A 72089-nucleotide genomic window follows, 5' to 3' on the forward strand; every position below is an offset into this window, starting at 1 on the left:
AGTTGGAGAGAACTCTGGAAAGCAGCAGACTCACATCATGAATAAACATGGGATTAGGAATGAGGAAGCTTTCCCTTACCTCCTGGCTGTGTGACTTCAGGAAGGCCCATGCTTTCTGGGCCTCTGTGTACTGCCTGTCATGGCCTCCTTAAAGGCTCTCAGTCTACATTTTCAGGGTATAAAAGGGCTGATGTGATGGCTGTTGGTAAGGTGCTTGCCATGACAACATGAGTACCTGAACAGATATCCCCAGAACCATGTAAAATGTCAGTGTCAGCAACATCACACATCTGTGATCTCAACACTTGGAAAGACAGAGAAGAGAAAAATCATCCTCTGACATTTGCTGGTCAGTCAGCATAGTCTGTTCCATGAAGTCTAGATTCAGTGAGAGATCTAGTCTCAAGAGAATAAGACAGAGGGCAATAGAGAAAGATACTTGGTCCCTGGTTTGCACAAGCACACACACACACACACACACACACACACACACACACACACACTTTCTCTTGTGATAGTTACTACAATGCATTTGGATTTAGTATAAGCAGACCTGAAAAATGTATTTGTGTCTTTAAAATAGTTATTACGTTTTATTTATTTTATTTTGTCTGTGTGCATGTGTGTAAACAGTGAGGGTGGGAACATGTCTCAAGCACCACAGCACCAGTGTGATAATCAGAGAACAACTTGTGGAATCCCTTTCTCTCCTTCTACTGTGTGGGTCTCAGGGATCAAATTCAGGTCCTTCAAATTTAGTGCCAGGCACCTAGCTGAGCCAACATGCTGGCATGAATTTGGGGCTTCCCCCACCATCAGGGATACATGACTCTAGCAAGTGGAAGAAGAAAGACAGAGGGATCCAAGCAATCAAGTGAGTTAGTCTGCTTGGCTGAGCCAATAAATTACATTGACATAGAAGCAGTCTGTTTTTATTAAGCTGTAGAAACTTGTTTGTAAGCTTTGGATTTGGTATACAGACTGCATCAGAAATGAAGGAAGGGGAAAAAAAGGTTTAAAATTGCCCCCACCACCCCCCAAAAATTGACAGGAATCAGTGTGGCACAGAAGGTATCAGAGGTAACTACTAAATATTTTGCTTGTTATTCTTCCAAGAAAACCTCAAAATGAGTCGGAAAATGGAGTGGTTTGAACCAGCTGCAGTGTTTCAATGGGAGGACAAAATGGTATTATTTAATCTTTGTGTTTGTCATCCTTTACCGAGTGCTTGGACTCTGATATCATGTTAAGCCCAATCAGCTCCCGTATTTAGGAGAGGATTCTTATCATAGTTACTATGTTTTATCTAGTAGGAACTATATGAAACACATTTTAATATGCAAGTTTTTTTCTTCGAATCCTCATCCCTATGCTGTGGGGCAGATGGCATCTTTCCATGGTTTTGGTGGTACAGAGATCCTCGCCCAGGACCTCCTCTGTTCAGCCACACTGCCCTGCCACCGTGCTGTGAGGAAACCAGAGCACTGACTGGACAGAAGGAGGGCATTCTGGTCCGACTTTAAAAATTAGTGCCTTTGGAATGGTATTTAATTGTGACTAAGTAATTCTTTTTAGAGGGGGCAAATTAAAGTTGCTGAGGTTTAAAAACCTGACTTTTATTGACTTAATTGCCAAACCATAATGGACTATTAAGAGAAACATGGAAAAAATTGTCACTGAGTTGGAAGTCTGAAGTTTATTACATTAGTTATCATTCAAGTCATTATGATTATTAGTCAGTTGTATCTATGGATACAACTCCATCTTATTACTCAATATAGACACTCATTTATGTGGTTATTTGTGGAATCTTAGGCAGCAGTATTACATTGTTCTGATACAGGCCATGGTTTTTTTTTTTTTTTTTGTCGGCCATTTATTGGTTAACTGAGTCTAAAGTTGTAAATACAACTGTTCCTTGGTTATACCCATGAGGAATATATACCATGAGAAGTTCTAGGAGCTCCTGCCTTTCCAAAATCTGTGGAGGCTCAAGTACTCATAAAAATGTCAATGTTTACTTAGAGACACAAAATCCTTCAGTGTGCTATAAAGATTCATTTTATTTATTATGTCTTAATGCATTTTTATTATTATATTGTGTAAGTGTGTGTGTGTGTGTGTGTGTGTGTGTGTGTGTGTGTGTGTGGCAGAAATCAGATCACTCTGTGAGTGGCCTGATAATGGGTGTTGGAAACTGGATCAGATTTCATGTAAAAACAACAAACATTCTTTACTTCTAGGTCTTCTTTCCAACCTCCTCCCTTGTGCTTTAAATAAAGCTTTAGATCATCCATGTATAATATAATATGCTATGTAAATGATTACGAGACCATATTTTAGAAAACAACAATAAATAAAATCTTATATTATTGGTGTGGCTATAGTTTTTATTATGATAGTGTGTGTGTTTGCATTTGTGGTCCAGGTTGGCTAAGGCCACAGAGCACATGGATAGGGAGAGCCAATTGTGTTCATGATGAACTTCTTTGGGCACTGAGCTGCAGTGTCCTAGACACAGAGCCGTGGTTCTAAACTCTTTGACATCTGACACCGCCTGACGGAAGTTGTCCACACAGAAGAAACCAGGCATTTTCAGGCTTACTCGGGGTCTTCAATGGACAATTACGGTTATAAGTCACTGGAGCTTAGCATGAACAGACACAAGAGAATGATGATCAGAGTTCTCTCTCATTGTAGGTGGGCTGAAATGTGAAACAGTGGTTCTCAAAAGGAGACTCTACCCTAGGCCCACGTGGGAGCAATGAGAGCTTTAAAACTGAGACTCAATCTCAACGGCTCACTTTCAGCTTTCATTAAGCAGCCCTGGATTGGAGCTTCAAAGTTTTCTTTCAGAGGCCCTGCCTCACTCTGACAGGAACTCAGGTTTTGAAGCACTGAGTCCCACCACACCAACACAGAGACATCGGCATGGTGGTGCCTGCTGTGATCTTTCAGAGGTGGAGATATGGATCTCTGAGGGTTATTGCTGGCCAGCCTAGCTTACTTGGCAAATTGCAGGTGAGCTAAAGACCCTGTATCAATATAAATAAATAAAATTAAAATTAGAGTAAATAAATAAAATAAAGAACAGTGGACAGCACCTGATAATAGTATCCGAGGTCATCCTTTGGCCTACCTATGCATTGGCAAACATATACTGAAACAGGAATTCTAACACTCAAATTAACAAATCAAAGGCTGTGTGACATATCAGAACACTGAAAATACTAAAGATACTTTATAGTAGGAAGGAGCCCTGCTTGAATTAATTATTTAACTGTGAGCAAATAGCCATATTTTTAATTTCTTCCTAATGTTTTGGCCAGCAGTTGGTTGTTTTCTGCTGTTCCTGTGGATAGCCTGCCTGCTCTTTCCCTCTTCAAATATCATTCCTGCTGAGTTTGCAGAGCCTCCTCCATCATCATGGAAAAAAGTTTCTAGTAATCCAGAATTTCCAAAATGAAACCAAAAATGCTTATGGTATACTTTATGCATCTTGATCACAAAGCAAGTACATAACTCAGGTCAAGATTGTCTTTGCAAGTGGCAATCAGTTTTGGTGGCTGCTTTCTGCTTTTTGGGCAGTCTGGTTCATAGGATGTAGAAATGCTTTGGCTTTATTCCTTCCTTACATTGTTGATAATCATCATGGGTTCTTGTAGACCTGCAAAGATAGTTCATGGACCTGAGTAGCAATAAGGAATGGGTCTACTTTTAAATTTTGCCAACATTCCTGTGGCATTAGCTGACACAGATTCAAGGCTCATGAAAGACTTTATTTTGTTGTACCTTACCACAGGAGAGTACACACACACAGGGGCAGGGTAAGCAAGTGTGGCTTGTTTCAAGCTTTGTTCTTTCTGTAGCTTTGTGGGGAGCAATCTGTGTGCCCCCTCATGCTCAGATGTGTATCTCCCACTTGTAACTTTCTGAATTTGAAACGAAGCAACTATTTTACATAAATACACTTCCAAAGTCTAGAATGACACCAGCTTAATGTGGTCCTGAAAGACCCAGATAAATCCAGACCCCTCTAGCAGAAATAATAGAGTCAAAAATCTAAGCAGGGAGAGAAGAATCAAAAATCTAGATTACCGGGTTCAGTGACTCTTTCAGGAACTAGCTGAAGATAAAGTTAGATTATAATCTTGAGAATTATCTTGAGAAACAGGGAGTTATCCTCTTGTGATTATCAATGGTATTTTCAGAATTTTCCAATGATGCCCTCCCTATCCCCTTTGGATTATTGGGTTATGGTTTCTTCCCTTAAATACCCCTTCTCCCAGCTACTCGGGGTCGAACTTTCTACCCCTGCGTATGAAATGAGTTTCTGCCCCAGTGCACTGGTTTCTGTCCTGTCAAAAAACCTTGTGTAATTGCAGCAAGGACGGTCTCTTGTGAGTTCCTGGGCGGTCGTGTTATCCCGAGACTTGAGTGAGAGTCTTGCCGCTCCGAAGGTCTTTTAGTCCTCATCCTGAAATACCTTCGGGATTCCCAAACAGACAGAATTTCCATTTGTTCAACCTAAAATTTTTTTTCCAGGATCAGATGGTGTTAAAGAATTGACAGAAAGCGACTGTACCGTAGCAGGACACCTTTGGAAATGACCTTGAGAGTGTGAAGGGTAGCTGGAAGCCGGGAAACTGTTTAATGACATCTTTAGTGTGCTTCTTCAACAAACACCCTTTAAAGGTGTGTATTATTTGTGTTTTAATAAATACATCTTGCCTGAAGACCAGAGGCAAAGCTAAAGCCACTAGAGGTCAGGTAATGGTGACACACACTTTTAATCCCAGGATTTGGGAGACAGAGGCAGATGGATCTCTGATAGTTCGAGGCTCCCTGGGCTACAGTAGATCAGTGCAAAAACAGATCCAGGTGGTGGTGGCCTACACTTTTAATCCCAGTACTAGGGAGTCACTCCTTTAATTCCTGTACTAGAGGGAATATAAAATGGGAGGGCAGAAAGGCTTAATCTGCTTAGTTTGTGGTTGCCTAGCCTTGGTAGAGGTAAGATTTCTCTTGTGCCTTGGTTGCCTTGCTTTTCTAGTTTTTGGGTTGAACCACAATTCCTGTCTCTGGGTTTTTATTGTTTGTGCTACAACTCTTGACTTCTAAAACTCTTTTTGGGGGGAGTAGAGTGTCTCGTCTCATATAACCCAGGCTATCCTCAAATTTGTTACATATTCAAGAATGACCTTGAATTTCTGACCTGTTGGGGGCCAGCTTGTTTGTCCTGGCCACCCAGCTAGGTTAGCCTCAAAATAATCACATAGAAATTATATTCATTAAAATACTGCTTAGCCATTAGGTCTAACTTCTCATTGGATAACTCTTACATTACATAAAATTTCACCCATCTCCATTAATCTGTGTATCACCAAGTGCCATTGACTTACTGGAGATTCTATATGGCGTCCGTCTCAGGCAGAGGATCCATGGCTTCTCTGACTCTGCCCTTCTTCCTCCCAGCCTTCAGTTCTCCCCTACCCCAACGCTTACCTACCTAAGTTCTGCCTTATCAAAAGGCCAAGGCAGTTTCTTTATTCATTAACCAATGAAAGCAACACATAAACAGAAGGAACTCCTACACCACTGACCCTCCTGCTTTTACCTCCTGTGTGTTGAGATTGCAGCTGTGTACCAATATGCCCAGTTTATTTAATATTGGAGATTGAACCCAGGACTTTATGTATGCTAGGCAATTACTCAACTCCTAAAATTCTCAATTTTTATAAACAGATCTGCTGTACCATTGTTGAATGTTCCCAGGGAAATGGCTCTGATTAGTGTGAAAATATTTTTGCAGACAACCTAAGGACTAGAGCTGGTTTAGTTTTTCCCAGGAGTCTCTCTTCGACCAAAGATAGTGTCAGGTCTAAAGAGGAACACCTGTTTTACTAGAACCTACTGAAGACTTCTAATTCCTCTGACATAAGTCACAGGACAGCTGTTAGATAAGATATGGTAACAAGTTTAGACACTTGAGAACCATGGCATTGAATTAGTGAGCTGGAGGTCCTCCGGCCCTGTTAACCCTCCCTTGGGCCACCTGTCACGGCAGAATTCACAGTCATTAAGGGAAAGAGCATTGCCCTATTGTTTGAGAACAGGCCACCATGTGCTTGGCATTAGGAATATTTCTTCCTGCTTGAGCCGCACTTATTTCTGATTAGTTTTGCACTTATCCCTATCCTATCAAGTAATGTTACTATTTCCAAGTCTAAAATCATCCTTTCCCCTTTCTTTACAAAGCCTGGCTGATCTATTTCTGTTGTCTGTTATGACTTCTTCTTTCCCTCTCATCTACTGCCATCACTTTAATCCAGGTTTCCATAACCACACCAGCATCCTCTTGAGGTAGCTGAGATATTTTTGGACCACTTCTCAAGCACGCTCTTTTCTATAGTCAGGTTCTTCCACGGCTCCTCAGCCATGCTCCGATGCCTCATCATGCTGTTTCCTAATACAGCTCTGGCTGGATCTGTCCCTCAATGCATCAGAACACTACCAGCTTTTATTTTCTCCACTGCAGCTCTGTGGACTCCTTTTCTTTACTAGCAGAGTTCCTGAAGTTTCTTCTGCCTGCTGCCTCCTGCTTCCCTTCCTTGAGTCACCATCATTTGTTCTTCAACAATTATACACCACTGTTGGATGGTCTTTTCTGCCTAAGAGAGATGGGACACCCCTTACTTTTACCCGTTAACACATAGTCTTTCTTGTCCTATTTACTCATGGGCTCACTCATTCCACAAATGAAGTGTACTTATTTGGTTTCCTCTGACCTCCCTGGGGATGAGAACTGCATCTTCTTCATCATTTTCCCCAGGATCTTCCACACTTTATCTAATGGTATGTGCTCAATGTTCTAATGGTTCCAGGATTAGAGATCATTGGATGCCCACTGTAGAACGTGGAGAGCTTCCAGCTCAGTCCCAAATCTGATGTACCACTGTGCATCACAGGGATTGATCTATGTGCTTGACTTCTTGTGAGTTTAAAATGCTGAGGAAATAAACCTGAAAGTGGGGAGCTATTTTCCTTCTGAAGTATCTGCGAAGGCTGGTTCCCTCACTGACTCCATTCTTCTGGTCTCTCACCTGCTGTCTATCTCCCAGGATTGTCTCCAGCTCTTCAGAGCCCACCTCATCACACCTTCTCCCACAGAATCTTATATAGCATTTTGTTAGAACTGTTCTGACCTTTTTTTTTTATAATTATTTAACTTAGCAAATTTTTCATACTTAATTCAACTGAGAAGGACTGAGTCAGGCTGACTGTTTTCCATAAAGGCATTTATATCTCCTCTTATACCTAGCTCTGTCAAACCATATATCTGTAAGAAGTTTTAAAAATTTCCTAGACCTAAAGTGAGGAAAATAGTTGTGTCTATTTACACAAGAGAAAAAATGCAATGGAATCTCATGTTGCCTGACATGTAAGTCTTGGGGTGTCATACAATAATATGAGCAGTTGCTTTACTCACAGCTGGGGAGCAAATGTTAGCGATGCCTGACACTCTGAGGTCTTTGTCACAGTGAAGGGTAATTGTAAGGATCGGTTGGCTTGTTTTCTGGAACCATTCTTTCCCTCTGAACAAGAGAGGCAAAACCAGGGTAAGTGCTGCAACCATGTTCACTCAGGGATGTTTTAGGCTTGAGTTAACCACTAGAAGTTATAAACTACCCTAAAACATACAATTAAAGAGTGATTAGTGTTCCAGGACCATCGTACCCAGATTAGAAGATCATTGAAATAAACCCAAGGTATTTCCCATGAATCTGTTAAAGGCTCTTAATTCTTTGCCAGGAGAAAAAGAAACCCATCTCAGTGCAATAGCTATGAGATATTTGCTTCTAAGTCATTGCAGTTTGTTTTAATATCTCATTGCAGAACATTCTAGTTAGCGTGACAACAGACAATTGTGTGAGTTCAGAAACAATGTAATTCTTCTAAGTCTCTGCAGACTTTGCTTTTTGGGCAAGAAGCCTAGTGAATTTGGACATAACTGTCCTCTGAACTTAGGTTGCCAGTTAGCATTTTCATGTCTAAGCTTTTATTTGGCTTATTTGCTTCAGAAAGTTCTCTGTTTTCTGATTAAATATTCCACTGTGCTGTACCCACAGATCCATACTCATTTCAGTGGCTGAGTTGCCAAGACTGAGATTTAAAGAAACAGTTACTATTAAAAACACTTGCATATTTTCACACTGAATCTAGGTCTGCCCTATATACAATCTCAATGCAGTTTGAACTTTGTCCTTGGTCCTTTTCAGTCTCTTTTCACCTTAGAGGGTTTCTCCAACACAATTTCTGCAAAGTTGGTCTGGTACTCCTTTCTAACTTTGATAGCTGTACCCTAATTTTTTCTAAGATGTTGGCAGCCCACAGAGCTAAATAAATAAAGCCAAAATTTGGAAATGTTTGAGACTCCGAGTAATAAAATACTAATGGGAGATGACTTGAATGGATCCAGAATTACTGCAATAGCAATTTTTACTACTTATAATAATAATAAAAAATAGAGTGATGAACTTTACTCCTAATTCCTTAACTTGTATTGTCTTCTGGAGATGTAGAGGTAGTACAGGCTTCTGTTGATATGTGTCTTTTTTTTGTAATAGTGTTTCAAGCCCTTTATTTTTATTTATATATTCACAGATGTTCAGTGTTTATTTACTTATTTTATTTTAAAAAAAACTATCTTTTTTTTTCATTACACATACCAATCTAAGTTCCCACTTTCTCCCCTCCTCCCATTCCCTTATACCCCTACCCCACCCACCATCCACTCCTCAGAGAAGGTAAGGCACATTGCGTGGGGAAGGTCCAAGGCCCTCCCTACTATATCTAGGCTGAGCAAGATATTCATCCAAAGAGAATGGGCTCCCAAAAAGCCCGTACATGCAGTAGGGATAAATCCTGGGGCCACTGCCGGCCCCTCAGTCTGCCCTCAGCCATGCAACTGTCAACCACATTCAGAGTGACTAGTTTGGTTCTATGCTTGTTTCTTCCCTGTCCAACTGGAGTTGGTGAGCTCCCATTATCTCAAGTAGATTGCTTCAGTGGGTGCACCTCTCATGGTCTTGTCCTCTTTGCTCATATTTTCATTCCTCTCACTTTTCAACTGGGAGGTCAGTCCAGTGCTCTCATGCGGGTCTCTGCCTCTGTTTCCATTAGTTGCTGGATGATGGTTCTATAGTGATATTTAAGATATTCATCAGTCTAACTACAGGGCAAGGCCAGTTTAAGCACTCTCTCTACTCTTGCTTAGGGTCTTAGCTGGGGTCATCCTTATGGTCTACTGGGAATTTCTCTAGAGCCAGATTTCTTGGTAACCCCATAATGGCTCCATCAATCAAGATATCTCTTTACTTGCTCTCATCTCTGTCCTTTCTCCATCTCAGCTGTCCCATTACCTCAAGTTCTCCTCTTTTCCCCCTTCTCCCCTTCTTTTCCCCTTCCATTCTCCCTTCTTCCCTGACCCCATGTTCCCAATTTTATCAGGTGATCTTGACTATTTTCCTTTTCCATGTGGATCTATATATATTTTTCTTAGGGTTCACCTTGTTACTTAGCTTCTTTAGGATCATGAACTACAGGCTCAGCATCCTTTGTTTATAGCTAGTATCCACTTATGAGTGAGTACATACCATATTCATCTTTTTGGGTCTGGGTTACCCCGTACAGTTCACTCATGATGGTGTTTTCTATTTCTATCCATTTGCTTGCAAAATTTAAGATGTCATTGTTTTTTTTTTTTTTAACCACTGAGTAGTACTCTAATATGTAAATGTGCCACATTTTCTTTATCCATTCTTCAGTTGAGGGGCATCTAGGTTGTTTCCGGGTTCTGGCTATTACAACAATGCTGTTATAACACATAGTTGAACATATGTCCCTGTAGTATAATTAAGCATCCTTTGGGTATATGCCCAAGAGTGGCATTGCTGGATCCTGAGGTACATTAATTCCCAATTTTCTGAGAAACTGCCATACTGATTTCCAAAATGGTTTTATAAGTTTGCATTCCCACCAGCAACGGATGAGTGTTCCCCTTACTCCACATCCTCTCCAGCATAAACTATCATTGGTGTTTTTGATCTTAGCCATTCTGACAGGTATAAGATGGTATCCCAGAGTTGTTTTGATTTGCATGTTCCTGATGGCTAAGGAGGTTGAACGTTTCCTTAATTGCCTTTTGGCTATTTGAGATTCTTCTGTTGAGAGTTCTTTGTTTAGTTCTGAGAATGTCTCAGAGTCAGCACTCAGAACTGCTATTTAAGACAGGGACATGCAGGAGAGAAGAGACTGGGTGGGATAATGCTTTGTACTGTGCTCACACAGGCTCACTGCTGGGCTCAGGTTTGGGGACTCAAGAGCTGACAGGAGCATAAGGCTGCTGAGCGTCATGGTAGCCCAGATATCTCAGTATAGAAACAGTTATCACTTCTATTTCTTTTCCTGGGAATGTTACATCTTTTACATCTCTCTTCTTTTCTTTATTGCCTCACTTTTAATAGCTGTAAGATTTGGTGTACAAGACAGATGTATCTCACCTCTACATGATTATTTATTGAACATGGGGACAGTACAATCAAAATGGGACTCTACAGAGCAGGGAGAAGGCCTGCAAAGGGCATCACACAACAGGATGCTGTGCCAACAACTATCGAAGAAGCTAGTTCAAGCCAGGACCCAGCGGAAGGAAGGGCGGCCTGAGAGCTCTGCTGTGACATGCAACTGCCTTAGCGAGACCCCCATTCTTAGATCATGCCACCGCCCATATCTCCATCCAAATCAAGATCCAGCCAATAGCAGAGCTCTGTTTATCTGGGACAGACCTCTCTCTACAGTCACAGAGATCTCCATTCTTTGCTATCCGTGGTGACTGGAGCATGTTCTAGGATGCACAAACATAAGAAACATACCTGCCTGGTATGTATATTCCAACCTTTGGTGTAAACTGGTGTGACTGTCCTTGAGAAACCTTGCAAAGACAAGGAACATAGAGGACATGACATTTAGTATGTCACAACACACTAAGGAGATGAAGAAGACACTTGAATTATCTTGTACCACTTAGCAATATGGCTGCAATCACTGTGTTTTCCTGTTTTTATCTGGTGAGAGAGCCAGACAGCATTCTGTCCTGTGTTTCTAGTGTACTTGTGCAGTGAGTGTAACCTCCAGATGAATGTAAGCCCTTTCAGAGGCAGCTGGCCTTCAGGTCTCACTGTGTTGTATGGGAAATACATCTAATCTGTATAGAGACTCTCAGAAGAGGGATGAAGTTCATGACAGCAACGTCTGAGCCCTCCTGGGAGCTCCTAGATTGATCTTGTGATTATTTTGGGTTTCCTCACATGATTTGACACTCCTTGCAGAGAAGAGGTGTATATCCATTTCTTCATTCTTTCTGAAATCCATGTTTTCAACCCTCTGGAAGTGCAGCACACACACTGTAAGATACTGATTTAACTCACACTGCATGTAGATGCCCCAAGAAATACAACTTCTCTACTCTTCTCTGGCTGATCTACGCTTCCCCTGGCCTTTGCTCTGTTGTAAATGAGAAATACATTAGGCAGAATTTGGTGCTAACAAATTTCTGTACTTATCAGCCTAAATCATTTATCATCTTATTGTTTTTGTAGGTCAGAAATCTGGCTTCCCTCAGTTCTTTGGCTCACTTGGGGTTTTTACAAGGCCACATTCAGGGTGCTTTTGGGATGGGCGTGTTGTGACAATGATCAGAGATTGCTCCAGACTGAGGCATGTCCTGACATGTGGGTGTCCTGCTGAAAAAGAAAAGGTGATGAGGATGCTGGCATGAATTATTTATCTTGCCTGGACTGTATATGAATCCTAAACTGACTCCCTTAAAGGCATCCACACCATGATGCAGGATTCAGTTATTTTTGACTTGTTGGGCTTCAGGTAGTGTCATCTATCCTTGGGCCATCTCAGTATGTTTTCTATATTTTGTTTATGTTTATGTTAGTAGATACAGCATACTCAAGTGCAGTAGATTGTAGGAGGGCAAGAACCTCAGGACAGAAGACCACTGAGAGCCAGCTTTAGAGTTTCTAGCCACTGAGAAATGAAACAAAGTATATTCTAGTTTAGCAAATGTGAACTGCAGAGTCTGGATGACCATCATAACTTCATTTGTACGTGGGACTATATCCTTTTACGCAGCTTAACTCATAGGAGCAGAGACAAAAATAGTGGTAGGGGAGGAAGGGCAGGAGAGGCGGGGGAAGTGACAGCTAAAGGGCAGTGTTTTTGTTCTGTGGTGTCAGTCGGTCACAGAGATCTCTTAGAAGGCAGCATCATGCCTACAGCTGACGACAGTGCTGCATAACCTGGTGAAGAAGGCAGAGTTATTTTTATCACATACAGCAGCAGAGCGAGGGGTAGGAAATGCTGGGAGACAACAGATATACTTAGGGCTTTGAGGGTGATGATGGATTCAAGAGCATATACTCATATTCAAATTCCTTGAACTGTCAACATCAAGTATGAACAGATTTTATAGTGCTCCAATTTAAACAACAACAATGAATTTTATATATCCTTTTCCTTTTCTGAGATGGTTCTTCCTTATATGGCAGACGAAAGCTCCACTGGCCTTATGACAGTGTGATAGGTACCTGTGTTGACTGGGGTCCTCTTTTCTCTGCCATTGGAACTGCTGTCCGCTCAGAAACTGAAGCTGGAATAGCAAACCTGTGTTCTGTACCCTCTTGCTCCGGGGCCTTGGCTATCTTCTCTGCTGAATGGATCTGTTGTGGGACTTTTCCTGGGGTGATGTCAACAATCATCAATACTCTAGTTAGGCCACAGATGACAGACCAAAGAAGCCATTTAATCTAAATTCAGTTTGGTGAACCATGAGTTCGTCTGAAGTTACCTACAGGCACATGGATGATTCAAAGATAGCTCTATCACCCACAAACCCTTCCCCGCATGGATTATAAAACTCAAAAATGCTGCCTCCTTGAAAACTCCTTGCCCATCTTTCAGGCAGCTCCATTGCAGGACCTACTCCTCAACAATTGCTTACTATTTTAATGACCTTGAGGAGGGGCCTTGAGATGCTTCTAAGGCTCTGAGTTTCCAGAACTCACCTTTCTTAATATGGAGGGTAACCTACTTTAGTACTGAAAAATGAAATGATTCCAGAGCCTTGCCAGCTTTTCAAGCTTCCTGAGTCTCAGGAGACTTTCTTCACTACCCAGGAGGGAAAGCTGCTATTAGGATGTAACAGCCACACAACCAGGATCTCCTCTGCTGTTGGGGAAAAACAATTTTTTTCTAAATGTTCTTTTATTCTGGCAAGTTCCATAGAGAAGCATGGGAAGTTCTCTACCTGGACTATCAGATAAAGCTTGTCTCCTTCCTAAGAGCATGAGGCAACCTCTAGGTGTTTCTGATTCTTGAGGGTCACAGGCTCTCTGGGGGCAGAATTTGTTTTTGTTTTTTTTTTTTTTTTTTATCTGTACAGATACGTGGTGACTTCACATTCAGTGCCCCATGGCAGTTTGCTGAGTCTCTGGAATGAGGTGAATGCTGCTCTCTATCTCTATTCTCTGTGCTGGTCTTTCCTTAACCCACAAAGCTCTTCTCTATACTTCGGGCCTCTGGCATTTTGTTTCCTGTTCACATTGCTTCCAATAATGCAGCACACTGACTATCTCCTCTTCTGACTTCTTGCCCAAGATACATGTCTGTGTGACCGCTAGACTGTGTGGTCTCTAGGCCTGCTCATAGGGCATTGATCAGTTAGTGAAACCTGGATTGATCTCCTCTTTCTACCAAGGCTTGATTTTCAAAACTGTCTTTTCTTTTTTTAATGCAGAACTTGCAAAAATCAAATTTATGACTCAAAGTTGATCAATGACCTTTTATTCCTTGTGTAATAAGTCTTTTGGCCAAGCTGGGATGTTGAAGTTATGAATGGACATGATTTAGGGATGAAGTGAAGACATATTTATTTCAAGTGTCAGCAATGGCATCCTTATTAATCTTCGTTTTTAGAGTAGCAATTCTATGCCTTAGTTTAAAGTTTGCAGAATTAATTCTTCTGGGATGAAGATGGGCTAGAAATAGAAAAATTTGAACTTATTTTATTTTATATTAAACCAGTTGTTTACTGGGTTTATGGAGCATCAATTACAGGAATGTGGGTGACCCATAAACAACTACATCCCTGCAAAGTTCCAGTCTAAGATGGCTGATGACCTCAGCAAGGTTTCATTATGGAGTCCTTTGGAATGGGAAGACTTTCAAAAACAATTTTCTGGTTTAATTATTAAAAATTACTGTTTTCCTGCTGGATGAACAGTATTTTTCAGGACTTAAGTAGGCTAGCCTCCATGTTAAGAAAGGCGAAAAAACGTCTGTAATATGGAGTCAAAGAGGGATGTTTAAGGGGACCCAGAGCTGGGAAAACGTCTGTGTTATGGAGTCAGAGAGTGAGTTTAAGGGGACGCAGAGTTGGTAGGCACTGAAGTGAAGAGAGAGTGTACCGAGTGGTAACCAAGGGCTTAGCTAACTTTTTGGGTCCTTTCCAGCAGTGGCACAGAGGGGTGGGCTGGGGAAGACGTTTGTCATGGCAACACAGGAAGCATCAGGTTAGGGCAACAAGGAAGCCTCTTTTATAAAGCTACAGTACAAGTAGTTGTTTTTACACTAAAAACCCTGGGGCTATACAACAAACACTTCTGTGTGCCATGGCACAGAAAACAGGCTATTTACGGCAGCAAGCTGGCAGGGGTAACAGCTTACAGAACTTATTTGAAGGAAGCAGTCTCCTAATAAATGGAACTGATGCATAATTAGAATTAAAAGTGAACGTGATATTTCCAGAGAGAAAAACAACGTCAAATAATTGGCCTTAAAAGACTTGACACAGTTGTGTGGCTCCTTCAGTGAGAGCAACTGAGTGGAGGGGAAGGGCAGATTCAGGTCTGAGAGACCAAGGAAGGAACTGCACACTGAAGACTCCTTCCAGCTGGCAGGACCTCCATATTGGTCTGCAAACTGTGCATGGCTTTTTTTTTTAAAATCTAGGGTTGTGATTCATTTGCTGAGTGTTTATTTATTTATTATTTATTTATTCTTATATTCCTATGAAGCATGCTGTGAAAGGCTCCTCCTAACACTTTGACAAATATTTGTTTCCATTGGGGAGATGTAAATAGTGAGGCTGGGAAGCAAAGACTGAGAGACCCGACAGAAAGCATAACTGAGTGATGACTACAAAAGCCAGGGAAAGGGGAAAGGGACCTAAGTGCAGGAAAAAGGGGGAGGGCAATGGTTTAGCAGTAACAGGACTTTGTTGTTGTTGTTGTAAGTTTGATGACTGAATTCAATCCTCAGAGCCCGTGTAAAAATCAGATGCACGGATTCCTAGCATCTGTAATCCCAGCACCTCTACAGAGAGATGGGAGACACATAGGAAGGATGACAGTCTGTAGTTTACCAGGCCAGGTAGCTTGAAATACGCAGTGTGGCAGAAACAGCAAGAGAGAACCTTGTTGACACAGAGAGACCTCCCCAAGGTGGAAGGCGAACACTGGCATCTAGGAAGTCATCGTCTGGTACATGCACTATGGAGCTCAGACACATACATAATGATGGTGATGGTGGTCATGAGGATGATTAGGCAATGAGGAAATGCAGGCTAATGGACTTGAGGAAGGCAGGAAGGCTCTTAGTAGTTTTGGGGGTATACACAATGCTACCGATTTGAGAAGAAAGGACTCACATTAGATATATGTTGAATCTATATCAGGGGTGAAGAAAATAAAGAAAATTTGAGTGGGGAGAAGAGATGTCTAAGACAAACTTAGAAAACACCAAAGTATGCCTGTTAGCACTTAGCTTCAAGATCAGGGTACAAGTCTTTTGCCAGCAAAAGCAGAACAGACCTTTTCTGTGTGACTCAAGCAGAAGGGGAGGAGTATTCCTGTGCTAACATTGTGCCTCTCTGCTGTCCTGAGGGATGGATAGTTTCAGTAGGAGACAGTCCATAAATAATTAATAGAAATAAGAGGAAATACTTTTCTGATCTATAGTCATATGCACTTTCTGTTCAGTTCTATGCACATATCATTGCCCCCATTTCACTGATTAGGAAAATGAAGTTAAGAAAATGCTACTCCATTGACACAAGAGGTGCTGCAGACAGGATCTAGATCTGGGTCTTCTCTTCTAGAATTTGTTCCCATTCCCGTCATGCTGTTTGAGATCCCTGTGCTCTCACTTCCAATGCCGTCTTGGAAGCCCATAAGGTAAAGGAAATTTTGGAAGGGAAGGCAAATATTAAGCCATGTACCAAACTTTAACTGACACTATAAATCTGTTACCATCTAGGTATATCAACTAGACGGGTGAGCTTAGCCCTGTCCAGAAAATAGTGGCTCAAAGCAGAAACTGAGTACAGAAATTCTGCGTCTAAGCAAAATTCAGCTGTGTCTTTGTTTATTAAGTGAGGCTTGTACATTCAACTGTGATAGAAATTTTCCTAATGCGAGCTCTCTGCAGACGCAAAAATCCCAATCAAGCCAAATCACAACAAGCCAAATTAAAAATATCCAGGTTTAATGGGATTCTTGTACTCTCGGGTGGCCCTGAGGGGAAACTGGGAAATCCAGGCTTGGCAGGCACAGGGATGGGGCCTCCAAAGGTGGAGGCCAGAGACTGGGACTTGGGACTTACAAACCATTCAGGCCTTAAGTTTGGTAAGGGTGGATCCTTGGCTCACCAATGTCAGGTGGTCCTTGGCCAACTTACTTTACTTGTTTGGTATTTATTTTTTATCTATAAAATCAGTGGTTCTCAACTTTCTAATACTATGGCCCATTAATACAGTTCCTCATGTTGTGGTGATTCCCTAACCATAAATCTATTCTTGTTGCTACTTCATAACTGTAATTCTGCTACCATTATGAACCATAATGTAAATATCTGATATTCAGGATACCTGATATGAGACCTCTGTTAAAGTGTTGTTCAATATTCCTACCCCTGTCAAAAGTGTTGAAATCACAAGTTGAGAGCCACTGTATAAGATGAAAAGAATATAAACATCTTCTCTTGGTGTTATTTTGAGAATTCAACACTAATACACTCTGGGTATGTTTCTCAAAGATGACCACTACACCAATAACAGATTTCAGAGTAACCCACTTTCATTTTTCTTTCCTTTTCTTCCTTCCTTTCTTCATTCATTCCTTATCTCTTCTTAGCTTCCTGATGGAGGAAGGTCATTGGCTAATAAAGGCACTGCCCTGGCCCATTTTATTGGTTAGAGGATAGGTGGGAGGGGTAAACAGAACAGAACGCTGGGAGGAACAGGAAGTGAGGTCAGAGACTCCACAGCTCTCGGGAGCAGACGCCTCTGCAGAGAGACGCCATGCCCCGCTCCCAGGCAGACACACGCGATGAAGCTCCGACCCAGGATGGACTAGGCTAGAATCTCCCCAGTAAGCGCACCTTGGGGTGCTACACACAGATGATTAGAAATGGGCTAAATTAATATGTGAGAATTAGCCTAGAAGAGAATGGGCCAAGCAGTGATTAAAAGGATACAGTGTCCTTGTAATTATTTCGGGGAATAGGCTAGCCAAGCAGGCGCCTGGGGTGCTGGGAACGCAGCCTCGCCGCCTTTATTACTACAGCTTCCTTTCCTTTCTTCTCCCCTTTCCTTCCTTTCTCCCTCCATTCCTCTGTCCCTCCCTCCTTCCTTTCCTCCTTCCCTCCCTCCTTCTTCTTTCCTCCTCCTCCTCCACCTTGTCCTCTTACTCTTCTTTGAGGAGGATTGTACCAAGTAGCCTTGGCTTATTTAGAACTTACTATGTAGACCACGCTGGCCTGGAACTCACAGAGATCTTCCTACCTCTGCCTCCTAAGGCTGGGATTACAGGCATGCATGACCATTCTTAGTTCTACATGTAGACATGAATGAACACATGGGTGCTATCCTTTTTTCTTATCGTACTGGTAATATGAGGTCTGTATGTCCTCAGTTTAGGTCTGAGCAGAGACTTGTGTCTTCTCTGACAAATAGATATGGTAGAAATGGTGTTATATCTGACTTCTAAGGCTAGGTCACAAAAAGATGCAATTGGGTGTGATGCCTCATGCTTGTAATCCCAGCACTCAGGAGCCGGAGGCATGAGAATCTCTGGGAGTCCAAGATTGCTTAGTCTACACAATGGATTCCATGACAGCCAGGGCTATATAGTGACAGATAGATAGAGAGATGGTAGATAGATAGATAGATAGATAGATAGATAGATAGACAGAACTTACATTTCATCCCTTATTCAGCTACTATCCTGTATTTAAGCTAACTACCATGGAGAGGCCAATGTGGAGTGTACCTGATGGATACTAGCTAATACTAGGTATGAATGAAGAAACTTTCAGATGAGGCAAGGCTCAGCATTTGAATTTTCCATGACAGTCCCCAGACACTGTGGCTCAGAGACAAACTATGTCCTCATGTCCAGTCCAAACTACAGACTCAGTGAATGTGGCAGGACTGGGTGTGTTTTGGTTTGTGTCCATTTTAAATGAAATTATATAAAAAAGAACAAGCTGGCCAGGGGTTTTTAGAATTTATCTATTTTTGTTCATTAATTTAATGTACATATCTAGGGCAAGTCCTTAACCAAGAGTCACTACCACATCTACTAACTTAGTAACTCGATTGTCAGGAACATACAAGCAAACTTGAGAAGGACAATAATGCTTATGTTGGCAGACCAAACACAATCCCTGATCCCTTTCAGCTTCTGACAATGGAAATACTTTGTTTACTAGTCTCTTACAAATATTTAAGTCAAGTGCTCACTGATATATTTGCTAACTTTCTTTTGTATAGAAGTGAGGAAACTCTAGTAGATATCCTAGAGGTGGCCAATGCTAATTCCTGTGTTACAGGAGTCTATGGGAACAAAAGCCATGGGTTTTCCATATTCTGACTATCAGCTGAAGTGTTCCAACACATTTGTAAGGCTTACCACAGGCATATTTTAGCCACTGGGTATAATCATCAGATGTGTGCTTCCTTTCACTTCCAGCTGTTGAAATATGTGATATCACGTTTGCATCCCGAAGAGAAAGTGTACAAGTCGAAAGAAGAGGACACAAAGAAACTGCTGACATATTTTGCCATCTGTGTGAGTGTTTGAAGAAACAAATCTTAGCACAGAATCCTAAGAGGATTCGGTAAATGAGTGCATGCCCAGATACTGTATCACTGCCTGGCAACTGGCTCTATTCTTCAGAGGAAATGGATGAACACCATGGGAGGTTTGGGCAGGCATACAAGGACATTATATAAGCACTGAGGGTTGTGAAGGTCTAAGACTTTATCCTATTTGCAATATGACGTGTGGTCCTTCTATAGTGTCAGGGTGAGAGACTAGAGACTCCAGACCAGAGATAAAATGTAAAATACTGTCCCAGTAACAACAGTACCCAGAAAACTGGTGTTTGTATGTTGTGCCCCAAGACCCAGTTCCTACTTCATGATAAGAAAAGGAACCTGATGACACCTACTCATCAAGAAGTTTTTCTTCAGAAGAATCCTGAACTGAGGGAACCTGAATCATGTAGAATATGCAATAAGCACCTTTGACCTTGGCTTCAGATACATGGGTAGAGAAAGGAAGGTGTTCCTTTCTTTTTTATTATGCTGGATCAGAAGCTTGCCTGCCCTTTGCTCAGAAAGAGACACAATATCTATATTTCAAGGCTGTTTGCTATATAAATATCCTCACAAAGACAGTTTGGAGCAGAGGGTAGCCAGTAGCTCTGCTTGCACAATGTGCCGAACTATTGAGGGATGAATGGAAAATTGTCTGCTAGCAATAAGGCCCAGAATCACAGGAGTCAAAGAAATTGCAAACAAGGATTTTAGTTTGGCCAGTGATCACGAGTCAGTGACATTGGTACCCGTCGGGAAAGCAATGAATGTGTACCATATCTTAGACATTTCCCCATTACTGTGATTCAGAGTGAAACCATTCCTGGCATAGGAAAGACAGCTTTTAAAATGTTCAGTATTCCTGCAGTTCAAATCTGTGTGCCTTTACTCACCACCTAGTTAGGAACCTGGTGGCTACTGTTGAGTTTGCTAGTGTCATTCATGATAACCCTGAGGTAAGCCCAATATTTCTTCATTATAGTTGGTAAAAAAGAAAAATTGACTTGAGGCATAGGTAGATTGGTAGTGGCAAATGCAGAAGATAATAGGAAAATCTGATTTTCTGAGACCTGTGTAGAAGAAAAAGGAGGATTCATTTTGTAGTGTTGGCTGTGTGCCCAGTTTCTCCTCTAACGTTTCTCTGGGTTGCACTCTTCTGCTCCACGAAGTAGCTTCTGCTGCAAAAGAGAAACTAGAGGAAATAGTTCCTGGGGAGATGGAAGGATGGCTTCACATAAACTCTCGCTAGAAAACAAACCCAAAATGTCATTGTGATAAGTTGATATCTAACTATGAAGCATGTATGGTACTGAATTCCAATTATACCATCTTTGTGGTTCAGGAATTATACTACTAAAACATTTACATATAAATTGACCTCTGCCTAGTGAGTTACCAGTGGCCTCTGGAGAAGCAAATTCAGCTCCAAAGAGCCACATTCACAAGTCAGGTTTCAAAGGATTCTGTGAGATTTTCACTGAGCACAACTGAAAATTAGAGAATATGCAAGTAGGGATTTCTCTATGAGGAAGAACAACAGAGTGTTGTAATGGAGACAACAAAACTTTTCCAACCTAACAGTAACGAGTAAAGTAAAGGACACAGTAAATCTTTCTAGGTGAAAAATGCACAGGGGAATTTGAAAATACAACCAAGTATTTTGTTTAAGCTACTGGCCAATCTAGCCTTCTTTAAGATATAATTAACAATTTGGAGAAAATACAGACAGCAGTTCCTGCATTCATTGAAAATTCGGTCAAAGTAGAGAGACTGGGAGAAAAAGTGCAAATCAAACCAAATTCACTTAAAAGTAAAACCCTGACCTTCCTTCTGGGAGCCCTTTGCCTGCTCTTAGGTTCTACCTCACTTACAGACTGTAGCTGATGCCATGGTGCAGACAGCCTGTCTCAAAGATAGCATACTTTTTGCTTATGGGTTACACAAAGGGTGAAACACGGAAATGCATAGGGCATTCCAGAAGAGTGACAGTTATAGCCTCGGTAGTCCACAGACTCATCTGCTATGTGCCTGCAGAGGTCAGAGCTGAAGCAGTGTACCAAAGCCACTGAACACCAAGCTAATGACATGGGAACCCCTGCTGAGGAGAGCTGAACCCTTGCTGGTGAGTTCTGGGGAGTGCTGCCACCACTGCCTGTGAGTGTCCCTCAGGAGACATGCACAGTACACAGTGCAACAGCTAAATGCAAGCCACTGGGTGGAGGGGACCATGTTTATCCAGAAAAACGCTTCTGACTGCCCAAGGTGATCCAGAATTGGGAGTTTTCAAAGAATTTCAATTGAGAATTCCCATTGTGTTTTATATGAAAATAAAACATTTGGAAAGAATGCAAGAATAGGAATTCTATGCAAAAAAGAGGAAAATAAAAAGAAGTAGTAGAAATATAAAGGAAAAATTCAATTATTAGTAACAGAAATTTTCTCTGGAAGGGCTCAATAGCAGAATGCCTATTTGTCCTGACAAATGTTCATTAGCTGGGCGGTGGTGGTGCACACCTTTAATCCCAGCACTCGGGAGGCAGAGGCAGGCGGATCTCTCTCACAGACCAGCCTGGTCTACAAGAGCTAGTTCCAGGACAGGCTCCAAAGCTACAGAGAAATCCTGTCTCAGTACTGCACGTACTGGCTTTGTGGGAGCCTAGGCAGTTTGGATGCTCACATTAGGAGACCTGGATAGAGGTGGGCAGTCCTTGGGCTTCCCATAGGTCAGGGAACCCTGATTGCTCTTTGAGCAGATGAGGGAGGGGGACTTGCTCGGGGGAGGGGGAGGGAAATGGGAAGCGGGTGCGGGGAGGAGACAGAAATCCTAAATAAATAAATAAATAAAAAGGAGAAAATGTGACAACAGTTCAATTAATAACTATACAATTTAAACAATAGGAAAATATAAATAAGCAAATAAACCAACCTTCTGGGTGCTGGGGACAAGTGAAACATGTATACCACTCTTGCTGCTTGAGGTCTAGAAGGAGAGGGAAAAAGGAGAATGTCTTTGTGATGTTAATAATAGTACTCCCTAAACTTAGTGAAAGAAAAAATTGTACAGCTTCAAGAAACTCATCAGGTCTGAAGAGATGGCTTAGTGGTTAAAAGCTTCCAGCTGCATTTCCCAAAGTCCCAGGTTGGGTTCCCAGCACTCACGTGGTAACCATCTGTAGCTCTAGTTCTGGAGGATCCAATACCCTCCTTAGGTACTACATGCATGTGGTGTACTCATGCACACACACATATACATAAAATAAATATACATTTTACCCCCTCAAAGTTCATTAAAATACAGCAATGAGGGGCTTGGGAGATGGCTCAGCAGTTAAGAGCACTGGTTGCTCTTCTAGAGGACCCGGGGTTCAATTCTCATCACCTACATGGCAGCTTCCAACTGTCTGTAACTCCAGTTCCAGGGAATATATACACAAAAATAATAAAAAATATTTAAAAATATAACAGTAAAATAAAAACAGAGTTGGGATATGCCATAGTCAGATGGGATGAAACCAAGACCTTTGAAGTGTCCAGGAAAATAAAAATGACAACATTGCATATAGAGGCACAATTTGAGTCAAACAAGATTTCTCTACTGAGACTACTGCAGTCAGACAGTAGAAATACATGTTTAAAGTACAACTAAAATATGTCAATATTTAGGAAGGAAGCTAAATAACAAGATATACCATTGCCGACCTGCTCAAGGGGGTTATTTGGGTTAAAAGAAAATGATCCTTTTTCCAGGACTGAAGGAAGAACAAAAATGGCAAACATTTAGGTAAGTACAAAAGGTTTTTTCCTTATAATGTCCTTAAAAATCTATGATATGGTAGGGAAATGAGAACTTTGATAGGTTCAGTATGTGTAGAAGTAAATATGGCAAGTGTAGCTTAGAGGAAAAAGGCACCTGTGTGGGTGAAAGAACTCTCTATTTTTCTTGTACTGGTAATATATTAGATCTTTGTATACCATAAAAATAGAAGCATTTTATTGTTTCCAGAGCAATCATGAAAAATTGCATATAAGTATAAGCCCAACTCTGACAAATAAGCTTAGAGTACTTCAAAATAATTTACAACAACAAGCTACTATAGTGTTGCAAAATACAACTATTGAAATGGAAGCTGGGTTAGCTTCATTAGCTAAGCTAAAGGAAAAGAATCTGGGGAAATGAACACTGTAAACAAGTATCCAGACACAGACAAAGCAAGCAGCTGTGTGGATACGGAAAATGAAGTGTCTTTTAAAAGACTTCAGTGTTATCTGAAGTAATTGCTATCATTCATCAGTTCCATTCAGTTTCATATAGGTTAATTTACTATTTGCACTTTTAAGAAGTTGTAAAGTAGCCAGGTATGGTGGCACATGCCTTTAATCCCAGCATTGGGGAGGCAGAGACAGGTGTATCTCTGTGAGTTCAAGGCCAGCCTCGTCTACAGAGGGAGTTCCTGGACAGCCAGGGCTATACAAGAAAACCCTGTCTTGAGAGGCGCAGCGGCGGCGGCGCCAGACGCACAGAGGCGCAGCGGCGGCGGCGCCAGACGCACAGAGGCGCAGCGGCGGCGGCGCCAGACGCACAGAGGCGCAGCGGCGGCGGCGCCAGACGCACAGAGGCGCAGCGGCGGCGGCGCCAGACGCACAGAGGCGCAGCGGCGGCGGCGCCAGACGCACAGAGGCGCAGCGGCGGCGGCGCCAGACGCACAGAGGCGCAGCGGCGGCGGCGCCAGACGCACAGAGGCGCAGCGGCGGCGGCGCCAGACGCACAGAGGCGCAGCGGCGGCGGCGCCAGACGCACAGAGGCGCAGCGGCGGCGGCGCCAGACGCACAGAGGCGCAGCGGCGGCGGCAGCACGGCGGCGGCGCCAGACGCGGCTGAGCGGTGGCCAGACCCAAGCAGCTGGGACAGGCTGCAATAAGGAGAGCAGATCGCCCTACTACGATTGAATCAAAGAGGTAGGCCTTTGGTTGGCCAGGTCACTGGCACAAGGGGAGCCTGGTCCTGTCCTGAAGATCCTTCGGAGGGGTGAGAGGGTTCTTGGCCTGCAGCAGGAACCACAAAAGAGAGTGAGGGCATTTTGTAAGCGGAGCCCTTGGCCAGCAGGGAAACCTGATCCGGTTTCTAAAGGATCCATTGGATAGGATCAATAGGAGGAGATGGGCAGGCGCCAAGGCAAGAACTCACCCAATAATCCGAAAAACAACATGAAAACATCAGAACCCAATGATCTTACAACAGAAGTATTTGAACAACCTAACACAGAAGAAGTGGAAAAAATCGACTTTATGAAGATAATAGAGTCCCTTAAACAACATGTAAAAAATGCCCTTATAGAAATGGATGAGAAGTACAACAAAAAGTTTGAAGAAATGAGTAAATACGTACATGATACCCTGGGAAACCAAGAAAAAACCATCAAACAGGTAATGGAAACAGTTCAAGAATTGAAAACTGAAATGAAGGCAAAGAAGAAAATACAAACTGAAGACCAGCTGGATATGGAAAATCTAGGCCAACGAGCTGAGTCTACAGAAACAAGCATAATCAATAGAATCCAAGAGCTAGAAGAAAGACTCTCAGATGCTGAGGACACCATAGAGAAAATAAACGAACAGATCAAAGAAAACAGCAAAGCCAACAAATTCTCAACACAAAACATTCAGGAACTATGGGACACAATAAAAAAACCAAACCTAAGAATAATAGGAATAGAAGAAGGAGAAGAGTCACAGCTCAAAGGCTCAGAAAATATTTTCAACAAAATTATGGAAGAAAACTTTCCCAACTTAAAGAAAGATATTCATTTAAATATTCAAGAAGCATACAGAACACCAAACAGACTGGATCAAAGAAAAACATCTCCTCGCCATATAATAATCAAAACACAAAATATACAGGTTAAAGAAAGAATATTAAGAGCTGCAAAAGAAAAAGGGCAAGTAACTTATAAAGGTAAACCGATCAGACTTACACCTGACTTCTCGATGGAAACTATGAAAGCCAGAAGGTCCTGGATAGAGGTTCTGCAGAAGCTAAGAGACCATGGATGCAAACCCAAACTACTATACCCAGCCAAGCTATCGTTCACTATCAACGGAGAAAACAAGACATTCCAGGATAAGAACAAATTTAAACAATACGTAGCCACAAATCCAGCCCTACAGAAAGTAATAGAAGGAAAATCGCAACCCAAGGAATCCACCACTGCCAACACTGCCTACAATAACCCAGGCATCTAATGGCCCTTCACGAGCACATCTCAAAGAAAGGAGACACACAATCTCTACTACCAAAAACAATAAGAATAACCGGAGTAAACAACCACTGGTCATTAATATCACTTAATATTAATGGGCTCAATTCACCTATAAAAAGGCACAGGCTAAAAGATTGGATACGAAAACAGGATCCAACATTCTGCTGTTTGCAAGAAACACATCTCAACCACAAAGACAGGCACCTACTCAGAGTAAAGGGTTGGGAAAAGGTGTTTCAAGCAAATGGTCCTAAGAAAAAAGCAGGTGTGGCCATACTAATTTCTAACAAAACTGACTTCAAACTAAAATCAATCAGAAGAGACCGAGACGGTCACTTTATACTCATAACAGGAACAATTCATCAGGAGGACGTCTCAATCCTGAATATATACGCCCCCAATATAAAAGCACCTACTTATGTAAAAGAAATATTACTAGAACTCAAGGCAGACATCAAACCACACACACTAGTAGTAGGAGACTTCAACACACCTCTCTCTCCAAGGGACAGGTCAATCAGACAGAAACCTAATAGAGAATTAAGAGAATTATTGGAGGTAATGAAGCAAATGGACTTAACAGACATCTATAGAACATTCCACCCAAATAGGAAAGAATATACCTTCTTCTCTGCAGCTCATGGAACCTTCTCAAAAATTGACCACATACTCGGAAACAAAGGAATCCTCCACAGATACAAAAAAATCTCAGTGTCCACCTGTGTCTTATCAGATCATCACGGATTAAAGTTAGAAGGCAACAACCACGCTGCCCCCAAAAAACCGACAAACTCATGGAAACTGAACAGTCAACTACTGAACCACGCCTGGGTCAAGGAAGAAATCAAGAAAGAAATTAAAGTCTTCCTTGAATTTAATGAAAATAAAGGGACAACATACTCAAACCTATGGGACACAATGAAAGCAGTGCTAAGAGGAAAGTTCATAGCACTAAGTGCCCACTTAAAGAAAACGGAGAAGGCATACATTGGGGACTTAAAAACACACCTGAAAGCTCTAGAAAAAAAAGAAGCAGACGCGCCCAGGAGAAGTAGAAGACTGGAAATAATAAAACTGAGGGCTGAAATCAACAAAATAGAAACACAGAAAACAGTCCAAAGAATCAATGAAACAAAAAGTTGGTTCTTGGAGAAAATCAACAAGATCGACAAACCCCTATCCAAACTAATTAAACGACAGAGAGAGAACACGCAAATAAATAAGATCAGAAATGAAAAGGGGGACATAACCACAGACACAGAGGAAATTCAGAGAATCATTAGATCTTACTACAAAAGCCTGTATGCCACAAAACTGGAAAATACAAAAGAAATGGACATTTTTTTAAATAAGTATCATATACCAAAGCTAAACCAAGACCAGGTGAATGATCTAAATAGACCGGTTTCTCGCGAAGAATTAGAAATGGTTATCAAAAATCTCCCTTCGAAAAAAAGCCCAGGACCAGATGGTTTCAATGCAGAATTCTACCAGAACTTCCAAGAAGAATTAATACCTATACTCCTTAAGGTATTTCACAATATAGAATCAGAAGAGTCATTGCCAAATTCCTTTTATGAAGCTACAGTTACCCTGATACCAAAACCACAAAAAGACCCAACCAAGAAAGAGAATTACAGACCGATCTCACTCATGAACATCGACGCAAAAATCTTCAATAAAATAATGGCAAACCGAATCCAAGAACACATAAGAAAAATTATCCATTATGATCAAGTAGGCTTCATCCCAGAGATGCAGGGCTGGTTCAACATACGCAAATCTATCAATGTAATCCACCATATAAATAAACTGAAAGAAAAAAACCATATGATCATTTCACTAGATGCGGAAAAAGCATTCGACAAAATTCAACACCCCTTTATGATAAAGGTCTTGGAGAGAATAGGGATACAAGGGTCCTACCTAAATATAATAAAAGCTATTTACAGCAAGCCAACAGCTAACATTAAATTGAACGGAGAAAAACTCAAAGCCATCCCACTAAAATCAGGAACACGACAAGGATGTCCACTCTCGCCATACCTCTTCAATATAGTGCTTGAAATTCTAGCAATAGCAATAAGACAACATAAGGAGATCAAGGGGATTCGTATTGGAAAGGAAGAAGTTAAGCTTTCGTTATTTGCAGATGATATGATAGTGTACATAAGCGACCCCAAAAATTCTACCAAAGAACTCCTACAGCTGATAAACAGCTTTAGTAACGTGGCAGGATACAAGATCAACTCCAAAAAATCAGTTGCCTTCCTATACACCAAGGATAAGGAAGCAGAGAGGGAAATCAGAGAAGCATCACCTTTCACGATAGCCACAAATAGCATAAAATACCTTGGGGTAACCCTGACCAAGGAAGTGAAAGATCTACTTGACAAGAACTATAAGTCTTTGAAGAAAGAAATTGAAGAAGACACCAGAAAATGGAAAGACCTCCCTTGCTCTTGGATTGGGAGGACCAACATAGTAAAAATGGCAATTCTACCAAAAGCAATCTATAGATTCAATGCAATCCCCATCAAAATCCCATCAAAATTCTTCACAGATCTGGAGAAGACAATAATCAACTTTATATGGAAAAACAAAAAACCCAGGATAGCCAAAACAATCTTATACAATAAAGGATTGTCTGGAGGCATTACCATCCCTGACTTCAAACTCTATTACAGAGCTACAGTATTGAAAACAGCTTGGTATTGGCATAAAAACAGAGAAGTCGACCAATGGAATCGAATAGAAGACCCTGACATTAACCCACAAACCTATGAACACCTGATCTTCGATAAAGGAGCTAAAAGTATACAATGGAAAAAAGAGAGCATCTTCAACAAATGGTGCTGGCAAAACTGGATGTCAATCTGTAGAAGAATGAAAATAGATCCATATCTATCACCATGCACAAAACTCAAATCCAAATGGATTAAAGACCTCAATATCAGTCCGAACACACTGAACCTGATAGAAGAGAAAGTGGGAAGTACTCTACAGCACATGGGCACAGGAGACCACTTCCTATGTATAACCCCAGCAGCACAGACACTAAGGGCATCATTGAATAAATGGGACTTCCTGAGGCTGAGAAGCTTCTGTAAAGCAAAGGACACTGTCACTAAGACAAAAAGACAACCCACTGACTGGGAGAAGATCTTCACCAACCCTGCAACTGACAAAGGTTTGATCTCCAAAATATATAAAGAACTCAAGAAACTAGACCGTAAAAGGCTAATCAACCCAATTATAAAATGGGGCACTGATCTGAACAGAGAATTCTCAACAGATGAACTTCAAATGGCCAAAAGACACTTAAGGTCATGCTCAACTTCCTTAGCGATCAGGGAAATGCAAATCAAGACAACTTTAAGATACCACCTTACACCTGTCAGAATGGCTAAAATCAAAAACACCAATGATAGCCTTTGCTGGAGAGGTTGTGGAGAAAGGGGTACACTCACCCATTGCTGGTGGGAATGCAAACTTGTGCAACCACTCTGGAAAGCAGTGTTTCGGTTTCTCAGGAAATTCGGGATCAACCTACCCCTGGATCCAGCAATACCACTCTTGGGAATATACCCAAGAGAGGCCCTATCATACAACAAAAGTATATGCTCAACTATGTTCATGGCAGCATTGTTTGTAATAGCCAGAACCTGGAAACAACCTAGATGCCCTTCAACGGAAGAATGGATGAAGAAAGTATGGAATATATACATATTAGAGTATTACTCAGCAGTAAAAAACAAGGACTTCTTGAATTTTGCATACAAATGGATGGAAATAGAAAACACTATCCTGAGTGAGGTAAGCCAGACCCAAAAAGAGGAACATGGGATGTACTCACTCATATTTGGTTTCTAGCCATAAATAAAGGTCATTGAGCCTATAATTCATGTTCCTAGAGAAGCTAAATAAGGTGAATCCAAAGACAAACACATAGGCATCCTCAGGAATATTAACCTTCATCAGGCGATGAAAGGAGACAGAGACAGAGACCCACACGGGAGCACCGGACAGAAATCTCAAGGTCCAAATCAGGAGCAGAAGGAGACGGAGCACGAGCAAGGAACTCAGGACCACGAGGGGTGCACCCACACACTAAGACAATGGGGATGTTCTATTGGGATCTCACCAAGGCCAGCTGGCCTAGGTCTGAAAAAGCATGGGATAAATCCAGACTAGCTGAACATAGCGGACAATGAGGAATACTGAGAACTCAAGAACAATTGCAGTGGGTTTTTGATCCTACTGCACGTACTGGCTTTGTGGGAGCCTAGGCAGTTTGAATGCTCACCTTAGGAGACCTGGATAGAGGTGGGCAGTCCTTGGGCTTCCCACAGGTCAGGGAACCCTGATTGCTCTTCGAGCAGATGAGGGGGGGGGGGACTTGATCGGGGGAGGGGGAGGGAAATGGGAAGCGGTTGTGGGGACGAGGCAGAAATTCTTAATAAATAAATAAATTAAAAAAAAAAAAAAAAAAGAAAACCCTGTCTTAAAAAACAAAAACAAAAACAAAAACATAACAAACAAACAAAAGAGGTTGCAAAAGTTATACTCTCTCCAAGATATAGGTGGGGGCTGCCATTTTTCCTACGTTGGTATGATAATTAGTTTCACTTGTTGACTTGATAGACTCTAGACTCACCTGAGAAGTCTCCATGAGGAATTGTCTGGATCTGGTTAGTCTTTGAGCATATTTGTGGAAGATTGATTGTCTTGATTGCATTAATCGATGTGGGAGGACCCAGTCCACTGTTGGGGGGCAGGATTCCTTAGGCTGAGGTTCCTGGATATGAGTAGAGAGCGAGCTGAGCATGCTTTTGAGTGTGGATGTGACCAGCTGCTTCAAGTGCCTGCTTTGACTTTGACAACGACAGACTGTAACCTGGAACTGTAGGCTGAATAAGCCCTCTTTCCCTTAAAAATGGTTTTTGTGAGGGCATTTTGTAGCAGCAACAGAAATGGAAGTAGGACAATTTTGTATATTCATAAGAATTTGAAATGTATAGGCAACGTTCCTTTGAGAATCTTTTAACCACATTTTGGGGTGTGTCTTCTTTTTGAACTTCTTTCGCTTATTCCTCCTCTTTAAATCTTAATTTGAAAATTAAATTCAACTCTACTTCACTAAGGAAAAAATGATAAATGACATTGGTATTTTGGGAAATATGAAGAACATTTGGTCAGCACACTCTTCCAAAGTGCCCCCATTCATGTGGACATAAACAGCCATTGTTCTCAATTCCGAGAATGCAGTTCTGTAATTTATGCAGCCACCTGCTGAGGACTACAGAATTCCTTGGCAACACTTTAGATTTCTCATCAATTGAAAGGACAGGATCACCAGGATGCAATAGAGCCCAACTAAATCCTGTGGTTGGTTGCAGGAGCGAGAACCCCCTTGTCCCTTACCTTCTCAAGACAGTAACCGACTGAGAGAGTGCAGAAGATCCTCTGGTAAGACAATTTCCTGTGGATTTGGGGAGGACAGCTGCTCTCTGAATACCACCAAAAATAGAACCTGGCAACATGGGGCCTTGATGACTGGCTCTTTAGAGAGGGATGGAGATTGTGCAATATTAGCAGATTACATGATAGTGTAATACTCACTGACTTGAAACAAATACATTCCAAGGCTCAGAATATAATGGCTCAAAATATACTGTGTTTGCTAAGCACCTGTAAAGTGGTATGTGTGCCTGTAATGCAAGTACTGGGACAGTGGAACAGGAGGCTCTCTGGGACTTCACCCTGGCCAGAATAACAAAACTGGTGAGTTCCAGGTTCAGTAAAATGAAGAGAACAAATGAGTAAAAGCCTTTGACTTCCATACACATGTGCACACATGCCACACACATCCAAACACAAATATGCACTCCTGTTTCACACTCACAAGACGTCACCAGAGTTACAGGAGTACAGGGCACTGCAGCCAGGGAGAAGTGGGGCCTGGACCACGGCAACTTGACTCTGGCATCCCAGGCGGCATGTTAATTCCCTGTGGAAGGAGGGAGGACAGCTAAACAGTCTGGATAGGATTGAGGAGGAGGCACAGAAGGTGACTCAGGAAGGACACAGAGAGCAAACACATGGAAAGTCACTTTACCTGTTGGAGATAGGGTGACCACAAATTTCTGTCTTAATCGGAGTGCTTTAAAAAAAGGGTTATCATTTCACCCTTCCCTTTGCTCCCTCCAAACTCTCTTGCAAATCCCTGGCTTTTTCTTTATTATTGTAGGTGTGTGTGTGTGTGTGTGTGTGTGTGTGTGTGTGTGTGTGTATGTGGTTTGTGTGTGAATGTGTATGTGCATGTTTATTAATGTATTTAAAAATATATTATTTTGGACTGTATATTACTAAATACACAATAATGACCTACTCCTGACTGGAATACTTTTGAGAGTAAAAGGAAGGTCTAGAAGTAATTGACATTTGTTTTGAATATTTAGTAGCCATCCAGTCAATTCTTTAAAAATTTTTGAAAAGATTTTTTTCTTAAAATACACATACATTTTAATCATTTAATAAAATGTTTAAGTCCTCCTAATTATGTGAACCATATGAGTAAAGGTATTAAACATTGTTCTTGATATTTTGTGCTTGTGCCTATCTCTAATGCTATGCAACTAGTATCTTCCTAAGAAAGTCATATTTCACGCCTATCTTGATTTCTATTTATTATAACTGAACAATAGCTGAAGGAGTATTTTACAGTAAATATGGAATACTATCTAATAATGCCAATGACTTCTGCTTTTCCTCATTGAGAAAATACATTCCCCACAGGCTTAGAAATAAATTCAGAACAGATTCTGCTAACTGCGGGGCATCTCAGTGTAATATTTTCATACGGGTATGTGCAAACATCTCAGGTTATTTTCCCCCATTTACTCAGTTTGCATTTCTTCAATAAATATTTTGACAAGACCAAACTAATCAAATAAGCCATTTCTTTGTGAGGATTGTGAATTTTTCCTGAATATAGCTGTCATGGACTTCCTTTATTTGATTACAGAATTGGCGATCTTTCTGATTAAGCGTAGTAACTTTATAAAATGGTTCTCTTTATTAGTTATTCATCCTACAAGACACTTCCAGAATCATAGGATGGAAACTTGTGTTTCATTAAGGTCCTGTTTCTAATGCAATGCATCCTCTTCTTCTTGAGCTTATAGAGGGATGGATTTCCAGAAAATGTGTTTTTTGTTGTGAAACTTACTTTTAGTAAGCAATATTTATTTCTGAGTAAAGAGTATTATTACTCCTTTTTAAAAACGTTGTAGTGACTTACATTTGTTGTTTTTTCAGGTTGTCACACAAAGCAACAAGTCTCCTCGTGGTGTCTTCACAGGTTCGTCATTATCCTTTCTTCTCACCTCTTTTCTTCCCTCCATTGCCCCCCCCCACGCCATCCCCACACTGACTGTTCCTCTTCCCTATCTGTTTATTTTGATAAACAAGATAAAAATTTGAACAAACTTATTCTAAATTTAAGATTAGTTTATTTTTAAAAATGTGACTTTGTGGTAAGACACTAAGGTTACACTAGAAAATTCTTAAAAGGATCAAACATTTCTTGTAACAAACTGACTATAAGAAACAAGGTGATAAAAGAAAAAGAAACAAGGTGAAAAAATATGTATTATCATACTGAATAATTTCTTGCTTTCAACTGAAGCACCACAGATTTTAAAAAGCTAAGTTTTTTTTTTTAATTAAAGAGTTAAGTCATTTTATGGATAGTTACACGTTTATATGGAAAACCACAGTATTTTGCAGTGGAATATCATCGCCTGGCTTTTGTTGTTGTTGTTCATTTGTTTTTACAGTTGTTATTGTTTACTTTTTGAGATAATTTTTTTTTCTGTGTAGCTCAGGATGCCCCTAAAATCCTGATTCTCCTGCTCTGTCTCCTAAATACTAGGACTTAAGGTGTATGCCACAATGCCAAGTTTATGTGGTTCTGGGATGAAACCTCGGACTGCGTACATGTCTGCCAAGCTATCGTCCCTGGAAAGCTCCCTCCTAGTTTCTTTCCTACGAGAAAGAAATGACATTCTGCCTTAAACTACTATTGCTGGGGTTTGTCTTTTAGTTAGCTACTCTTTATTTGAATAGATTCATGCATCAACACGTTTACTTATGAAGCAACCAGCCAAAATTTTACTATACAATCTCTGGAAACCTTTCCTAGAAACCCAGGGCAGGAGACGAAATTGAGGGTCACCTGTGGTCACTGTAGAATTTTCTTAAAATTAAAATTCCATAGTCATGGAAGGAGACAGAGACAGAGACCCACATTGGAGCACCGGACTGAAATCTCAAGGTCCAAATCAGGAGCAGAAGGAGAGAGAGCACGAGGAAGGAACTCAGGACCGCGAGGGGTGCACCCACACACTGAGAGAATGGGGATGTTCTATCGGGAACCCACTAAGGCCAGCTGGCCTGGGTCTGAAAAAGCCTGGGATAAAACCGGACCTGCTGAACATAGCGGACAATGAGGACTACTGAGAACTCAAGAACAATGGCAATGGGTTTTTGATCCTACTGCACGTACTGACTTTGTGGGAGCCTAGGCAGTTTGGATGCTCACCTTACTAGACCTGGATGGAGGTGGGTGGTCCTTGGACTTCCCACAGGTCAGGGAACCCTGATTGCTCTTCGGGCTGATGAGGGAGGGGGACTTGATCGGGGGAGGGGGAGGGAAATGGTGGGAAATCGGTGGCGGGGAGGAGGCAGAAATCCTTAATAAATAAATAAATTAATTAATTAAAAAAAATTCCATAGTCAGAGCCAGGGCCAAAGTGTTTTTAGGGGCCTTTGCTCTGGGTTCAGCAGCCATCCTAAATGTGGAGTTCACAGTCACAGTGCTAACAAGTGAAAGGGTGAAGGAAAATCTGAGGGATGAGTCTTACTCATGATTGGCATTCAGGAAAGAGGTGTGGCTTATTGACTAATCTCTTCAAAATACTGCTGAATACTAATTGCTTGGTTGGTACGATCAAGGTTAATTTCAGTGTTCTGAGTTCCCAATCTTATTGCGCATATTCTGGATATTCTGACATGATATGTCATATGTAATATCTGACACATGCATGGCAGGGAATGTCCTGAGCTTACTAGGTACCCAAGAGCAGTATTTAAAGTTTCTGAGGATGATAATCTTTGAGTATCATGGAAATTTTTATTTTCAGGTGATCTCCTACACACACAATAAATGCACCTTAAAAGGGAAAAGGCGTTGCTGGCAAGATGACTCAGCTGGTAAAGTGTATTCTGTGAAATCCAACTCTTACAAGTTGTGCCCTGACCTCCACACACATGCTGGGTCAGTCACTCTGTCTTTCTCTTACACACACATACACACACACACACACACACACACACACACACAGTAAACAAGCAAATCAATAAATGTTGTAAAGTAGAAGTCAAATTAAATTTTTGCCTTGAGATTAAGGGTGAATGAAGGGTATCTAGGTTATTTCTAGGTTCTGGCAATTGCAAATAATGCTGCTATGAACATAACTGAGCTCAGGTTCTTGTAGTATGATTGAGTATCCTTTGGGTATATACCCAAAAGTTCTATTGCTAGGTTTTGAGGTAGATTGTTTATTATTTCCTAGTTACCATACTTATTTCCAATGCGGCTGTACAAGTTTGCACTTATACCAGCAATGGAGGAGTTTCCCCCTTACCCCACATTCTCTCCATCATAAGCTGTCATCAGTGTTTTTGACATTGGCTATTCTGACAGGTGTAAGATGGAATCTCAGAGTTGTTTTGGTTTGCATTTCTCTGATGGCTAAGGATTTTGAGCATTTCCATGAGTATCTTTCAGACAACCTAAATGCCTCTCAACCAAAGAAGAGATAAAGAAATGTGATATATTTACACAATGGAGTACTACTCAGCAGTAAAAAAATAATGACATCTTGAAATTTGCAGTCAAAGGATAGATCTAGAGAAAACCATATTGAGAGAGGTAACTCAAACTCAGAAAGACAAATATAATGTACTCACACATAAGTGGCGTTTAGACATAAAACAAAGAAAAACCAGCCTCTAGTCCAAAACCTCAGAGAACCTAGACAACAAAGAGGACCCTAAGAGAGACATACATCGATCTACATAGGAAGGAGAAAAAGACAAGATCTCCTGAGTCAATTGGGAGCATGGGGTCATGGAAGGGGGTGGAAGAGGAGAAGGGAGGAAGTGAAGGGAGCAGAGGAAAATGTACAGCACAATAAAAATAATAGAAAAGAGAATGGGTGAAGAGATGAGAATCAACTTCCTAAATGGGGGGATAGCTCAGTGTGTAAGTGTGATAATGAGGACCAGAGGTCGACTCCAGGTCCCTGGGTGGAAAGTCAGACACTACTACAGGGGGAAAACTGGTCAGCCAACCCCTCGGAAACTGTGTGTTTTCCAAAAGGTTGAGTTGTTATTTGTAATAATGTCCAACATCAGTGACTATAGTATCCATAAATCTGGAAATAGGCTGGGGGATATAAAATATACTATTTTTAAAGGAAGTTTTAGCTACTTATTTTTGCAGACTCCAGTAACCTAAAATTATGTTCTGGTTTATCTTTGTTGATAATTAATAAAGTCACAATTTGATTGAGTTATGGAGTTAATTGTTTCTGACAATAATTGCATTCAAGGCATTTATTTTCATTAGCAGGAAATCTTATTTTCGTCAGCAGGAAATCTTATTTTGAAGAGTTTGCAAGTTCAAACTCAAGAGTTTGTTTGAAGGCACAGTTTTTGTGAACTCAAAGATAATTACATGTTTTTAACATTCTGGATGGCAAAGTCTGGGAAAAAAAAGAAGACACAATATGAATGATCTTAGTGTTTCATGGACAGGGTTTCTTCAAGGTTTCAACATGCACTTTCCAAACAGACAACTGTGATGTCAGCATTCAGTGGACCAGAAAACACTCATTTTGCGCTGATTCTGGTCGCTAGCTTGTAAGTTGAGTTTCTAGTTCTGCCAGTGTCTGACCATACCAGGAAACCTGTAAAGAAAAGGAGAGATGAAAGTAAATAAAAAATTTCTAATCTTATAAAAACCATTATTATGTGGCACACGCCTTTAATCCCAGCAGTTGGGAGGCAGAGGTAGGTGGATCTCTGTGAGTTCGAGGCCAAACTGTTCTACGAGAGCTAGTTCCAGGACAGGCTTCAAAAGCTACAGAGAAACCCTGTCTTGAAAAACAACAACAAGAAAAGAAAGAAAGAAAAGGGCGATAAAAGTAAATAAAAATTTCTAATCTTATAAAAAGAATTATTATGTATGTTTATTGCAATTTAAAAATACTTGATTATTTTTTGAGAATGACATGCATGTATACAATGTATCTTTTGAGAATGACATGCATACAATGTGTTTTTTGTGAATGACATACATGTACATACATGTATACAATGTGTTTTTGAGAATGACATACATGTATACAATGTATTTTGATTATAGTCACTCAGCCCTCCCCTACTCCTTCCAGACTGACCCTTGTACTGGCAACTAAAGTCCTGAGTAAATGTATGTTGTTGACATGGGCATGGGCATGGGCATGCCAAGAGCTCCTGCCCCAGCCTTAGGTGGGGGGTGGCAAAGTCTTCCCTAGTCGAGGCTCAGAGATGTGGCATAGTTCTCCTCAGGACTCTGTGTTGATGTTGACAGTGTTCAAACATTTTCCCCTTGGATACTTATGGACTGAAGCCTGCTTTCCCATAGAGACTGCTCTTTCTGAGATTAGTTAAACCATTTCATTGTTCCAAAGTGTAGAGTAACCCACCTCCTCGTTTGTCTGTATGTAACCCAGCTTCTTGGTCAGCTATATGCAACAACCCTGCCTCCTTGTTCAAATGTATATAATAAGCAAGCTGAGTTTCCAGGGCACTGAAGCTTTTCCATCTGAGGGCTCAGTCTACCTAACTCCAGCCTTTCTTCCATGTGTCAGTCATTTTTTTCTTTTTACTACTCCATTTATATTTTTGAGATTATATTATATTATTTTCCCCTTCACTTTCCTTCTTCCAAACCCTTCCACCTACCCCTTTGCTCTTTCAAATTCACGGCCTCTTTTTTCGTTAATTGTCCTTGCATGCATATATGTACACACACACACACACACACACACACACACACACACACAGAGAGAGAGAGAGAGAGAGAGAGAGAGAGAGAGAGAGAGAAAGAGAGAGAGAGAGCTCTGCCTCCACTGCGCTTCAATTAAAAGTCCACAACATAACATCCAACTGATTTAGGTGAGTTCTGAGGGATCTAACTCAAGTCCTCATACTTCCAAGGCAAGCACTTTGCCACTGACCGATCACTACAGCTCTGCTCAGTAATTCTAAAAGTGTTAATATCTCCTTTGGAGCAGTTGCTAGTTAATTATTATCAAGCTCTCCTTTTACAGAGAAGGAAAACCACTCATCATGTACTTTTCTGGATCAAAAGGCTGTTAGTGAACGTTGATGGTATCGATGGACGGTACAATCCTGGGACTTCCAATGTCATCATGCATTTTCTTTTTTAAATGTTCTGTGAGCTTCATTGTCTGTTATTCTCTGCAACACAAGAGAATGCAGAGTCGCTCGCACAGCCTCACTCCTGGTTCCTTGATGTTGCTAACAACCCTGAGAACATATTTCTCTGGTCTCAGGATCCACGTCCACCTACCCAGCTCTTTGCCAACATACAGCAATAATAGTAGTGCATGCCAATGGGTGGAAACGGGTTGTTTTCGGATCCTAGAGGAAAAGCTCAGATGATCCCAAGAACTTAGAATGCTCATATAAGATGTTTGAGGAAATTAATGCCCAGAAGAGAAGTGCTCTGATCTTATTGCAGTGTTGAGGGTTGGTTACTTTTAAACTCTCTCTCTCTCTCTCTCTCTCTCTCTTTTTTTTTTCTGGTCCTTGGCATTTGATGAGCACATGCTTCTCTCCAAAAGAAGCTACATGCACAGCGGCTGTGGCTTTCATCTGGTCGTGCTCAGCGAGGGCTGTGTACAGTTGGGTGTGGCAACAGAATGACTCAAGTGGCCAGGGTAAGATTACTCTCAGAACTCACTGTAAAATTTACATGGTGGCTCCTGGTACTCTCCGGAGGGAGAATGGCACTTCTGAGGAGTTCTGGCAAGGGAGAGGAGCCCCGAGTTTGCAGCTGATGGGAAGTGACATATTCAGTTCTTTGATTTTCCACTGAAAAGATAAATAGATGCGTGTTCAAATGCACAGTTGCACTATAAACTTTAAGGCTTCTAATCGAGGGCATTTCCCTTGCAAACTTCTGTGATCCCATTCATTACCAAATAAAGAAAACCAGTGCATAATTGCAGGCTGTTGAAAATGGATGGTGGTTATCAGAATGTTGAGTCTTCTCTGAGGCAGAGCTGAAAAGGGCAGAGAATTAGTGGTAGCCCAAGCTGTTATGAGCTCTGCTGAGACTAAACAGGCTGCCTTGGCAGGCTGAATATTGCCATTGAATCCCAGGAGCTAAAGCAGCAAAGAAGGGGCTGAGGCTAAGATTCGCGGAGTTGTGATGATTGAAAGAAGCAGGCCCTTAGGAGTGGGCTTTGAGATTCGATTGCCTCATCCTGTTTTCTTCTGCTTCAAGCCTACACTTGAAGATGCTAGTTCTTAGCTGCCTGCTGCTGATGCCGTGCCTAGTTACAAGCCTCCCTATCATGACGGACCCTTCTCCTTCTGGAGCTGTTAGCCCAAATAAAGTCCTTCCCATAAGTTGCTTTTGGCCGTAATGTGTTATCAGAGTAAGAGAAAAGTAACTATTGCACACTTTAGAATAGTTTTAAATTTTATTTATAATGTAATGGGTTCATCATTGAATTGTTAGAGAATTTGAAGTAAAAAGAAGAGAAGAAAATCTCTTATTACTTCATTTCTGGGTGATCCCTGAAAACAGGGTGATATGTGCTCTACCAAACGTTCCCCAGGAATGTTACTAGAGACTTTTAAAAGAGAGAAAGATGACAGATGCTATCTTATGTGCTACTTTAAAGATGTCATGATGTTCTGAAGATTTTCCTATGTCGTACACCTTCTCCATGATGTTGCTTTTCATGATTATGAAATGTGTCATGATTTATGTCACTGCTCTTTTATTTTGAACATTTACATTGTTTCTAATATTTGTGTCTGCATAAACTGCCAACAGTCCGCATCCTACGTGCATCCCAGATGACATCCTTGAAATAGATTCCTGCTATACAACTGTGGCAAAAGGCTTTATGCCTTTTGGGTCTTCAAACAGCATTACAGAGTTGTAATAATTTATATTCTCATCAGAGCTCATGACAATTCCTATTTCTTTGAATGCTTGCTGTGAATAGGTAGTACATGCTGCCAAAATTTATCAATTTATAAGTCTAAAAAGCCACATAAAAATCAAGATAAAATGTTATGCCATCAAAGTTACTCAGGAAGGCTGAATCTAGGTATTATTAAAGAAAGATTTCCCACCCTAGGCCATGTACTGAAGTTTGGAAGTTTAGGGGGCTTTGGGGACAGGAGACACCCTAGGAAGTCTAGAGCATGAGTGAGGTTATGATGACGGTGGTGGCGGTAGGGAAAGAAGTGTGTTCAGTCCGTGCAGAGAACAGTACTGAGAAAAAATAGGCCTTGCTGGCTGCCAGGAGGCAGTTCTCAGGCAGTCCCAGCTCAGGAGTCTAGGACTGTTATTTCTTAGAGAGTGAGAAGGGGGATGGGGCTATTTATCACAAAACCATAGTTTCAGACAGTATTTAGATTTTTATACCAGGAGTGTTACTCTGGATGGCCAGTCATGACTCTGAAGTCCACTCATAAGTGGAAATAAAGCCAGTGCTTTGACATGCAGAGCAGTATCTGGCTTTGACTGACTTGGATGAACACTGGCTACACAATCAGCAGCAAATGCTTCTCTGTACCCCAGATGTCTGTCAAGTATGGCCTCTAATGTGAATTCCATGAATGTGAGGGATACTTCCTCAAGCATTCTCATTTCTCTGTAGGGCTTGTCACTAATGAGAACTTTGGATGAATTGGAGGGGACTAGGAGCCTACAGAACGTCAGAGACAGAAATCCCCACAAATGCAAAGCCATAAATTGTTTAATTGGGACTGATACTTTTCTGTTTAACTTTCCCAGAACTGGAAGTACGGATGTGTACCATTGGAAAGTCAAAAAATAAATATCCATTCTTCAAATATCTGGTCTGCATCATTTATTTTTAATACTAAATGTGACATTGTGCAATGTTTTATAGATTAAATTAAATTGCATGCACGAGATAGAGAGATGTTCAATTGAGTTCTTTCATGAAAAATGAGTTTCATATGGCAGTCTTCCTGGCAGCCGGCTCACATCCTGACAGATATTGGCTGACTTCATTTAAACAGCTGGGTTCTTGCAGCCTTTATGCTGTGTCTGAACAAGGGTGCCCCTGTTCAGGAGGGTAAAGAGAAGCCAAGGACAATGGCACGGGGTTTTGACCCTACTTCATGTTTTGGCTTTGTGGGAGCCTAGCCAGTTTGGTTGTTCACCTTCCTAGACATGGACGGAGAGGGGCAGACCTTGGACTTTCCATAGGGCAGGGAACCCAGACTGCTCTATGGACTGGAGAGGGAGGGGGAGAGGAGTTTGGGGGAGGGGGAGAAGGGTGGGAGGAGGGGGAGGGAAATGGGAGGCTGGGAGGAGGCGGATACTTTTTTTTCCTTTTCTCAATAAAAAAAAATTATATGAAGCTTGAAAAAAAAAGAAGGAAGGGAAGGATTTTCTTGTGAGTAAGGAGTTTCACAAATGATTTCTTACCTCCACAATTGACAGAGAGTTAAGTCGCGGCTTGCTGTGTAGCAGTAATAGAGGTGCCCAAGAGGCGCTTTTTATTCAATTCAACATTTTTCCCCCAAAATGAGAGATGCTATGTATGTTGCTCTCTGTATTGAAAGGCATTAGTGTGATTGGGTTTGGTGTGTTCCAAATGCCAGGTGGGAGGGAAGTCCTGGAAAATGTCGAGGTCTTAAGCCAGACCCACCTGCTATACAGGGAACTCAAATTCAGTTCTCAGCACCTTCATTGGTCACAACCACCTGTGCCTCCACCTCCAGGGCTGACACTTCTGATCTCTGCAGGATTCTGCTTTCATGTGAACATGCTCCATGCAGAAATGCATACATGCCCATAATTAAAAAAAAATCTTAGAAAGTACTAAACTAGTGGTTGTTCATCCTTGAGATCCCAGCATTCAGAAAGCTGAGGCAAAAGGATCCCAAGTTCACAGTGACATAGCAAGACCTTGTCAAAAACATGCAAGCAAATAAAAATCCAGATACCAAGGGGACTTTTTCAGCTGGACAGCAGCAATCTGAAGAGGAGCAGCACCCTCTTTATTACATAATCACATCTGTCTCTTGCCTCTGTAGAAAAGAACTCCTGTGTTGTATGAGACGTATAATATTGTGCAGGATGAGACTCTCTCCAGTGACTTTCATCCAGAGATTCTTCCTAATTAGTTACTCCAGGTTATATGAATTACTTATATTTGGAATGTGGTCATTCCTAGCAAATAGAGATGTTGAGAGAAATATGACAGCTGAGCTAATAGAGGCAGGTGGCTGGCTGCATGGAAACAGAAGACCGTAGCTTGGGAGGTCACTGACATCATAGCTGACCAGCAAGATCACAGATCACTATTGGGAAACCAAGGCTTGAGAACCATTTTTTTTTTTTTCTGAGAGAGGGTTTCTCTGTAGCTTTGGTGCCTGTCCTAGAACTAGCTCTTGTAGACCAGGCTGTTGAGAATCATTTTTGAAGGACTGAGGGACACATGAAGCAACAGCAACCCAGAGGAGAGGTTACCAGCCACCACAGAAATTGATCTTAGAGAAATTCAGAAGCAAAGTCAGTAATTGTGGGACCCATCTATCAAAAGATTACCTGAGGCAAAGGGATCTCCATCTTTAAGAAATTTGTGCAGAAGGCATTCCACAGCACTCTCTTCTAAAGTCAGCAGCTTTCTAAGATCCAAGTATGTGCTCAAGGCTGCATTCTGTGCTCAAGAGTACCTCCTGTTCTCAACACTCGCACTATGCTTGTCAACTGCAGAGCTTTCAGCTAGCCACTCAAATAAAAATCTGAGGCTGAGCTCTGACCACTGAAAGCAAGGCACAGAACCCCCGTGTTAGGAATAGCAGACCCAACTGGACCCTGCTTGCTTGCTCAGTTAATTACAGCTGTTCAACCTTCCTCAGAAGTAAAATGTTTTGTTTGCTGAAAAATCTTGGATTGCGTGATCTTCTAATAATGGTATATACCCTTAAATCCCAACATTCACGAGGCTGAGACAGGAGGAATACCACAAGTTCAAGGCAAGCCTGAGCTGCCGAATAAAACTTTATTTTAAAATAAATCAATCGATTAATAGAAAAAAAAAACAAGCAAGAAGTAAATAACACAGACTCCATTGGCACGGCAGAAAATGCTGGGAGCAGATCATGCGTAGATGAATAATAAAATATTATGAATACACTGAGAAGGAGAAGGAAACAGAGGGTGGGAGTGCTAGTGTACAGCTTTAGTCTCGGCTCTCAGGAGGAAGAGGAGGGAGGGTGTAGAGACTGTCATCCTTATTTGTGTAATTAGTTCAAGGCCAGACTGGAATATGTGAGATCCTGTTTCAAACTCAGAAAATATGGATTTAATTACTTTCATGACAGTGGCAGAGAGAGGGACTTTAATGAAAACATGCTCCAGAGAGTGAGGTGTGGTCAGTTTGTGGAAAATGCCACGTGTGTAAGATGGTGTGTACCTTAAATGCACTATGGCTATCATGTTTTTCTATGCAGATTCATGTTGGAAGCAGGAGTGAGCCTGTGGCTGGGAGAGGACAGAAGAAGGTGAGAGAGCTGAACCTGGACAGTGCCCACACCCTGCTTTGCCTGAGTGTTTGTTACTGCGCTTACAACCAAAAAGTGGTGGGGAGAAACCATGAAGAAGCTAGGAGAGACACTGGAAACTGTGTTTCCAGTCAAGCAGAGGAAGAGAGAAACTCAGCAACCTCCTAATGTAAACTGTTCACTGGGCCTGGACAACACTCACTGCTACTGGGAGAACTAAATTAAGACTTTTTAGGGAGAAAGTTCAGCTAATAAAAGCAAAAACGCTTGCCACATAAACCAGAAGACATAAATTTTATCTATCTGTCTGTCTGTCTGTCTATCCACCCACCACGCATCCATCATATATCTATCATCTGTCTGTCTGTCTGTCTGTCTGTCTCTCTTTCTCTCTCTCTCTCTCTCTCTCTCTCTCTCTCTTTCTCTCTCTCCTATCTATCTATTTTTGACTCAGGGTTTCTTTTAGCTCAGACTGGTCTTAAACTTTCTATATATCAAGTGGCCTTAAATTTTCGGTCCTTCTGACTCCGTCTTCCCAGCATCTTCTTTTGCTTGGAGTTCAGGTAAAAACCAGAGGCTGCAACCTCAGCACTAGCCTGAAGAATTTAGCACAGTAGCAAACAAGAGAGACCCTGCCTCAAACAAGTGGAAGGGAAAGTCCTGACATCTGAGGTTGTCCTCTAACCTGAACATGAATATCGTGAGAAGAGTGTTCCCCTCCCCCAATAACATACATGAAAAAACCTGCTTGGAGGAAGGGGCTGAAGCTGTCACTTCAGTTGGTGGAGCTTGTGCACAGCATGTAGAGCACTGGAAAGGTGGAGTCGGGAGGGCAGGAAAGTCAAGGCTGCTTGGATACACAGGAAATTTGAGGGCAGCTTGGGTGACAACACAATCTGTGTCAAAAAAAAAAAAAAAAAAACAAACCAGAGAGAAATCTTTAATAGAAACTATTATTTGAGCCAGGTGATGGTAACACACACCTTTAATCCTAGTACTTGGGAGGCAGAGGCAGGCAGATCTTTGTGAGTTCAAGTCCAGGTTGGTCTACAGAGAGAGTTCCAGGACTGGCTCCATAGCTACTGGAAAAGTCTGTCTCAAAAAACAAACAAACAAAACCAAAACCAACCAAACAAACAAAATACCCAACCCCCCAAAAAAACAAAAACAAAAAATAAACTACTAGATTTGAGCATGATATAAGGTATCTTCCTCCTTTTTTATTTTATTTTATTCCTATTTATTTTTATTATAGCCTTGTGCGGAGGGCCAAAGCCGTAGGTCCCCTGACCAAGCGTCGGTGGGTCTGACCAGTGTATCTCTCCTCGAGATACACTGGTCCAAGCAGAGTCCAGCCTTCACTAAGAGGATACATCACAGTAGATCAACAGCCAACGCTGTGGCCGCTCCATTTTCCTCTGACTTTTAGAATCTTTTATCCAGAGGGTCTCTGGGTTGCAGTGTCTCTGTGAAACCTGGAGAGTGGAAACTCTAGTGGGAAGGAAGGAGCTATTTCCCAAAAACCATTATTGAATGTCTTCCTCATGTAATTCTGTAAGAGGTTGTGTGTGTGTGAGGTGTGTATTGGAGGGAACATTCTTTTGCTTCTGGCTGGCCTGGCAGCCCAAAATGGTCTACCACCCCCTTCCACCATATGGATACAGAAAAAACATAAAAGGAAGTGCTCCTTGCCCTTGAGGAATTGATTGTGATGTGGGAATAGTAGGGGTGGGGGGGGGGTGGGGGGGGTGGGATGTGGGGAGACTGGAAAGGGAGGCAAATTGTTCCTGGCAGCTGGATTAGCTGTAGCAGAGCTGCAGAGGTACCCCAGACACCATTTGAAAAGGCCCAGATGGTCCTTGTGCTGGTGCCAGGTCTGATGTCAGCCTGGGGGAGGTGTGCAGGAGGACCAATCTCATTTCCTTCCTTTCACAGTTGCTCTGACCCCTTTGGAGAAAAGTCTCAAACAAAAGGCTGCTGGAGAGCAGTCTCTGGCTCAAGTGCGTGAACCACATCATAAATCTCTAGGGATATTGGGAGCCACCACTTCTCTTGCCAGAGTTACAGGCATAAAAATAAACACCCCTGGTGCCTGTGGAAAACCCATCCCATTTGTAGACACACAATTTCCGGCTTGTAGAAGAAGAAAAAAATCACCAAATAAAATTCTTTTTTCTTTCCTTCCCATTTGTCTCCCCTTTCCTTCCCTCCCTCCCTCCCTTCCTCCCTCCCTCCCTCTCTCATTCCCTCCATCCCTCCTTTCTTCCTTTTCATTCCACTCCTTCCTTTTGCCTTTTTTTGTATGATGTAGCTCCTGACCACTTGGTTGCACTCCCAGCCCGTGATGCCATCACTGTGACTTAGAGATCTGGAGAGGACAAATGAACAGCTCTTAGAACATAACAAAGCTCAGTTCTGTAGACTAATGGTATGGGAGAATTGTCTGTATTCTGTCAATCATGTTTTAAATAAATGCTGATTGGCCAGGCAGGAAGTATAGGAGGGAAAACCAGACAGGAAGTAGAAATGATGCAATGAGAACAGGAGAATTCTGAGGAGGAAGTTGATTCCTCCCACTCCTGTCCAGATCACTGAAGCAGCAGGATGTGATCTGAGCCACATGGCTAACATAGATCAGAATAATGGGTTAATATAAGCTACAAAAGCTAATAAGTAGCCTGACCTAATGGGCCAATCAGCTTTATAACTTATAGAGATCTCTGTGTGATTTTCTTTGGGGCTTGCCAGCTGTGGGGTACCGGGTGGGACAGAAACCCCAACAAACAGGCCCCTCTTGTTACAGACTAAATCATAGTTTGGATTTTCTATTCCTTTGACAAAACACCATGGCCAAAAAGTAAGTTGGGAAGTAAGGGTTAGTTGATGAAAACATCCACATTGCTGTTCATCACCAAAGGAAGTCAGGACAGAAACTCAAACATGACAGGAACCTGGAGTCAGGAGCTGATGCAGAGGCCATATAGGAGTTCTACCTATTGACTTGTTACTCATAGCTTGCTTAGCCTGATTTTTTATAGAATCCAGGACCACAAGCCCAGGGCTTAAACCACCCACCATGGGCTAGGCCCTCCCCATTGACCACTAAATGAGAAAATGCCTTACAGCTGGATCTCAGAGAGGCATTTCCTCAACTGAAGTTTCTTCCTTTTTGATAACTCTAGCTTGTGTCAAGTTTACATATAAAACCACTCAGTACAGGTATATTTCCAAGAAGAAATTAATTTCTAAGTGATGTTTTGATTTTTATCTTTACAGTATGACTATGTAGTGTCATCACAAACAGTTGGAAAAATAAAAAAAAATGTGATTCTGTATTTTTTCTTTATAAGGTATAAAAGCCTGGAAAACATGAATGAAAAGAACTAAATTTTAGCTGAAAATATGACACTACAGGACAGAACACATTTCAACATTTTTCACACTTGGTTAATATTTGGATCATATAATCATCAATGGTGAGAGCATCACTTCATATAGACACACAATACAAAGCAGTTGAAGTGTGTTTAGGTCATTTTAGAAGTTCTTTCTCCATCCAAGACAAAATTCATTTAATAGTTTTTTTTTTTTTACAATGAAACTCTAATCAATAGTGCAAATAGGGATTTTTTAAGACTAAATAATGCAACTTAAAGTTATAACAACTATATACTTACGTATTGAGGTAATAACCAGGAAAATAGTAAAAGCCTTTTCTCTTTGTAATGAAATATTGTATTTCTGTAAGCGCAGAAAGCTTTTTGTATGTATAGTACAAACACTAAAATTCACAGCACCCAAAAATCTTGACTCAAGCAGGCATTTCAAGGAGTCTGTGCTGGCTCTGAGCGGAGTGGCAGCACAGGCAGGTCAATGACAGGCATATTCAGAAACCAGGCTGTGTGAGGGCTTGTGGAGCACTTCAGATTAAACATTTGATCTGGATTTTGAGTTAAGTTTTGTTCATTGAATGATCTGAAATCTTGTGCTGTTGTTATTTTGTTTTCAACGGTGGGGGGCAACCCTCAGTTTCAGGAGGTGGGAGTTAGAAGGCCTGACAGAACTGAGGTGGGCTTCTAGGTAGGAGAGAAGCAACTGAAATAAATGGTAAGGGTGGGCAGGAGCTGCTATCTGAAAAGCCTGCAGTGCCCTGCTGTGAACAAAGCAGCTAAATAAAGCAGGGCTCTCACAGCAGGGCCTAAAAGCAAATGCACAGATGGGGGCAGGCTTCAGAACAGAAGTAGTTACGTTAGATAGCGAGGTAAGAGTCAGACTTTCCGACTCAGACCCTGGGTCCTACCTGCATCGACAGCAAAGCTGACCGGATGTCCAGTCTAGAGTCTGCCAAGCCAGACTTCTCTAAGTTCCTCCAGACACTAATCCGGTATAAGGCCTAAGAGAGTAGGAACATTGGGTTTCTGCCTGGTTTGTCGCTGTGTTAGTTGGGAACAATATCGAGAATTTAGACAGGGAGGGTTGAGAGCATCCTGATTATTCAGCTCAGACAGAATCCTAAGTGTACAGAGGCAAACAGGTCTGAGCATAGCTTGGTGAGACTTTAAAGTTCCTGAAGAAAATCTACTAGTGTCAATGATGTGGTGAGTGCAGCATATGGAGAGGCAGAGTGAACGTGTCAGTAGTGCTCATCATGCAGAGTAGAGGGAAACACTATCACAGATGCATGGGATACATGGGGCTAAGACACTGGAGGAGATGAAGGCAGGCTGAACAGAACTCTGAAATATTTGAGCTACAGGTCTTCTTCCTCTTGCCACCTTTGGTTTCCTGCCCCCAGGCAGTTTCCTGAGTGAAATATGAATTACATAAATGGAACTCACTTGTATGTATAGTCTTTGCAAAAGCTAGTTTCAAGTTTATCAGGCATTAGTAAATTAACTTCCTGATGTATAGATTGATTTCTATATGCTTTGTTAATACCAGATGATTGTTAAAATATGAATATGGGCTACTATGGTGGCTAATACCTGTAATCCCAGTCTTTGGAAGGCAGAAGCAGGAAGACCACAGCTGTGAGGCCAGTTTGGGCTACACAGCAAAATGTAAAACATATATTTCTTTATTATTATTTTAATTAATAAAATTATTTTCAAAATTACAGTAATAAATATAATTCTCTTTGACAGTATCATAAGTATGTGTTCTACATATTGGTCACCACCTCTCTATGATCACTCCGACATTGCTGTGTTAACTGGTATTGTGCAGGTCTTCAACAGGCAGCCATATTGTTGAAATTTTATGGGTGCAGTTTCTTTGTTATTTATAGAAGGCTTTATCTCATAGCAGGTGCCCTGAGCCTCTGATTCTTACATAGAAAGGCTCTTTCCTTCCTTTGATTACAGTGGAGTGTATGAGTGGTTTGTTGGTGCTCCATGCTTTTGCTGAATTAGGAAGGTGTCCCTAAGTGGAGAAAGGCAAGTCTGCTCCTGGATGTTGCTTCATATTTCTTCCAGGTCAGAGCATGCAAACGTAAATGTCTCCCCAGGTCCCTCTCAGGCATCAGCATTTACCAACAGACTGTGTTGGGTGCTACACTGGGTGTTGTAGAGAGACCTACTGGCTTAGGAAGATCACATCAAATCCTTTTTGTCACAAATTTACTGAATACGTTCCTGCAACTTTCTTGCCCCTGACAAATTTCCATCAATACTGACTCGTCTGATGGGAACAGCCAGTGCACAATGTGTGTGCTAACCACAGGGCCTGTCTGCCAAAAGTGGGAAGGGTATCCTCACCTCACCTTCTAACTAAAGATGGGAAGAAAGAAGCTTCTTGCCTCATCCCCTTTCCCATGAACTGGCCTATTTTCTTATGTTCTGGAAATTATGGTAGAGAAGAGGGTGGAGGATGGAGGGTCTGGAAAAGGAAAGAAGTGTGTGTGTGTGCGTGTGGCTTATTTTTTCATCTAATGTGTGTGTGTATCTGTGCATGCATGTGTTCTTATGGAGGACAGAAGTAGAAGTCATATATCTTAATCTTCCTGGTTTGTTGCTTTAGTCGGTGTTTTGTTGCTGTGAAGAAACACCATGACCACAATAGCAACTCTTATAAAAGAAAGCCTTTAATAGGGGCTTGCTTACAGGTTAAGAGATTTATTCCATTATCTTTGTGCCAGGGAGCATGGTGGCAGTCAGGCAGACATGGTCCTGGAGAAGGAGCCATGATTTCTACATTTGGACCCACAGGCAGCAGGAAGTAAGAAAGACACTGGGCCTGGCTTGAGTATTTGAAACTTCAACTTCCAACCCTAGTGAGACACTTCTACTACCAAGACCATATTTGCTCCAAAGGGGCCACATTTCTTAATCCTTGTTAAGAAGTGTTACTTGCTAATGACTGATCATTCAAGTATATAAACCTGTGGAGGCCATTTCTATTCAAACCACCACAATTATCCTCCTCTATCTTATTTTCTGAGACAAGGTCTCTCTTGGAACTGTTGTATAAGCCTTGAAGATTGCTTCGTTTCCATGTTCCCAATTGTAGGATTACAGTGCCAAATCACTGTGTCTGATTTTGTTTTGTTTGTTTGTTTCCATGGGTTCTGGGGTATTGATGTACTAACATGAACAGCCTGGTGCTATCAGAAGTCTTAATTATGCCTAGCCAATGAGGGACAGCCATGCGATGCTGCCTAAAGATCTACCAACAGGTGCTCTCAGACGTCTTGATTGTGCCTTGCTGTAGCCAAAGAGGGAAGGCTTTGTAATGGATCAGAATTCTTGGGTGCTGGGAGAATATATAAAATTCTTCTCGTTACTGGATAAACGAGTCTGCTCGTTCCCTTTCCCTGAGTCCTGGCATATCTGCCATTGATGCTGCACCTTCTTGCCCCTCCCCGAGGAAACCACTAGGCCCAGCAGCACCTTAAGCTTGTACTGGCTTTGCCTACTGAGTCATCTCCCCAGGCTTCCATCCAACATATTTTCATCAACAGTGACATGATAAGCCAAGGCAAAATGCTCTTTCACTAGACCTCTGACTTCTAGAAGCAACCAGACAGACAATAAGGTTTTGAACCCACTTAAACAGGGCTAAGCTATGAAGCAGAGGGTAATATATCCCCCATAAACCTGTCTTTCCTTTTTGCTAAGAATACTTGGGAACACATTAGAGATTTGTTGTGTCATAAGCTATCACAAGGTGATGGCAGTAAACCTGGACTAAGTTGTACATTACTAGGAATGATAATGATAATGGCATTTAGTTTATGAACACATAAATTTCCTGATAAGCAGCTCTCATTACATTGTTATCCAACAAAACAGCCTACTCACCAACTTTAGCTTTTAGGTATAGTGGCCAACCATCTCTTTCTTTCTCTGTGTTTTGAGACAGATACAGATGTAGCTTAATGTGAGGGTTGCCTATAACAGTTCTGAAGTTTGTGTGATTCTGGTTTTGCTTCTGGAAAAGGTTTTTCTATAACAAGCTGATCCATAATATGATTTAGGTATCATTTCAGAACAGAACTCCTTGGGGTGATCTATAATACGTGGACTGAAAATGGAAACATCAGTGACAGGATAAATTTAGTTTCTGCTAAAAGCCTTTGATTTAATTTTATTTCTTTTATCTGTTTTTCATGTATAAACCTAAATGACAAATGATAATTATTTCAAAATCCTGTGGCATGATAAATCCAAAGGAATATAAGACCATTTGTCAAAGATTTTCTGGTTCATATACAGTTGAAGGCTGACTTGTTACATAATTTCTCTCATTATTTCTCATAATTTCCACCCATAGTTCATTCTTAAGGAAGTATCAGAGTTAAGGTCTCAAAACCTAAACAGGTTCTCTGTCATAGTCACCAAATGACCATAATCCATGCACAGTGTTTGTATGTCAGTCTAATAACATGAAATGAATTGATTTTAAAAAATCTCATGATTCCACCTGGGTGTGTGGCATACTCATTTAATCTCAGGATTTGTGTGAGATCTGAGTTTGAAACCAGATTGGTCTACACAGTGAATTCCAGGCCAGTTAGAGATGCATAGTGAGACCCTGTCTCAAATAAATAAATATTTGCTGATTCTACCCAATTGTCATTTCCATCTCTATAAATGTCAGGTTAATTTCTGATGGATTTCTAATCAATTCCATTAACATTTCAAGACTTCCATTCATGGTGTGATTTGATACAAATTACCATAAAATTTTTTCAAATAATTCAGTAGTTTTATGCATTAGGCTTCTTTTTCAATATTGGTTTGACACTTTACAAAATCTCACTTTTTTAACTTCAGTAGATAAGAAAGGAGATAAGAAATATTTTTAATTTGACCTCAACTAAACTCAAAGTCAAGGTAAGACTTACAGAGAAATAATTTACAGCATTCTCAGGTGTTACTCAGAAAACTGAAGTCAAAACAAGCAAAGTAATAAGAAAAGCTAAGAGAAAAACAAAGTAAACAGTAACAAAACAATGTAAATGGTATATCTTTAGTAAGTTGATACCGGGTTTTATACATGCAGTATTCTAGAAAAAGTATCATATTCCTATCTTATGCAGATGGTATCCCTTTAGTAAGTTGATGTCAGGTTTTGTATATGGAAAATCCAGAGAGAGTATCATATTCTTATCTTATATAGATGGTATTCACTATCACAATTCATTGTTCAAGTCTCTATTTCTGTCTCCCAGTTGGAACTGGGTACACCCACACCAGGATTATAATACTGTTTTATTATTCACATAGTTCCTCTCATATGAATAGATGCTTAATTTATTTCTTAACACCTACTCTGACTGGGATTCACAGAGAACAAGAACTTAATTCTCTGATGTCCAGTGTCTGCCTAGAACATGGAAGGAGCTCAGTTAACACTGGTGAAGCTATAGCTCATGCAAGTTCATGTCTTAGAATGTTAATTGTGTGTTATGTAAGAAGGAAATGGGATATTCTCCTTAAAAATAGCATGAGTCATTGAGCAGCAGAATGGCTTGATCCAGTACATAACAGAAAACAAGTAGAGAGTTGTTTTTAACAGACTGCATTATCAATGGTGCAGTCCAAGAAATACAGCTCTCCTAGGCCTGTCATGGTCAGAGTCTTTTTGGAATCTGAAGGCGTAAGTCACAAACAATTCCACACCAGTTTGGAATTATGATTAATAGAATGGTTATTTATTTAAGGGGAAAACTTACAGATCACCAACCCAGACAACAGCCCTCTGCACAATCAGGAAAGGAGCCTAGTCACGGGAAGCAGAGCCGGAAGCCAGAGAGAGAGGAGAGGGAAGTGGCCTCTTTTTTTAAAGGGAGAGAGACCACACCCCGATGGGCTGGTATCTCAGCGGCTATTGGCTGAAGGAGCGGAAGGAGATCCCACAACAGGAATCCCTTGCTTCCCCAGCTGTTTTTGTATGTATTCAATTTGGAGCAGTTGTAGCTGGTACTCTCCATAAGAGGCACAAAGTAAACACATTAGGGCATCATAGTGCAGCAGGTTCATAACTATCCCCCATGGTATCAAATCTCCAAATGGCCAAATGAACCCTGAGATGTTTCTGGAAACTCTTCTCAGAATCACACATGCTGTCTGAGGAGACACAAGAAATTTAAGGAGAGCATACTTGTCTTTGCTTCTTCTAGGGCTTTCTAAGTATGTGCTCTGGTTACAACATAGGACAATTTTTGCTCTCAAATCCCTTAGGTGACCAAAGAGCCTGACTAGTAATTTAATGTGTACCTTTCAGCTTGAAAGGTGACAGCTCTCTAAATGAAGGTAAAAATCCGCAGATGGTACAGCACTGGGCTGCTTCCATACAGCCTCTGACACTCACAGTCTTGCAGAGACAATTCCCCCCCACACACACACAAACACACACAACCCTCCATGCAGTTCAGTAGTTTATTTCTTGCTCTTTGACTTGCCTGCTGAATTGCTGTAGGCAGAGGAGGTAGGAGTCTATGCACTCAATCTCTGGTTAAAAATCTCCTTAAAGACATTCATGCTTTCCCATTAAGAACATAATACTATGTCCCATGTTTATGCTTCTCAGTAAGTATGGTAAAAAGTGCATATTCTGTTCTTTTTTTCCCCCTTTTTGGGAGTGAAGATAAAGAAGAGCCTACAACTGACAGTGATGTGGGAGGAATATAAATTTCCTCACCACTGAAGAAGTCAAATCCAGAGGTGCACAGGGTAGGTTGTGATTAGACAGAATTTGCCTCATTGCTCTGGTGTCAAGGTATGAACCAAAGTTCTCAGAAAATAAATAAAGAAAGAAAGAAGGAAGGAAGGAAGAAAGGAAGGAAGACAAGATAAAAGAAAGGAAGGAAAGGAAAGGAAAAAAGAAAGATATAACCCTTTCCCTAGTAATGATTCTACAAGGCCAAATGACCAACCTTTGCAATTTTGGAGTGTTGAAGCAGAACACATTAGATGGGAAGGGGAGATGTGAATTAAATAATCCCACACTAGCTCCAAATAGGGTATGCTAAGGTTTTTCTTTATTAAAAGGAAAACTCACGGATCACAATGAGGAAACAGGAATGGGGTAAAACATTCAGGTGTTGTGAGTGGGACGAGGCTGAATGGATACTCCCATGACTTTTGATACCCAAAGCCACTCCCAACCTTGTCCAGCTTCTTAAAGGCCATTGCTAAAGGAGGATCCCCATCATCTGCACTTTTTCTCTAAATAAGAGAGTTCCAAAACCAATACAAAACTATATACAATAAGAACAGATATCAAGTATAAAAGTTAGAATTACAACTAGCATAAACAATATTAAGCAAGAAACAAAGAAATATATGCTAAATGTTTTGATAATTATTTTATCTTAAGGAGTCTAAGTCTTGTATTAGTAATGGCTTGGCTAGATCATAAGAGGAAGGTAACTATGACTATCTAATCTTCAACTCCATTAAAGGTCTGAGATAGGGGATAATATTACTTGAGTAGGCAGGAAGTTTAATCAAACAACTTCCAAAATGTGTAGTAGATAACAGAGACAACTAGATACTTCGACAATCACCTAAAGTCTCATTTGCAACCAACTTTGGCTAAGGCCTAGAGTAACTAAGAGATCATTTTCAGAGGCAGGAAAATTTTCAAAAACCATTTTACCCTGTCCTGGCAAAGTTTGGCAGTCCTTTTACTTGGATCATGCTTGTTTAGTCCAAACACAGTGCATTTAGTCAGTGGTTGAGGCATGGGCAGCTCCTTGCCCAAAGGCCAGTTTTGCCAAGAAGAAAACAAGCTCCAAGTGAAGTGTCTTCAATACTCAACATTCAATCAGGAATAGATTGGTGCTGCCAGGAGTAAGAGTGTCTCATGTCAACAGAACCCTAAGTTATTTAAATGCCATATTCAACAGTTCTTTGAAGTGATTGAAGTTTACCTGTCTATGGAGAATATAATCTCTATGTATCTAAAGAACCTGACTAGTCTAACTATAAGTTAGACAAACATGCATGACTACTGACCTCTAATACTTGATACCTATATAATTAAAGACTAAGGTTTTATATTAGAATATTAAACAGTCTTTAAACAACTGTGCCGAAAATGAGGACAATGTCCTCAAAATGTAAACAATGTATAATAAGTACCTTGCTCAGAGGTAGAAATGCATAATGCAATATAATAAATATATCCTAAAATTGTATCAATACACAAAATGTCTTAAACATGCAGGCCTACAATTTGACAAAATAACCTTGCATAGATGAACAAATATTGTAGACAGAAATAGAAGCATATTCAATATAACAAATATAATTTGTAAATTGCCTATAAATAATAATTCAAAAGTATTCACTCTATTACTATTATTATTATTATTATGTGAGTAAGCTCACACTGATCAACCTATTATCTCATAAAATTCCCTTTTTTTAAAAAGAGATCTTCGAGTCTACATAATTTCCACTCCAGCTCCGAACCCTATACCAGTTATAATCAATCCCTAAACGATGTCCCTAACCCTGAGGACAGACTTTGTTGGGAGAAGGGCCATCATCTTCTAAAATTATTTCCAGCTGTCATGGAAGTGATGTTCTTTTTATTGGATCCTATAAAACTAAAATGATGGTTAAGTTTTGAGATTACTGTCTTGTATAATTGCAAATGATCTCTGAGTAGTCAATAGGGTTTTTCTGAAGTTCTTGTTTGGAGTTCTAGCGAGAACATTGTAAGAAGTTGTACCATTTAAGCTAACCAAGTTGGAACTATCTTGAACAGCGGGTACCCAAAACTAGTCTTACAGTAGTGCTATCAGCATCATGACATCATATCAACCAGGTGGAGTTGTTGTGAGGCCCCCATCTTCTTCCTGGAAACTTCAAAGATTATTGAAGGAAAATTTATTGTTCATTGTGGAAAACTTAAGCATTATTCATATAGACATATATTCAATGAAAGATACAATATAGACAAAATAAGTATGGAGAAAAGCAAAGTATTTCCTAAAACCTTTCTTCTTTCTGTCCAATACTGGATGGCTCCTGACATGAGACAGAAACTCTGAATTTTTCTTTTAACAACATTCTTGGATTTAGAGAAGGATAGCCATTGTCCAACGCCAAAGCCAGACTCAATTTTTAAGTGAGTTTATAACTCTGCTTATATATTTAATTTCTAACCTCAGACTACCTGTCCTCATAAGTCATATTCCTCATTGCTTGGTGATCCTTTCTGGATAGTTATTTTTCTTCTCTTAAGGAATCCAAATGTTCAGGGTCTCTTGACTTTTTGAAGATGAGTATTTTTCTGCAAAGACAAGAACAGAACCTTGCCCCAACTCTCAGGAGGTTTTCTTATCACCTGTGCCCTTGTCACCTCTCTGGATGAGCTGTCATTTCTCTTTTTCAGGAGGTTTTTCCTTTTCAAGTTGAATCTTTATTAAGTTTTATTGTATTCATAGCTTTTCTTCTCCTGTGGAAACAACAGAAAAACTCCTTACCAAATGTAGCACATCTCCTGGTTTTCATTCTGAGGTCAATGTATCCTTAAAATACACTCATTAGTTCAGAAGCTTTTTCTATTATCCAATGTCTCTCATTAGCATTAAGAAAATTCAAGTTTAATAAAGCATTATGTAATCTATTTCTGGGGGTATTTTTCATCTCCTTCTGTTTGTTTAGCATATCTTTTATAGTTCAATTTGAACTTTCTATAACTGGCTGAACTGTAGGATAGTTTGCTATACCTGTAATATGCTTTTTATTATAATAAACAAAAATTGTTTCATTTTCTTAGAGACATATGCTCGACAATTATCTGTCTTTATTTGTGTAGGTATAACCATCACGATCATAACTTCAAATAAATGATTAGATTACTGAATAATGAATAAGCCTTTTCTGAGCTCAAGGCAGTTGCCCATTGAAAACATGAATAAGTGTCATTGGTGTGTACATATCTTAATTTTCCAAATTCTGTAAAGTGGAACACATCCATCTGCTGTATTTTACTTCTTGGAGTACCCTTTGGGTTACTCCTGCAGGTTATGGTATTTGGTTATAGAAAAAGCAAGTAGGACATCTCTGTATAATCTTCTTAGCTTGTTGCTGTGTAATAGAAAATGCTTTCTTTAAACCTTTGCTATTGACATGATGTTTTTATGAAATTCTGAGGGATGCAACACACTACCAATCAATTTCTACATTGCCTTGTGTTAGAGGACCTGGCAGACCTGTAAGGGATCTGATGTTTGTTATATATATGGGACAAAGCCTATTCCTGATTGTATCTCAAACCTGAGTGAATAATAAAGTCAATTCTTTATCATCTGGTATAAGTTCAGTAGTTTCTATATGAAAGACAACTCTTTCTGCATACTGTGAGTCTGTATCTATATTGAGAGGTTCTTTAAAATCCCTTAGTACCATGTATATAGCGCATAAAGCAGCCTTTTGAATAGAACTATATGAGTTTTATTCCACCTTACTTAAATCTTCTGATTTGTAATGTGCTTTTCCTCATTTATTCGGATCAGTATGAAATGTATGGGCTTCAGTAATTGGTGCATCATGTACAATTTGGGGAAGAATCTATGTATTTATCTTTATAAGGTTAATTCTGTCACCTTTGGGATAATTGCTATTAATCTCTTCTAAAAAATAGCACAAGCTCTTTGCTAGGGTTCGTTGGCTTTCCATAATTTTTAATTTCATCAGTAGTAAAAGGCCCTATAGTCTTGCTAGGTCTATACCTGCTAGTTGATGAAGTCTCAGTTTTCTTTTTATAATTAATTCAGAGACTTTTTCCACATATTTTTTTAAATTTTTTACTTCATTTATGTGGTAAAAAGATTCATTCTAAGATAATATCTTCCCTGTGCATTAAAATTCTTCTAGGGGAAATTCTGGAAGGCAATATGACTAGAATACAATAAAGATTTGGATTCACCATATCAACATGAGCCTCCTGTTATTTTACTTCAAAAACCGTTAATTCTTTCTCAGTTTCAGCTGTTAATTCCCTAGGACTATTTAAGTATTTGTCACCATCTAAGGTTTTGTTTAAATGAATTATTAGATCACGTGTTATCCCAACAGTTGGTCATAGACTGGAAATGTCTCTTAACGATCTTTGAAAGTCATTAAGAGTCTGCAATCAGTCTCTCTTAATTTGTGCCTTCTGTGTTCCAATATCCTGTAAACCTATTTCTAACCTAAGTAATTGATGAAATCTCCTCTTTGCATTTTTCTCAGAACAATTTGTAATCCCCATTTTGACAAAACTTTCTTTAGTTCTTCAAACATTCTTTCTAAAGTATCTGCATTTCAATCAGATGGCAAAATGTCATCCATGCAACAGTAAATTATAGATATTGGAAATTGTTTACATATTATTTCCAATGGCTGACATACAAAGTATTGGCACAGAGTGGAGATATTGAGCATTCCCTGTGGGCGATCAGTCCCCTGATATGTTCTAGTTTGCTGGGAATTATTATAAGTAGGCACTATAAAGGCAAGTTTTTTCTCTATCTTTTTCTTGTAAAGGTATAGTGTAGAAATAATGTTTTAAATCAATAACTATAAGAGGCCATCCTTTTGGTAATAAAGAAGGCAGAGAAATTCCAGATTGTAGAGGGTCCATAAGTTAAATTACCTTGTTGACAGCTCTTAGATCTGTCACCATTCTCCATTTTCCAGATTTCTTTTTAACAACAAATACAGGAGAATTTGAAGGGCTGGTTGATTCTTCAATATGGTGAGCATCTATCTAGTTGCTCCTGTACCAACTGTTCTAAAGCCTGCAGTTTTTCTTCTGTTAAATGCCATTATTTAAACCATAGTGGTTTCTCAGTTAACCATTTTAAAGGCAGGGCTGTTAGTACCTCTGAATTTTTGCTAGTTGCTTTGTGGTTTTTTACAACATGAATGGCTGGTGACCTTTATTTATAATACCTTATAATATCCTTCCCAGAAATATGAGTTTTTTGGGACTGCAGGAATGTTTATCTGGGTATTCCATAGCTGTAACAGGTCATGACCCCATAAATTCATTGTAATATTAGCTATATATGTCCTCAGTCTTCCTCTCTGTTTTTCTGGCACTACGCATCCAACCCATATTGTGATTTGTTTCACTTGAGATAGGGTTTTAATTCCTAGGAAGTGAACATCTGCCTCTTGAAGAGATCAATCTGGATGCCAACATTCTGGAGTAATGATAGTCAAATTTGCACCTGTGTCCAGTAATCCCTCAATGACAATGTTATTTATACATACATCTTTGATCTTTCATCCTTTATAGAAGTCTACCAAAATATATATTTCCTATTTCCTACTGGAGTTTTTGTCTATTCCATCATCCAGAACAGTATTGTTTTTTTACAGTAGGCTCTGGATTTTTAAAATTTTCCGGGTGAGACAGGTTCTCCACAGTGACTGGGAATGACTGAACCACATTTGACATGGGGACCTATGAGAGGGGGCCTTCCAAGGAGCTTCCCACTGGTATTGGGTTGCCTTTTTCTATCATTTGTTAATCTACATTCATTGGTCCAATATTTTCTTTGCCACACCTCCAACATATTCCAGAAGGTTGAGACATTCGATTTTTGCCATTCCCAGAGGAGGCATTATTTCTAGAAATTCCTTGTCTACAATCCCTTCTTTAGTGTCTTTTCCTATCACAATTATAACATTTGTCATTTTGGTGTCTCCTCACACCATTGAAAATTGCTTCTCCTACCTAAGCCTCAGTACTATAGTCAAATGTCTCAACACTTATTGTATTCAGGGTCCATACATCTATTGATACTGATCTGACAGTTAAAGGCCCAAGTATCTTTTTACATTCTAAGTTGCCATTTTCAAAAGCCAGACTTTCAGTAAGTACTTGTCTAGTTTCTGTATTGGTGAGTTTAAATCCTGTTCTTTTACCTTCCCTCCCTGCTCATCAGTTCCCATTATTTCCTCAACCATTTCAAATCTTTTTACGACTGCCTATTGTAACATCTGACTCTCCAGTCCTGTGTGCTGTTCGAGTGCCCTCGTTGATTCATTTAGCTTCTAGCCCTTATTCTGCACATATGATTTCAAGGTATGAAATTCATCCAGTAAAGACAGTGTCTCATCCTTGAACATTATTTGGAGAGCATGCATGTTGTCTTCCTGGAAAGATACCTTATCTGTTATCCTGTTATAAATTTTCAATGGATTCTGATTGTGAAACTCAACAGTATGAATTCTTTCATATAATTTCTCAGCACCCTTCAACAGGGATTGAATTTTGTTTGTCAAATTAATGTTATCCTTTCCAATGGCATTATTTTTTTCAGATAGCTGTTCATTATTAGTCTGTAAAGACTATATCATTTCTAAAATTGTTTCATTCTTGGCTCTGTTATCAAACCATTTTTTAAACATATAATATGAAAAACAAAGCTAATTCCCCAAATCAAATAAATGGATGTATAAGGAAAATCACATAAGCCTTGCACAATACCATCCATAATGTAAGCAAAATGGTTATTAAATTCCTGAATGGTACTATTGTTAGTCATCATATAACTTTCAAATTTCAATTTACTTGCCTGCCATAGCAATTACAGAGAATTGGGGTAGGTGTAATAATCTTTATTGACCAGCAGGTGTTGTGGTTGTAGCCATGTGGCTGAGGGACGTGAAGGAGAGAAGTGAGCTGGCAGAGAGCCTGCCAGCTTCTTCAGGATTGGTGGCATTACCGCACTGGTTCTGTGCAGTGTCCCACACTGTTTCCTGCATGCAGTGGGGCCTACTTAGATACTGATAAATATGCTTTGTTTAACAAAATAAGAGCAGTTATTAAGGGCAATTAAAATGATTCCATATACAGAGAAAGTTGGTGGCCAGAATAAGAAGGATCCCTCAGTTGCACAAGGTCCTAGACAGTGGTCTGGTTGTCGTCTGGAGAAGCAGTAGCAGATGGGTTGTGAGCCACTGGCGGGGAAAGTCAGGTTCCTAAGCAGCGGCAAGTGGGCCATGGGTAGGCAAGAAAGGAGCCTAGGCTGGAGAATGGGGAGTATGGGTAGGGGTGGGGGTAAGCATAGACTCAGTTCCACCTTGGGCAGCCAGATGAAGTGGAACATGTCAGATAGGAGGAATGTGAATCAAATTATCCCACGCTAGCTCTGGTATACTCAGGTTTTTCTTTATTAAAAGGGAAATTCATGGATTAAAATGAAGAAACAGCAACGGTGTCCAACATTCAGGTATGGCAAGCAGGAAGAGGCCAAGTGTGCGCTCCCACAGGTTTTTGGTCCATAAAGGCATGCCCAACCTAGTCCAGTCTCTCAAAGGCCATTGGTTAAAGGATGTTTAGCTTCAGAGTGTTAAAATATAAAAGTCGAATTATCTTGGGTTATTTTCGGTCCCATTGAAAGCCATTCATTTCCCACTTCCATGTCTGATTATCAAAATCCTGAATATGCCTTCTTCACAGACCACTAGCTTTCATAAACCTAGAGGCTAAGGTTATCTCCGGATAGTTCCGGAATGTGTAGAGAAGTTTTTCCTGCTTTTCTGAAACCTGCCTACCTGTTCCCACCTTTGGTAAATGCCTTCATATGTGACTTTCTTTGTTCTGTAACTAGAGAAATCCACATACCACTTCCATAGTGGAGTATGCCCTTTCAGGGCAAACTGCATCCATATTCTCTGGCCACAATCATTGGCCATAATCATTCACATATAGCTTCATAATAAACTCTTATTTCCTTTTGGGTTTGAGCAGTAGTGTGTGTGTGTGTGTGTGTGTGTGTGTGTGTGTGTGTGTGTGAGAGAGAGAGAGAGAGAGAGAGAGAGAGAGAGAGAGAGAGAGAAAGAGAGAGAGGTGAGGGAGGATTTGTAAGGGGTGGCTGTAACTCTTCTAGTCCTGCCTCTAAGCTAGAGGTGTCTTTTGTTTTCTTCCTCCCAAATAGGGAAGACAAAAGGAAGAATTATTGAACATACATATGCTAGCTTCCCTTTTTAGTTTATGTATTTATTTAAAGACTTAATTTCATTATTTGTTTTACAATGTATATGTATATTTGTATGGGGTGGGTATGTGCACATACGTATAAATGCTTATGGAGTCTAAAGGTGTCAGATTTTCTGCAGCTAGACCTATATGTAGGAGGCTGTAAGCTGGCTGGTATGGGTATGGGGACTTGAATACAGTTCCTCTCCAAGAGTAGTATGCACTCTTAACAGTTGATCCATCTCTCCAGTCCCATTTTACTTTTAAAGGTCTATTTCAGTAGTCAGAGGTATATCTGTTGTAAAATGGTGTGAGCAAGAGTTTGGTATGCCAATGGATCCACAGTAGGTGAGGGACAGACATGCCATATAGGCAGAGCTTATGTGGGAGTTTTATTGGGATATATAAAGGGAGAGAGGGATGGAAGAAAGAAAAAAAGAGAGAAAGAGAAAGAATACACAAGGAGCAGCCTGCCTTTTCAGAAGAGCTGCAGGGGGCATGGGAGAGGAAAAGGGCAGAGCTTGTCTATCAAAGGGACCTTTACACCTGCCTAGCAGCCATAGGACCCTAGGCTGAACAGGGTACTCTCTGGGTGAGTCCTGCCAGGTAACAGGGACCAACATAATACCTGAATCCTAACAATTCCTCCTTTCTTCTTGATAAACAAATCAATCTGATATTTTTTAGAAGTGAAAAAAAATCATAGGTCAACATTGTTCTTTTATTTAAGTTATCATTATCCTTGGAGTTTAAGGAGAACAGTTAAAAATATTCTTAAAAAGACAAGTGGGTTAAAAGAAAGGCAATGAAAATGATCAAAGCAATTTAACATTTTTTGAAAAAATCCTTTCTGACCTCATTCTAAATTGGGTCACCAGTCAATTAAATTTGAGGTACATACCATTAGTGATTGATGTATATCAAAGGACAGCAGAGTCTTGACAAAGATTCACAAGAGTCTTAGAGGTTTAATCTAAGGCTGAGATGGCAATGTGAAGTCCAGGAAGGAGAGAGGCAGCCCACACAGTGGCAGGCCATGGCCTTTTCTTCACCTGAGTACCATAGAGAGCATGCAGCAGCCAGTCACTGAGGAAGGACAGCATTCCAAATGATTCTGGAAAGGCAGATCAATAGGCAGGCCATTTGACATGTTTGCTTCTAAAAGCCTAGTAACTCAGTTAAAGCTTGACTTAGGTATCTGTGCTGAGAAAGTGCCCGCTGTGATCAGCAAGCCTGGGTGCAGTTGTGCTAGGTGAGTGGTGAGCCTTGCCTGATTTTCAGAAAATCTGGTCAAAAGAGAACACAAATCCTGAGAGAGAAGAAGACAAGGACCGCTGAACTGTTTCCTGAGGATCCTACATGTCCTATTGGTGGGCTGACAGTGGTGAGGCGTGGTGGCATTGAGATTGGGAAGCCATTGAGACATGCCAGTCTGCCTCAGCTCCATGCAGCCTCACCTTTTGGGCAGCCATGGCATCTATCTAAAAACCACTGTGCTTAAAACCAGGGACAAACTCAGACATTTTAATGCCAATGTATTTTGCAACATAATAAGTACCGTGGCCATAACACCTATCCAGAATTGCATCTCCTAGGTCTGTGGATGAATAGCTTTTGCTTTCTGGAACAGGGAACTCTGGAGAACTTATGCAGTGTTTTTCCTCTCCCCCAACAGGGAGGAACATTACTAATGGTGATGTCACACAAAATGAAACCTGGATATGTGTAAATCAAATTCTCCCAGACTCCCCATTCCATCTGAACTAGAACAGAAGGAATACTCCTAGAGTTTGGTTCCTTCTAGTCCCAATATTGCCATAGTCCTATTACTGCTAAAACAATCGGTGCGAAATATTTTGTTGAGAGTCTTTCTTCTAAGGCATATACAGTGAGGACCTTTCTAACCACTGAACCCATAGGGATACAGTACCAGCCCCACAGGTCAGAATGCAAAAAAATATCAATATTCAAACTTAGAGTCCATGTGGGTGGAATTCTGGCCAGGGCTGGAAGTTGAAACAGACACTGATGGTTTGTGAAAAGTTACTTGGGTAATAATTTAAAGATGGAGATCTTGACTGTATGTGTCAGAGCACAATGCCTTTAGCCAAAGAGCAAAAGCTCAATCCAAAGTCAGTATGTTTGGTCTTTCTTGCCAAGCACATGCATATTTGGGAATTTCTAGGTAATGTCTGGGATTACCTACTGCTTTGTCATATAGATGAAGTGTTAGTTGATAGGGTAACTGGTCCTCTTCATCAAGGTGCTAGTTACATCCAGGGAGATCAGAGTATAAGAATTTTCTGTTGTCTGCAAGTGAGATAGGACAAGTGGGTTAAGAAAAAACAGTACAGTACAGCTTCTCCTCTGGTTATAGCTCTTGGCAACCCATGTTCTTTCCTCTTCTCAGTGTCTAAACCTCATTCCTTCTTGCTTGGGTGATTTATTATCTTCTGACTTAATCTGTCCCCATGACCCCTGTCTTCATCTGAACCCTACCCTCATTTCTCCATGAACTGGCTTTTCCTGTGAATAACCTCCTAATCAATATAAACCTCAGACCCTGCCCCTTCTCAATAGCTTGACATTTCATAATCTTGTACTGCAAGCAGAAGACTATATAATCTGTGACAATCAAGGACACCCACAGCTTGTTTTATACTTGTGCTTCCCAAGTAGAATGTTTTTGATTTTTTTCCCCATGTACTTTTGAGACCTGTTTTAAATACTAGAAACAGTGATGAGCAAAACAGAGTTCTGATTTTGATATATCTACGTGAGTTAAACTCACAAACACTCCCTCTGGGCTTCAGCTATTTGGAGCCTTGGCATTTACTATTCCATTTGGTTGAGAGACTGCCTTCCAGCTTTTTGTTTAACATACCTATTAGCTTAGTTTAAACAACTCCCTGAAGATGCTTTCTTCTGTACTCGCACTGAGGTAAAGGCTTTAGTGTTGCTTACTAGGTTGTGGTTCTCCACCCCTCATGGTAGTCACTTCTGAACACATACACCCAAGCTTTTTCCCTTCTCTCCTCTTGGGGAATTGCGCTGCTTAATAAGCATGAGTTTGAAACCTGTCTTAGTTTCATTTCTGTTGCTGTGGTAAAATAAAAGGACTCTTTTAGCTTAGAGTCCGTCATTATAAAGAAGCCAAGGCAGAAGGTTTAAGTAGTGAGTCACATCACGTGTCCAGTCAAGAGTGGAGAGCAAAGCGTGCATGTACATCTACTCTCTTGCTTGTGCTCACCTTGATTTCTCCATTCACACACAGTTCAGAATCTTCTGCCTAGGGAATGTTGCCACCTACAATGGGCTAGGTCTTCCCACATCAATTAACTTAAGACAGGGACTAGAGAGATCAGCCAGAAGTTAAGACTACATGCTATTCTTCCAGAGGATATGAATTAGATTCCCAGCACCCATCGTGGGGGGTTCCCAATCTCCTGAAACTCCAGCTCCAGGAGACCCAACACCTCCAGCCTTCACAGGCACTAGCACTCATGTACACATTTATACGCCCAGACACATAAACATATACATAAAATCACAAATAAAATAAATATTAAAAAATCTTCATTAAGATAATGCCTCATAGACACCATCACAAGGCTCAGTGGATCTGAGTCTTGTCTTGGCCAATGTATAAGTCATAGGACCTATGGCTAGTTTGTAATATGTTTCAAAATTTTGAATTTGTATAACGGGAGTCATAGTTGGGCTCATCTCAGAAGTTTACCTATGAGAATAATAAATTTCTTATTAATAGTACTTACCACTGTGCTAAGCAGGAATGTTAAATGCTCAGTAATGATTTTTTCTAGGCTACAGCTTAACTTTCTATACCACTGACTCTCAATATGTATATTTCTTAAATAATGGAATTGTGAATTGGTTTCTCTCTTCAGAAGTCATTCTGCAGTGCTTGTTGTTGAGGCTAAGTGAGAACTTCTGTGTTTATTTCTGCTCCAACTAGGAAGTTGTATCATCTGGAAAACCACCCTATTCTTCATCTTCACTATTTCACAGCTTCTAGCCATGTCTTTTTCACATATTCTCCTTGTGTTGAGATATTAACAGTAAAAGAAGTTCAAAACGATGAGGAGGAGATGAGCGTAACCTGCCAACATTGCCACAGATGTTCCAAAAGACACCAGGAAGCTTGCATCTGTCAGATAGCTCGACCTCAGGAAACTAGAGCTCATCTCCAGTCTCAGAGAAACAACCAATGATACGGAAATATGGAGATTTCTCCACACAGCCCAGTTATGACTCTGAGCTACCGAACACCCCTTCCAGTTTTCCTTCTACAAAACTCTGACAAATGCTCAATGATTGTCACCAATGCATTCTGTTCTTGGTTCTGTGCACACAAGTTTGTAGATGACAGAGATTCTGATATTAAGTTACAGTGGCAGAAGCAAACTGAGTCAGGGACCCATTTAGAGATGCTCTACTTTAGTTTAAACATGAAGATGGTGGTAGTGTAGACAAGAGTACTGTTGAGAATTGCTGCTTGAATGTTACATGGGGGGGATGAGAGTTGAAGTCGATGTTTTGGGTGGAATGTGATTGTTGTGTTTTTCCAATGATGACAGAGGGATCCTTTTATTAAAACCTGTCTACTGAGACTGTTCTTTCAAACCCATGTTTTGGCAAAATCTTCTTTAAGTCAGCCATCAACCTCTTGGAAGAAGCTTCTCATTTAACTATTTCCCCCATTTTACAACCTTCTGGGTTTCATTTTTTTAAAGAGCCAATTAAGTTTTTTTTTCCAACAAAGAGCAACACTGCCCTGACAACAGAGATGAGGAGAGGAGGGAAGCAGCCAGGAGAGGAGAGGAGGCCTGAGCCAGCCACACAGTACCACAGGACAGTGTCCAAAAGGACAGTTCCTATAACCCCCTGTAATAGGTTCAGACTTGCCCCAGAGTATGCCCAAAGATGAAAACATTGAAACCTCAGCCAATCAAAAATATACTAGACTAACTGCTGCTTGCTTTACCAATCATGTTTGAGATCCTGTTTCTAAAATTTCCCTAGCTGTGATTAAAAGGAGCCTGCATGCTCTTCTCAGGGCCACCATCATTTTGTACAGGTGACCCCACATATGGTGGTAAATAAATGCTCTTTGCTCTTGTATATTATTTGAGTATGGGGTCTTCCTTCAGCATTTTCTTGGTATTAACATGTATGCAAGAGACATTAACATGTATTCAAATGTGTCTGTCAGTGGGTCTTGAGGTCATGGATAAAATGTTGGCATATTACTACTGGTTCTTAGTTTATGGATGACAGAGATTACAGGCAGGCATTAGGAGTTAGAACAACACAGAAAAGAGAAGGCATGAGTTGCTCTGTACTTCTGTCTCAGATTTGTCTTTCGTTTACCTATACTTGCAGGGTTGAGGATGGCCAGCTTGGGCACCACAGGCTTCCTGTTATCTTGGCTTTGACTTTCCTGATAACAGATTGCTTAGGGAGTACCAGCAACCTCCATCCCTGGCCAACACTGCACCAGACAGCTTCTTAGAGGCAGAATAACCCTCTAAATTAGAATAAAGTCTAATAGCTGCTTTATGATGCACAAAATGGCATGTTAGCCACTAAAGAGAAGTAGAAATTGAGCACCTTTTTATTTGTTTACCCTCCAGTACATTTCTTTTTTTTTTTTAAGAGTCTGTATAAATGGCACTTTTATTGAAGGCTTATTAGACACAGGTGCGGATGTAAGTATCATTACCCCAGAATCTTGGCATCCGAATTGGCCTCTTCAAGAGGTAGATGTTCAGTTCCTGGGAATTGGAACCCTATCTCGTGTAAAACAAAGCACAAGATGGGTTGAATGCATAGGGCCCGAAGGGCAAATAGGAAGACTAAGGCCATATATAGCCAATATTGCCATAAATTTATGGGGCCGTGACCTGCTATAGCAATGGAATACCCAGGTTAACATTCCTGTAGTTCCAGGAACTCATAATTCTGGGAAGGATATGATGAGGTATTATGGAAAAAGGTCACAAGCCATTCAGGCTGTACAAGAACATACAGCAAATACCAAACCTTTAGAGGTACCAACAGCCCTACCTTTAAAATGGCTAACTGAGAAGCCAATATGGATCAAAAAGTGGCCTCTAGCTGAAGATAAACTACAGGCATTGGAACAGCTGGTGCAAGAGCAACTAGATGCTCACCATATTGATGAATCAACCAGCCCTTGGAATTCTTCTGTGTTTGTTGTAAAAAAGAAATCTGGTAAATGGAGAAAGGTGACAGATCTAAGAGCTGTCAACAAAGTAATTCAACCTATGGGCCCACTACAATCTGGAATTCCTTTGCCTTCTCTGTTACCAAAAGGATGGCCTCTTATAGTTATTGATTTGAAAGATTGTTTTTTCACTATACCGTTACAAGAAAAGGATTGAGAAAAATTTGCCTTCACAGTGCCTACTTATAATAATTCTCAGCCTAATAGGAGATATCAATGGACTGTCCTCCCACATGGTATGCTCAATAGTCCTACACTGTGCTTTCCAGACCTTGAGTCTCTAAGATTAGCACACAATGTTTTAGTTAACTTTAAGTTTTCTGTCTCAAGATTTTTACTTCAAGGCCCTGTGAGAAAGGGGAGGTCTGAAATGGCTCCTAACATGTAGCTATGTTGGTTTCGTAGTTTTCAGAAAAGAATAGTTTTACTTCCAAGACGCTGGAACTTGTGTACTGCAGTTTGCTCTGTGCTGCAGCTAGGAGAATCATTTATCTGCAAATACAATAGTCATAATGCTACAAATCAGACTTTCTTCATTTGTAAATTTAATCAAGTCTTCAACAATGTGTAGCTTTCCTCATTAGTTGGGAAACTTTAAAATGTTCATATTGCACAACTATGAGTTGAAAATATATACTCTGCATTCTCTTTTATTGAGTGTTTTATGCAAATTAGGCTTCTCCGTTGACACTGGTGATTGACTACTGGGAGTTTATTAATAGCATACACCAGAAGTATCTAAATCTCACTGGGCAATTCCAACACGTGGCAGAGTCAGATATACAGAACTTCACCCTAAGAGCCCTTTCTTCCTGTTCTTAATTTAAAATATGCATTGACTTGGGACAAAGTGGGCAAAGATCTTAGTAAGATGACTAAAGCAGGTAGTTCTGTGCCAGAAATTGTTCTTAATTACTGGTCCCTGATCAGGGACGTCATAAATAGTCCAGAAAAGGGAGAGGATGGTTCCTGTCTCCTAACAATAGTTACTGATTTCTTAGAGACATCCCGCCTGCCATCTCGTAAAGAAAACAAGAATGGGCGTCCTTCCCCCCTGCCATATGGAGCAGAAGCTGCCAGGCAGGTTTGCTATAAAGGAAACTAGCCTCAGAAAGCTACAGCTTCAGGACAGTAAAAGGAGGTTAAATATGCTTCTTTTGCATTTTATAATTTTGCTTCTTGGTCAAAAATCTTTAGTTTGTAGGCATATAAATTTATATCCAAGGTAGATTAATTTCAGTACTATGGTTCTGTAGAAAAGTTTTAAAATCAAAGATTATAATACATTCAGAGGATTTTAAAATTGTTTAGGCTAGCCTGAATTTTTATTTCTTTCTTATAAAGTTGAGGATTGTTCTTTCAAGTTCTGTGAGAAATTTTGCTATAATTTTAATAAACATTTAAATTAAATCTATAGGTGAGTTCTGTGAGGAATGTTGCTATAATTTTTAATGGACATTTACACTGAATCTGTAGATTGCTTTCAGTGAGATTGTCATTTTTGCTGTGTTTCTTCTACTTTCCCAAGAAAATGGAAGATCTTTCAAGAGTTAAAGTTCTTATCTTACAAGTTTTTCCATTTGTGTGGCCCGCTCTTGGGTGAGAGTCGAGTTGTCTTAGCTTGTGTTCCTTTCCTGCTGCCAGGTTTTACTTCAGAGTGGACTGCTAAGACTGAAATCTCTTATTAAATTTATCAAGGGCCAGAGTTATACTCTAACAAGTGATAATGGTTAAAAATAAAAATAAAGAACATTTCCCTCTTCACAAGCAGAGATGACAGGACCCAAACTTCAGTCCTGCTTGCGTAGAGTTACTCCACGATATTTTGTGGTATTCATGGCTATTTAAAAGGATGATGTCTCATTTATCCTAGGTGTATAAGAGATACATTTTCAGATTCTGGCTATGATAAAGTAATTCTGCTGTAAGCATAGCTGAGCACATGTCCTTATGGCATGGTTAAACAACTTTTGTATTTAGGCCCAAAAGGGGTATTGCTGAGTTTTAAGGTAGATATTTGCCTAATTTTAAAAAAATAACCATACCATGATCCAAAAGTGGCTGTGCCAGTTTGCACTTCCAGCAGTGTAGTTTTTTTCTTTACCCACATTTTCTTAAGCATAAATTGTTAGTAGTAATTTTTAATCTTGGTCATTTTTACAAGGATAAGGTAAAATCTCAGAGTTTTGATTTGCATTTCTCTGATGGCTAAAGGATGTTATGTTTGAGCATTTTAAGTGTCTGTCAGTCATTTTTAAGTTCATCTGTTGAGAGTTTTCAGTTTATGTCTGAAACAAATATTTTTATTGGATTAATTATTGATAACTAATTTTCTGAGTTCTTCATATACATTCTTGGAGTGGGTTTATGATAAGTAAAGATCTTTTCCCACTCTATAGTCTTGTTATACAGAAGCTTCTCAGTTCAGAAAATCTCATTTATTAATTGTTTCTCTCAATGTTTGTGCCACTGAGGCTGTGTTTGAGATGTGGCAAAGTGTACTTCCAATTTTTTCTCTGTGAGGTTCAATGTAATTTTTATATGCTGAGGCCTTTAAGTCATTTAAACATGATTTTTGTACACGGAGATGGATGTGGATCTCTGGGTGCCAACCAAGTAAGTTCTCTGTCATTTTTTAATCAGTAACTCAAGTAAAATCTTATCCTTCTCAAAGATCTCTGACAGTTTGACAGGTTTTGCAAGGTGACCTCACCAAACAAATTTCAAACCAAATTTATCTCTTAAGTCATTATATGTCTAAAACTTCTGTTTTCACAAACCCAAGGAGTTCTTGTGAGTTCCAGGGAGCCGAATTAAAGAATCCATCTTAAACAGGTCAGATACCCCCCTCAATTCCCTGGTCCTAAATTTTTTTTTCCCTTAATTTAACTTTGTTCTTTGTTCTGCCAATACCTTAAACAGGATAAGAGATACCAGACATTTCCATGCCACAGACACTGGTCAAAAGCAAAGAGACCAGCTATGCCAGGATGTTCCCAACACCCAGCCTTCTCTCATGCCCCCCCCCCCAAAGACAACGCCCACAATCAGCCGGAAGCAGTCTTGAGAATTCGCCACCCGAATTCCTTCAAACTGGAGTGTCTAATTTGCTTTTTATTAAATTCAAGATGTGGGAATGTTATTCTTTCGGTCCCTGCCCTGGCCACGCCCACTCCTTTTAACCCCTGACCTCGCCCGCCATTGCTCTCTCTCCCTGTGTTCTCTCCCAGTGTACACACAGGGCTCTGCCTCTCTCCTCCTCTCTCTCCCTTCTTCTCTTTCTCCTCTCTCTCTCTCTCTCTCTCTCTCTCTCTTCCTCTCTCTCTTTCCCTTTCTTTCTTTCTCTCCTTGATAATAAATTCTTATATGGCTATTTCCTGTGTTTATATGTCTGCCCTGAAGCACAAATGCTGAGCTGCTTCCAAACCTGGGTAGCAGACACAGATGCCCTGCTGAGATGATCTGACCATGGCGACTACACTTTTCTACAGTTTGAATCCTGTTTGCTTTGGAGCTAAGATGCAGACTAAACATCTGACTATTTTAATCTTTGGGACACAGAACTCATTTTGATTGATTAAAATATTAACCCCTCTTCACTTAAGAAGGGGGAAGATCGGGGTTTTAACTGTTGCTCAGAGACTGGAACTGATGGTGTTTGATAACAATGTCCATCATTGTACTCTTACTGGAATTGACCTAATGATATTTGTAATTACTTATAGATGTTGGGAAAAGTTTGAAACATGCTGTAAAGTGTTTGGGTTTAATGCATATGTTAAGAATTTTAGATGTCTTATGACCCTCCGGCCCTCCCTCTTAACCCCAGGAGTTCCTCATAGTCTTTTCATTAATGATTCACGCAGAGGCCCAACAATGGGAATATTGTGGAGCCCTCCCCTAAACAGCACATCATACAGAGGCCGTACAGGCCGGCTCAACATGGCATGATGTCAGGAGACAAGGATTGCCCTCCACAT

Source organism: Microtus oregoni, unplaced genomic scaffold (assembly GCF_018167655.1).
Source record: "Microtus oregoni isolate MIOR12 unplaced genomic scaffold, Mior012 000010F_ref0000083, whole genome shotgun sequence".
In the NCBI taxonomy this organism is placed as follows: domain Eukaryota; kingdom Metazoa; phylum Chordata; class Mammalia; order Rodentia; family Cricetidae; genus Microtus; species Microtus oregoni.